Source organism: Populus nigra, chromosome 11 (genome assembly GCF_951802175.1).
Source record: "Populus nigra chromosome 11, ddPopNigr1.1, whole genome shotgun sequence".
Taxonomy (NCBI): Eukaryota; Viridiplantae; Streptophyta; class Magnoliopsida; order Malpighiales; family Salicaceae; genus Populus; species Populus nigra.
This window is the reverse complement of record NC_084862.1, coordinates 1,074,485-1,139,752: the sequence shown is the minus strand read 5'-3', so window position 1 is coordinate 1,139,752 and position 65,268 is coordinate 1,074,485. Positions and strand designations below refer to the sequence as shown.

The 65,268-nt window shown below is 32.3% G+C and overlaps 5 protein-coding genes and 2 pseudogenes across 7 annotated transcripts; 5 read left to right on the top strand and 2 right to left on the bottom strand.

Moving 5' to 3' along the window:
* Nucleotides 1-6,443: 6,443 nt before the first annotated feature.
* On the top strand, nt 6,444-8,477 carry LOC133668632 (uncharacterized protein At5g23160-like; annotated as a pseudogene).
* Nucleotides 8,478-11,174: 2,697 nt separating this feature from the next.
* LOC133668631 (uncharacterized) lies at nt 11,175-13,118 on the top strand. Its single transcript, XM_062088584.1, has 4 exons — nt 11,175-11,725; nt 12,081-12,182; nt 12,279-12,456; nt 12,894-13,118. The coding sequence occupies exons 1-4, from the start codon at nt 11,175-11,177 to the stop codon at nt 13,116-13,118; spliced, it is 1,056 nt and encodes a 351-aa protein (XP_061944568.1).
* Nucleotides 13,119-16,388: 3,270 nt separating this feature from the next.
* LOC133706173 (G-type lectin S-receptor-like serine/threonine-protein kinase At2g19130) lies at nt 16,389-19,193 on the bottom strand. Its single transcript, XM_062131649.1, has one exon. It carries the CDS (start codon nt 19,052-19,054, stop codon nt 16,577-16,579), a length of 2,478 nt encoding a protein of 825 aa, XP_061987633.1. The 5' UTR covers nt 19,055-19,193; the 3' UTR covers nt 16,389-16,576.
* Nucleotides 19,194-24,715: 5,522 nt separating this feature from the next.
* Nucleotides 24,716-28,659, top strand: LOC133667974 (uncharacterized). Of its 2 annotated transcripts, none has more exons than XM_062087694.1 (5): nt 24,716-24,877; nt 25,629-26,087; nt 26,183-27,428; nt 27,544-27,690; nt 27,819-28,659. In XM_062087694.1, exons 2-5 carry the CDS (start codon nt 26,037-26,039, stop codon nt 28,442-28,444), a joined length of 2,070 nt encoding a protein of 689 aa, XP_061943678.1. In that variant the 5' UTR covers nt 24,716-24,877; nt 25,629-26,036; the 3' UTR covers nt 28,445-28,659. The 2 variants fall into 2 exon arrangements, with proteins under 2 accessions (XP_061943678.1, XP_061943679.1); XM_062087695.1 differs by lacking the exon at nt 24,716-24,877 and adding an exon at nt 24,901-24,997.
* Nucleotides 28,660-31,930: 3,271 nt separating this feature from the next.
* On the top strand, nt 31,931-34,444 carry LOC133667937 (universal stress protein PHOS32-like). 2 transcript variants are annotated; one of them, XM_062087653.1, is made up of 3 exons: nt 31,931-32,770; nt 33,725-33,771; nt 34,179-34,444. In XM_062087653.1, exons 1-2 carry the CDS (start codon nt 32,017-32,019, stop codon nt 33,730-33,732), a joined length of 762 nt encoding a protein of 253 aa, XP_061943637.1. In that variant the 5' UTR covers nt 31,931-32,016; the 3' UTR covers nt 33,733-33,771; nt 34,179-34,444. The 2 variants fall into 2 exon arrangements, with proteins under 2 accessions (XP_061943637.1, XP_061943636.1); XM_062087652.1 differs by having other exon boundaries at nt 34,078-34,444.
* A 371-nt stretch (nt 34,445-34,815) lies between these two features.
* On the bottom strand, nt 34,816-38,753 carry LOC133667936 (uncharacterized). Its single transcript, XM_062087651.1, has 5 exons — nt 38,489-38,753; nt 37,341-37,798; nt 35,993-37,250; nt 35,729-35,875; nt 34,816-35,601 (listed from the first exon to the last, which is right to left on the bottom strand). Exons 2-5 carry the CDS (start codon nt 37,389-37,391, stop codon nt 34,979-34,981), a joined length of 2,079 nt encoding a protein of 692 aa, XP_061943635.1. The 5' UTR covers nt 37,392-37,798; nt 38,489-38,753; the 3' UTR covers nt 34,816-34,978.
* An 8,442-nt stretch (nt 38,754-47,195) lies between these two features.
* On the top strand, nt 47,196-52,024 carry LOC133668630 (G-type lectin S-receptor-like serine/threonine-protein kinase At4g03230; annotated as a pseudogene).
* Nucleotides 52,025-65,268: the final 13,244 nt, after the last annotated feature.

Here is a 65,268-nt window from a genome sequence, read left to right as displayed (position 1 = left end):
TGATGTACTAATCTTAAAAATAATTTTTAAAAAATAAAAAGTATTATTGATATATTTTTTTAAATAAAAAATATTTTAAAAAACAACCACAACTAATAAATTGTAAGTTTAATATCATTTAATTGCCGATAAATTTAGATCTATTATCACTTCCAAGCGCTAAGCCTAAATATATATGGTCTGATGAACTTTTAGATCTATTATTGCCGATAAATTTAGAGATATTTTCTCTTTGATAGAATCAAATATATTTTTCCTCTAATAAAATCAAAGATATTTTTTATTTGATAAAGTAAAGACCTTTGAGTTATCTTCTCGATAAAAGGGTAAGAAGAATGAGCTATAAAGACCCCTTAAATCTTCAGATAAAATATTTTCAATTTTCATTCTAACTTGCATATTTATTTTTAGAATCTCTCTAAAATAATATTATTTTTTCCATAAAAAAATATTTACTTCAGCATCATAAAGTCTCTAAATACATTTAAAAAAACTTTATACAGATATAAGACATTAATCACTATTTACTTTTACTAAGAAAAATAAATTAAATTATTAGAACTAAAAAAAAATACTAATTATCTAAAATATAAATCTTGATTCCAAGCTTTTGATATCTTATAACCAAATATGAAAAACGCCTGTTTGAAAGTCCGTTAGAAAGGCGACTCCACTATTGCAACTGAAATTCTAACACAATATACGTCCACACGTTTTCCCCTTCGCTTTTATTTTCTTGAATTGGTAGAAACACATCGACTGATTTGATTTTGTTTTCTTCTGAGAAGAGAAAGGCTTACTTGTAAGTCAAAAAGCTATGTCGACCGTCGTTGCTACAGTTAATTGTGACATCTTGTTGCCTTCTTTGTTTTTTCCTTTTCGTTTTTTTCTGAACAGTACGGATTTCGATTATTTTTTTTATTTTTTGATTTTTTTTATTGTTTTGTTGGGTTAATATTAAAAATAATTTTTTAAAATATTATTTTAACTGAAAAGAATTTTCAAAAAATAATATACTTCATTAACAAACACACAACGAAGATTTTGTTGAAAGAAGGAAAAAATCACAAAGAAAATTAACAGCACAGTCTCTCAAGATCAATATAGAAACTAGCAAAACTCTTAATGTTTATTAATTTAATACCATTTTTCTTCTTGGAAGTGGGTAATTAATATATTGCTGTCCCTTCACAACAAAAATTACAACAACCAATAGAGAAGAATCAATCCAGGAGCTTCAAGTCCATTCGTGGGATCAAAACAAGAAAACGGTGAGCTGGTCGAACCACTACCACGAATACCTAGCTTGATAATACATATATATATAGTCATTTCAAAACTATTTTGACAGTAAATTTATTTTATATATTGTAGTTTCTGTATTTGTTTAGCTGTGCTGGCTAAAATCTAATGAACATGCCATTTTTAATGTAATCTAGCAACTTTTAGAAAGTTGAAACAATAGAGAAATATTGCCAAGAGGATCAAATTGCCCTGCATCTTTCGTTGTTTATTGGAGCCAGTTGTTAGAGTGTTTGCAGCATTGGCCCATGCACGGTCGGAATCCTTCGTTACTAGACAAGAGCACATGACTTCGTTAAGTAATACATGATGCATTCTTTTTGGTCCAAATTAAATTGGATTATTATAGTTATGTCCCTTTCAACCTTTTTAATATATGGTTTTTTTGAGGTAGCCCTATGCCGGCTAGGCCTGTAACAGGGTTGCCTGCTAGGCCTCTAACAGGGGATCATAAATATATTTTTTTATTTCCATGGATGGACCTTATTTAATAGTATCTTCATGTTCGTTACACTTTCAAATTACTCAACACTTGAATTATTTTGTCTTAGGTGCATGCATGTCTCTTTTGTTTAGCATGCAAGGCTTCCACATGAATTGGTCTGTATCTGCAGGTTTTAAACTCAAAAAATTTAGAACATTTGTTACCCTCTAATCAACTGTCACCCTATTTATTATTTGTGCAGTGGTCAAATTTGGCCAGCATTGGTCTCTATGTACGTAGATTTTATATTTATTTAAGTATACTTCAGGCGACTTAGATTTAGTTGCACGAGACGTAGTTTTCGATGAATTTTTTAAAAGCGGATATAGCTGTTAAGTATATGGCTTATCACCAAAAGAAAGAAATAGCTCTTCATTACTTGTTTTTATTTAAAAAAAAAAACAAATCATTAAATCCAACAATTTAATTCACAACATTCAGATTATTATTTCTTATTTTTTATTTAATACTTTTTATGTCTTTCAATTAAAAAAAATACAATTTCATCATTTGTTATTGATAATCTATTTTTTTTACTCAACTCCAACCAAAAAAATATAATTTCATTATTTATTGTTAATGATCTATCTTTATTATCTTGGCCTCACGTGCTTATCATGAATTTTTACTTTTAAAAAATATATTGTTTCATATAAAATAATATCATGCGTTTTATTATCATATAATTAAATAAAAAAATCTTTATAATAAAAAATTTATTGAGTCTGATGACGTGTATAACTTGTATCACGAGTTTATTCGATTAACTCAAGTTTGTTTTGTTTTTTTTAATTAAATATTATTCTTTATTGATTTTTTCCTTTTAACATAAGTCAACTTCTTTCTTACCCGCTAAAATAAGATCTCATTAGGCATAAATGGTCCATGCCCACAATTTCAAGAGCACAAACCTTGAAGGTCAAGGATTTGTAAGGTCTAGATAACCTATAAAATAAACAAACCCAAAGAAAATTTAAGATTCTAAATAGAAAAACTCATCAACCACTTTACCATTTTAACATTGTACACTCATAACCAATTCAAAAAAATTAGAATAAATTAAAGTTTAAATTAAATTGAATTTTTTTTCTTGCAATTAAACCCTTATTAAATTTAAATAAACCTTAAAAATTATAATTAAGTTCTTAAATATCCAATATTGAATTTTCCTTGCCAATAAAGCCTTTATTAGTAAAAAATTTATTGTCAAAGTTTTCGATGTTGTGTATTTTGATCTTTCTCGATCAATATTTGGCAACTTTCTATTTGTTCTTCATGTTTTTTCCACTAATGTATATATTTATTTTTTAATTTTCCAACATTTTCTTTTTTATTTGTATTTTTTATTTTTTGTATATACATGTGGGGTCTTAAAATAATAACAACATCCATTATTTCAAGAGCACGAGCCTTGAAGTTCAAAGATTTACAAGGCCTAAATAACCTACAAAGTAAACCAGTCTAGAGAAAATTTAAGATCCTAAGCTCGAAGAATCATCAATTACTTTACTTTTTTAACATTACCTACTCGTAACTAATACAAAAAAATAAAATAAATTAAAGCCTAAATTAACTTTAAAAATCAAATTTTCTTATAATTAAACCCTTCATAAATTCAATTAAACCTTAAAAAATTCTAATTGAGTTTTTAAATATTTAATTTTGAATTTTTCTTCTTAAATTAAATTTTCATTGCTAACAGGGACTTCATTAATCAATAATATGTTGTCAAAGTTTTTTAATATTGTGTATTTTCATCTTTCTCAATTAGTCTTTGACAACTTTCTTATCGTTCTTCATGTTCTTTCCATTAATGTATTTTTTTTTCCAACCTTCTCTTTTTTTTTGTATTTTATAATTTGTATTATATATATATGTAAAATTAAACTAGCCTAGAGAAGATTTAAGATCCTAATCTAGAAGAATCATCAATCACTTTACCTTTTAACATTACCAACTCATAACCAATTAAAAAAAAAGGAATAAATCAAAGCATAAATTGATTTTAAAAATTATTTTTTCTTGTAATTAAACCCTTAATAAATTCAATTAAACCTTAAGAAATTTTAATTGTGTTCTTAAACATCTAATTTAAAATTTGTTTTTGAATTGAATTTTTCTTATCAATAAGGACTTCATTAGTAAAAAATATATTGTCAAAATTTTTCAATATTGTTTATTTTGATCTTTCTCAATTAGTCTTTGGCAACTTTATGTCCGTTCTTCATATTCTTCCTATATATTTTTTAAAAACTTTTTCTAACCTTTTCTTTTTTTTTGTATTTTTTTATATATGTATATGGGGTCCCAAAATGGGTAACAACACCTACTATTTCATGAGCACAAGCCCAGAGAACATTTATAAGGCCTAAATAACCTACAAAATAAACCAGCCTAGAGAAAATTTAATATCCTCTGCTCGAAAAATCATCAATCACTTTATCTATTTAACATTGTTTACTCATAACCAATTCAAAAGGGAATGGAAGAAATTAAAGTCTAAATTGAATTTAAAAATTAAATTTTCTTACAATTAAATTCTTAGAAAAATTCAATTAAACCTTAAAAAAAATCTAATTAAGTCCTTAAACATTCAATTTTATTTTTGTTTCTTTTAAAATTGAATTTTCCTTACCAATAAGACCTTCATTAGTTAAAAATATGTTGTTAAAGTATTCAATCTTATGTATTTTGATATTTCTCAATCAGTATTTGGAAATTTTCTAGTCATTTTTCATGTTTTTCCCACTTATATATATTTTATTTTTATTTTTCCAACTTTTTTTTTATGTATTTTATATTTTGCATTTTTTTTCTATATCTATGCAGAGTCTCAAAATGGGTAACAACACCCACAATTTCAAGAGCACAAGCCTTGAAGTTCAAGGATTTATAAATCCTAGATAACCCACAAAATATAACCTACAAAATAAACCAGCAAAAAATTTAAGATCGTTAGCTGGAAGAATCATTTAACACTGTCCACTCATAACCATCAATGGATTTCTTACTGGTTTTTTTGGGTCCCTGGGAAGCTCATGGCCTAATTAGTTTAAGAAAGTAAAAATGTTTTACCTGTGAAACTCATAGTAGGAATGTCCATTGATTTTTTTTTAAATGATATTAAAAATATAATCTTTGTATTGACATGATGCACGCTAATTAATAAAAAAAAATAAAAAATTAGAAGGTCCATCACCGATTATGTAAACAGTGAACCTTCTATCATTGTTTTTCAATTATATTATTTTATAGTCTAATTTTATGAAATTAAGATTTAAATTAAAATCAAAGAAAATACATGTCTTCCCCTAAATTCATTAAAATTCTTATTTTAATTTAAAAATTTATTTTATTTATTTTTTAGTTCCCGAGTAAGAGAAATGAGAGAGAAAGTTGCTAGAAAACATATATATAAAAGTCAATTTTTTATTAAACTTGTTATAAAGTCCAATATATATATGCATACAATTTATTTATTTTTATATTTCTTGTTTTTGTTATAAAAAAATGCTAAAAACATTAATGCTAAAACATGGCACAATGAATTATTTTTAAGTACTTTGCCCATGCAAAACTTTAAAAAATGAAATAAAATGGACAAGATAAAATCCTAAAGATGATAAGGAGGGTTTTTGGGACCCTAAATAAGCACAGGTAAGACAAAAACTTCTCAAATGAAGTTGCCCGTTTTCTAGGGTTATCAAACACGATCATGCAATATATGACAAGAGGATATGAGATTGCAATGTAAAGGAAGGCCACACCACAAGCACTTTTCTTCTTTTGCACGTGATTCAAGTGAAAAAAATTAAGTCCTAACAAGCATATGTTGCCATGTAAAGCAAGGCTAGCATCTTACCTTTTCCAGCAGATTATACTGCTATATCCTGACCAAGGGAAAAGGACACCTTCATTTTTTTCTTTACGTGTAGGGTATGCATGAACTCATGCGAAAATCCAATGGGTATTTCTTTGTTCTCAGCATAGACCAAGGGCGAAGGACACCTTCGTCGTTTTTTGTTCTCAGCATGGCAAGCAATAAGTATGTTATGAGAGCTACTCCAGAGGAAAGAGACCGAAACTAAACAAAGCTTAATGATGCAGAAGCAATATTATGTTTATGTCTTGGAACTAAGAATTCTTATTATTTAATTAATTAGCAACACAACACCGGAAAAAAATGATTTTTTTAAAAAGTAACAAGGTAATGTGCAAACTTTCTTCTTCTCTCTCGCTGTCTAACGTTAACTCAAACCCTTTCATTTCTTTCTTTTTTTAAAAAAAAAACTACAACCATCACACGATTATGGCCCCCCACAAAATCTGTGTTAGTGATCTTATGGATGGAGATAAATACAGCTAAAGTTTGTTCTGCGTTTGGTGGAAAGAAAACACCAGTAGTCCTGTCATTGTTGGACTGTTGAGGATGATTTCTTTTTCACATTCGATGATAGTCGTGGCGGTAAAGAAAACTAAACCAACTAGTGATATTTGGAATAGACAATTTGGATCATATATGGTGCAATTTAGTGGAAAGATTGCGTTAAACCAAAGTCATTTTGGTGGCTTCTCGTGCGACTTTCTCTGGTTCAAAAGAAAGAAGAAAATGAACAATGATATCGAACGACATGTCGTTCATATCAATGGTTTAAAAATGTCGTTCATACTGAAAAGGGAATTAGGTTGGTTCAATGCCAGTTTTCAATTTGCTCTTTGAACTTTTAAAACCTTTCAATTAAACCCATAATTATCCTTATCAATTTTACTATTAAATTTTACAACTGGACTCTTGGATTAACAAAAGCCAGACCGAAGTCCAAATTTAAAGGACGGCTACGTTTATACCTATAAGCTCCCATTGTCAACTTCTGGTCAAGAGGGAGAAGAAATCACCCGCATGTATAAATATCCACGTATATTTTGTCATAAAATTAATTAAGTCATCGTAACCTTGACTCCAACTCCAATTCGAATTAATTTTCTTATATATATCTTGTTTCAAGTAAATTATGTGCATGCATTTATTAGAAATTGTATTTAATCCTATTAAAAGTTGTGTTTAATTCTAATTCTATTACATAATGATTTTAGAATTTAACTCTTGAAATCAGTATTATTTATCTTAATATATGATGAAAAGCATGTGTTATTAAAACAATTCGAGTAAAAAATAATTAATTCTTGAATGGTATACAAACTGATTTAAGTATAAAAAAATTAAAAATTATGTTTTTTCCATGAACTTTCTAAATTAAAACGATGACTAATTAATAACATGAAGAGCACATACAGTTAGCAACTGAGTGATCCTAATTACCTATTATCTAAGTATTGCTAAATATAACCCATCCTTGCCGACCTTCTGCTTCCAAATAAGAACCTCACAGACAAAACAAAGCACAAGCTATCGTCTGTTTCATTTCTTTTTTCCCTCGTTCAAACCAAAAACTATGAAGAACAGCAATCTTTAAACCACTTACTAGCTGTTATAGTTATTATCGACAACCCTTCTCTATGCCCATCAAGTCTTTGTGTTACAAACAACAATACTCATGAAGAACGTTTCAAGAAACAAGTTGTTGCTATGTTTTAAGCCAGTGGTTAATGTGGATCAGCTACTGCTCGATCACTCCAAAGTTGGTGTTGTTGATCACTCAAATATCCAGGCTTTGAAGCTTCTTCGAAGGAGAAAGAAAGAGGATATGAAGCGATTGGTGTCAAATTCTTCTTTTCTTTCGGATGATAATAGGAGGTGTTCAACAATAATTTCTTCTTCGAAAAATTCATTGATTCTTCATCCTCCAAAGAAGAACTTCTCTCGTGTCATCAAGGCCGTTTTCTTCGAGACCATATTGGTTAGTTCAATATCAAATTTCTTACTTCATCTATTTCTTTCCAGGCTTAAATTTTTAGTACAATAATTAATGATTGTTCAGAATTTCTATATTTTGATAGCTTTTCAAGGCGATTTTTTCGCTGATGATCATGTTTTCTTCTTCTTTTTTTCTTTGTTTTCAGTACTCCTTCAAGCTTAAATTTTTAGAAGAATTAATTGATTGTCTCCAAAATTATATTTTTTGTTCATCAAATTCTTTATTTCAGGTTTTTTTTATTTGTTCGTTTGTTTTAATGATGATCATATGTTCTTTCATTGTTTGTCAGTCCAAGAGAGTTCGTGATCGTAAAGGGAGTCAATGTCAAGACCACTCAAATGGATCAAAGCATATCTCTTCTTCTTCACCAATGAATAGCAAAAGAACTTTGGATGATACAAGTGATCATCATGACAATACTGACCATCAAGTTAGCGAAGCAAATTTGGTAAAATCTTGTTCAAGTTGAATATCAGAACCAAGAAAAATGTCCAAGATAAAAAAGAACTCAAAAAACCCAAATCAAGAACTTGAATTCAAGGCAAGAAACATGGACAAGTCAGGCATGTATTTACTCCTTATGAGTTTTACAGTGACAATTTTGTGGGGTAAGCTATGTGCAATATTTTGCAACTTAATTTGGTTATATTTTTTGCCTCGAAGACGGCATAATACTAGCCGGCCTGAAAATGTTAGAACAAGCTTGTGGTTGCCAGAGAAAAAAGAGAGTAAAGATCAGTACTTCTACGAGAAGAAGGTCATGGCAGGGCTGCTTGAAAGGAAGCATCAGAGGTTTAATGACATTAAATTTTTGACGTGAAAATTCTATTTTTCGTGTTCGATGCAATCTCTTCATCTCTCGTTTTGTGAAAAAATTAAAGGTTCAGGAGACAGATCACGCACTAGTTTCTTGTGTTGATAGCCTCTTCGCATCTTTGGGGACTATGGCAGAATCTGAGTACATAACATTCTCATTTACTTTTTGCTTCTTTTCTAACTTTATTTTCATTTTTTAAATATTTTGGAAAATTGTAATCTATTAACGAGGGGAAAGAATATAAAGAAATTGGATTGATATATCATGGAATGTATGGGATCATGGTTTGTTGGATGCTTTAAACTAACTTAACTGGCAAAAAATTTTCTTTATTTAAACTGATTTATATGTTACTTGGAATTTTTTAATGTAGTATTAATGACGCATTTTTAATATTAATTTTATTTATTTGAAGAAATAAATTCCCCTAGATATTGCTTCAACTTAAACTCATGAAGTCGAATAAATTAGTAAATCTTTTTTAACCACCAGGTCTATTTTGAGGATTAATCGGTAAAGATTGAATGATGAAATTCAATTTTATTTCATGGGCGAGACTTGAGATAAAATTATTAATTTCATAGTTTTGGTAATTCGATCTCTTGGTAAAATGACAAAATTTATGTTTGATATTTGCAAAAAAATCCTGTTTTTTTATATGACAAAAAAATACTCCCTTTTATATATGTAGACCACACCACGACGATCTTCTCGTGAATGAAAATCACCAAAATAATATACTAGCAATGTGTGAAATGCCCAACACCCTAAAATGGATGTCTGCCATCAAGGAATTAAGAAAGTTGATTTAAAAACTAAGTGAAGGGAACCTCGTTAATTAGTCGCTAATTGATTGATTACATATAGGGAGTATGTGTGTGTCTATATATATATTTGTATTTTCTTTCAATGTGTTCCCAATGATAAAATAAGTACGAATTTTTTTAGTTTAGATGAAGAATTTTTTTTATATATAATTTATAAGGTAGTGTTTTGTTACTATTTTATGACATAAGATATGAAGATAATTGAGATAGAAAAGATATATATATGTTTTCATGTACTTCATGTTTTGAAATAAAAAAAATTATTTAAGAAATGAATTTATTTTTGTATCTATTTTTTATTTTAGAAAGATAAAATTCACTTTAAAAAAAATAAAAAGAGAAAATTATCCTATAAAAAACTCTTCATATCTATTTTAAAAAATAAAAACCAAATAAATAAAATATTCTATCAAGATGAGTAAGGAACAAAGTTGATAGAAGTTGGTCGTTTCTTGAGGTTCTTCTTCTTCAAAAAAGAAAAGTGGTTAAAGCTAAAAGCCATGATTCTCAAATAAAATCAAGTTGTAGCTATGGCACCTAAAAGCAAGGCCATTTTACCAAATTTATTGTTATTTATAATAGTTAATGACTATAAATATTCCTAAACAAAACAAGAAAAAAAAATTAATTATTTTATTAAGTCCAAAATCGATATGTTAATTTAGAAGTATGAACTTTTCTACTTAAAAGTATTGTTATTAAATCTAGTTTAATTTGGTAAATTGATTAGTTTTAAAAAAATAGATGAGAGTTGAACTAGTGTATGTGTTTTTTTGTATATTTTTATCTTTTTTATATGTGTTTTTTCTTTTATTTTGAAATTGAAATAAATTGTGATTTCTGTATTGCAATTTCCATGAATTTTGAAAAATAAATTACCTATCCATATATTATATAAAAATATATCTTAATGGGGTATCTCTACTGTCCTTTTCTTACATTTAGTTTTTTTTTCATAAATTTAGTTAGACCTTCTATACTTTTCTTTTTATCTTAATACAGTTACTCCATTTAGCTTCCTTCTAATTTACCATTAAAAAAATAGAAGAATTGAGGGACCAACTAATCCTCTCTAGTAGAGGGACCACATTAAAAAATACTCTCTAGTAGAGGGACCATAATAAGTAAAACTCAAGAGAATAGGGACTAAATATACAGTCAAACCCCTTTTGAAAATAACTCACCTAAATAACAGGCCGCGCGCTTCTTAACTGCTTCTCGCCCTCTCTCTCAGGTGCCTTTGCGTTTCTTCGTCCAGCTAAAGCTATCTCTGGTTTCTTGAACTGATAACTTCAATGTGAATGATATCAGATTTGATTTTTCTATCATCATTAGTGTTTCTTGTTACCATCCTTAACTCTATCTTTCTTTTGTTATTTTCATTAGTTTCTTCAAGGTTAATGCTACTGTTTCTTGAACTTAATTTTGAATGCAGTCAAGAACTGAAACAATTTCAATGTTTCAATGTTTCTTTACCATTCTTGTTTGATTTAATAAAATGCGTTTGGTTTAATCTCTTAGTTAACATGTTCTAGTTGCTATTTTTTGTGTAAATGTGTAGATAATTATGTATGCTTTCACATTGTATATGGATTTGCTAAGTTTCTTTTCATTTTACGTGATTTTTTGCTTTATGGATTCTTGAAAAATCTCTCATTCGGGGTAGTGAAATCCATTGTTAACTTCATGTTAGACCTGAAATCTTTTCTTTTGATTCTCTATTTTTTTTTCCTTCCTGTTGACAAGTTTACAGTTGCTCTATAGTCTATCTTTGATTTCATGTTGTATTGTGGCCGATTCTTCTAACGATGGAATTGGTTCTTCATTGCGCATTGAAATTCTTTGTTTTGTAGAAAAATCTTGTAAAGATGACACCTCCAAGAGCATTGATTCAACAAAGTGTGGAGCATGCTAAAACAAAGAACAAGAAGGAGAGGAGGGATAGGACTGTACCGACCAAGAGGGAGATAGATAATCTAGAATCAAATGCTGCTCGAAAACTTCAACTAGAATATCATAGTACATTGGGCGATCCAATAGCAGAGTTTGAAAGACTCCTTCATTCTGCTGCTCCACTTATCACTTCCTCTTGTACAAATAAAAATCAGCAGTTAGATAGTTCTCTTCATCAGACTCAGTTACCAAGAATATCACTTCAGGATGTTTGGAAGTGGTATGAAACACCTGGGAGTTATGGGTTAGAAGTCAAGGCAGGAGATTCTCCAAATATTAATGGTTTTCTTTCTGAATCGACACCATTCTGTGCATATTTTGTTCCTTACCTGTCAGCTGTTCAATTTTTTGTTTACCCACATCTCTCAGATGTTTGTGGGAAGGATAAAGAGGACACCAATCCTGAACTCGTATTTGAATTCTTTGAATCTGAGCTTCCACACGATCGAAAGCCTCTTCATTTAAAGTTAGTCTTCTTCTTACTATTTTCAATCTTGCTTGTGTTATTACTGTTTTCTTCTGGGAGTATGAGCTCTTTACCTGTGCTATTGAGATTCAGGCATGACAGGCAACAGCATGCCTAACTAGAATATCCTCTGATATGTAATCTCATGTGTGCTTGAAGGATGGACATTTTATAATGATGCCAAGTAGCTGAGCCTTGAGGCTTTTTTTACTCAAGAAATCTCATGTGTGAATAGCCTCACTTTTGCTTGCTTTCCAGTTCTTGAACAAACATTCTGGTTCCACGCTTCACCGCGCCCTCTGAAACCTTGTGGGAAGATGCAACTGATTTTGTGTTAATCCCTTGCTAATTGCAGAATCAGGGACCTCATCAGTATCAACACTTCTAACCTTCAAGTGTTCGGTGATCCATCAAAGCTAGAATCTATGAACCTGCATGATCTACACCCTTCATCTTGGTGAGAAACAACAAGATCTTGTAGTTCTTGTTATCCTTGGTGCTTATATGCATGTAAAATTTATCATACTCGTGAACTCTGGATAAATGGTTTCAGGTTTTCAGTTGCTTGGTACCCTATATATCGAATTCCAGAGGGCGAGTTTCACGCAGCATTCTTGACATACCATTCATTTAATCAATTAATTGTACGTAGCACTCCAATTGATTCGCTCAGTAAGACGTTTCAGATGATTGCCTTCCCAGTTATAGGATTGCAAAGCTACAGGACAAAGGTAACTTCTATATAACACTGACTCAAACATTCCGATGATTTTAGGTCCAGATTGTACTTCTATATGTCGAAATGGTGTCCGCAAGAGAAGGAAACTGCAATCAGAGATTCATGCCATCACTACATCTGATTTTCCATGGTCTTCATTTCTGAACAATGACATGTTCATTTTAAGTAGTTGATGAGAATTTGGTCTAATTGCTTGTATCAAAAGACATGATTGATTGACATGCCGCACGATAAAATCCTTCTGCGTATACGATGATTAGTTCTTTTCTATAGTGTTGTTTCGGTTTATGGTACTTTCGTCTGTGGTAAGTACATAATAGATGATACTGCTCTAAGAATGGTGTATTTGGTGGGGGCCTGCATTCCCAATTTGCTAAGACTTTTACAAAGGAACAGGCTGATTAATACCTGACAATCTTGTAATTGTAGGGTGAGCGCTGGTTTGATCTCAGAACTCATGTTGAGTCTTCATCAGAAGAAACTACTTCTAAAACTTCTGAAATTCTCATAGAAAGAAGCAGAGCACTGGAGGAAAGATGCAGAACACTGAAGAAAAATGCCTTGCTTCTCTCTACAAGAAGTGTTACAACAGATCAAGTCAACAGAGTTAATTACCATCGAGATTATCAGTTCTTCATTAGTAGGGAACGCTAGGTTGATCTTTCCTGCATCACATCTTACATTGTGCTGCTTTCTGTAAAAAAAAAAACGTGAGGTCTAAACTGCTAGTACGGTATCAATTTTGCCGGGTTTTGTAGGTATTAAGAAACAGAAAGTATACAACAACCCTACGGCGGAAGAGTTAGTTTCAGTTTGTACAATCACTGTAGTTGATTTGCCTGTAACATGCAGTTCTGGAGAGGTTTTCCACTATAAAACTAGAAATTCCTCTCCTATCTCTCTATTGCTACTTCCCTCTGTTTCTTTTCATTGAAATGTTGAATAGATAATACAATTAGGTTGTCATAACCTAATTTTTGAACAAATAATAAAAATTAAATATAGTTGACAATGGGGTTAAGTAAACAAAATTTGAAGTTTGGGGATGCAATTATAAAATTTGAGAGTTAATTGATCAATTTTGAAAAAATTAAATCTTTAACTTTTTAATTTAGGGCCAAATTGAACAATCCGGAAATTAAAGACTGTTTTGTAAACAGTGTTATAATTTAGAGATTTAATTGAAACTAATCCCCAAAGGGCAAAATTAAAAGAATGAATTAAGGACCAAATTGAACAATCCGGGAATTAAGGACTGTTTTGTAAACAGTGTTATAATTTAAGGATTTAATTGAAATTAATCCAAAGGGGCACAATTAAAAGAAATTTTTAATTGCTTAGAGGTCCAATTGCCGAATTTCCAAAGTTCAGGGATCAAAATGAAAATGTCCATTGCTGCTGAAACGTCGCCGTTGCTGGTGGAATCCATTGCTGTCGAAACGCCACCGTTGCTGGTGGAACAGCCATGTTCGTCTTCTCCATCCCGATTCAACAGGCTGAAAATCTGCAACGGATTCGATCCAATCGTGGACCACGTCTCTTGCCCATGATCTCGTTCGTGGAAAATAACAGTCCTGCAAAGGCAGGACTGGTTAAAGGAAGTGGCTGGGGAGTCTATAAAAGGGAGAAGAAAACCTAGAACAGGGACCGAAAAGATGAGAGCAAAAACAGAGGACCGAAAACCAGAGAGCAAGAAAAATAGAGCATAAATCCAAAAAAAAAAATACAGAGAGAAGAAGAACCAACCCAGAAAACCAAAGAAAAAAACCAGAAAAGAAAAAAACAGAGCAACACGCAGAGAGCAAGGAAGAAAAAGGTCAGCATACACACAGACAAGGATTGTCCCTGCCATTGTTTTTTCCCTGCAACAAGAAAAACAAAAGAAGACTCAACAAATGACATATACAGTAAACCGGAGTCTTCACTGTTGATTCTTTCATCCTCTCAAATCTGCTGGAGGACGAAAGCAGATCGTGGGCACAGGAGCAAAAGGGAAAGCAGAAGGGAAGAGGCAAGAGGCACCACCGTTTTGCAAGCTTCTTCTCTGTTTCCAGAAGCAGGTACGCCATTTCTCCATTCTTGTTTTGTGTCTTCAGATTGGGTGTGTGTAGCAAGAATACTGTGCGAAGGTAAGTTAATTACCTTCGCACAGTTTAAAGCACGCATGAATTCACTTCATGCGTGCGCTTGGACACGGTCTGGCCTATCAATAAAAATAAAATATGAGCCGGACTGGCTGGGCCTAGCCCAGCCCAGCCCAAAAAAATAAAAAAATAAAAAATAAAAAAACAAAGATGTGTGTATGTATAAATAAGAAAAATAAATAAGAATTTATTATTTTTATTCATGGACGCCAGATTCAGAATAAAAATATTGATTCAAATTTATTTCATTGTATTTTATTTAATTACATAAAAATAAAAAATATGCATGCAAAAAATAAAGTAAATTTATTGGTTTATTCACTGATGCTAGAGTCAGGAATAAAGATATTGATGTAAATTTATTTTATTTTATTGTATTTTACTTTTATTTAGTTACATAAAAAAATGTGTACGCGTAAAAAAATAAATTTATTTGATTTGTTTATTCATTGACGCCAGAGTCAAGAATAAAAAAATACTGATTTAAATTTATTTTGTTTTTTTTTGTGTGATGCGTAAAAATAAATTTATTTGATTTATTTATTCACTGGCGCCAGAGTCAGGAATAAAAAATACTGATTAAAATTTATTTTGTTTTTATAGCTACGTAATATTTACCAACACCAGAGTTGGAAATATCCGTAATTAAATATTCATTGACGCTAGAGTCGGGAATATTACACGCAAAACCACCGCAGCATAAACCAACAAAACATTAGCAATTTATGACAAAGTCAGCAATGCAGCCTGCCTTAGGCAGGATGCTCAAGGAGTGATAATATCTTCCTTTTTGCGTAACCAGTCTCGTACCATAGAATCTATATTGACTAGTTAGGGTTTCTAGTAATTATAATACTAGGTGACGACTTTTTAAATAATACCATTCTCTATTAAAGAATAGGATGTCAAAAATCTGTTCTTTTTTTTAGATAAATTTTTAAGACCGCCGCTATGTCGGGTGTGATAAGGTGATCAAATTGTTAAGTTTCTCCAAATTAAATAGCAAGTTCATTTGTATCCATGCATGCTGGGTCAATTCCAGTCAATTGAGGACAGCTTCCTTTCAGTTGTTGACTGTTTTTGTTCACCCAGCATTGTGCTTAAAATGAGTGGAATCAGCATGCTTTGTATACAAATTCGCAAGGTGAGAGTCAGATGCATGGCCTGGAATATAAAAGCTATTTTGTCTTCTGTTTAGCAGTCCGTGGTTATCAGAAGCCAAATCCAAATTCACTGCTGATGATTCGTCTTTAATCATAAGGTCTTCTGCTTCGCACACAATTAACAGATTCTTGGTCCCAAGTCATGGCTCTCCCTCCAACTCGGGGAACAAATTTGTAACTCTTTTAAGTTCTAAGAAAGAAACAGAGAAAAGGAGTTATCATTTTTACGTGCATGTGGGTGGGTTGGACTTTTGAAGCTAGATTCTTCATTGGTGTGCTGGACCATCCAAGTCTTGTTCATTAGTGATCAAATTTTAGATTGCATGGTTTCAGGGCAAGATCCCAGGTTCCATCTTGCTGATGTTATTGTAGTAATGAATGAGAAAGTAGTTTGTGGACAAGTAATGCTTAAGATATTAAAATCTCTTTCTTTGAAAGACAATTTACTGGATAGCACCACCTTGTTCTTGGAGGAATTGCAATTCTGAAATGGATTGAGGATGAAAAGGTCTGATTAGACTTGAAAATAGCTGCTGCTTGCCTTAGTCATAGATTATATATACATTTAGCTGTGTCTAGATATCTCATAAACCAATTATAGGCTGAAGTTGATGTCATGAAGCATGAAGCATGCCATAGCTTTGGAGATTATTTAAGAAGAAAGGCTTTTACAACAGTACTAGGATTTTGCCACTCTCAGAAAACTAACTTTTACAATTAACTAAGACTCTTGCATTCTCAAATATAATAGCAGTATTACAGTTACTTGAACCAGATTTCTCGGCGTCCTTCTTTGGTTCTCTTTTTAAGACTTGGGACTTTTGTTTGATGTGGTGTTCTTAGACTGAGTAGAAGCAGTTGAGGTGTGGCTCTGTGCCTGTGAACTTTGGCTGGAGGATGATTCTGTGAAGAAAATTATGTTCTCCTGGTTGTCAAACACTTGGAGACATCTTGGAGTTGGAGGTGGATTCACGCTCACAACCCCTTCGAGGATCTGAACTACGTGGCCCATTGATGGCCTTTGGGTTTCTTCATCTTGGATGCACCAGCAAGCAACTTTACAGACTCTTGTTAGCTCTTCAAGATCAGCATCCCCCTCCAACCTGTGGTCCAACAAGCTAAGGATGTCACCGTGCTCTTGATTGATTTGGTTTGCAACATAACTTGGGAAGAACTTCACTTTCCCATCTTCAGATTGCTCAGAGTTTCTCCTTCCTGATACAACTTCAAAAATCATCATTCCATAACTGTAAACGTCTGCTTTGGCTGTTATAGCCACTCCTGAAATCCACTCTGGAGCTAGATAGCCTCTTGTACCTCTCATGGTTGTCAGCACCCTGCTAAAATCCCGGCCGACGAGCTTTGCCAGGCCAAAATCAGCCACTTTTGGGCAAAACTGAGCATCTAAAAGGATGTTCTCAGGCTTTATATCGCAGTGTATGATACAGTCCCTGCATTTCTCATGGAGATAGTTCAATCCTCTAGCTGTCCCCAAAGCAATACTGTACCTAGTTTTCCAGTCTAAGACCTTTGTGTTTTTCTCACTGAAAAGAAGGGAATCAAGAGAACCATTCGGCATGTAGTCGTAGACCAACAGCTTCTTATTTCCCTCTGAGCAGAACCCACGAAGGCGAACCAGATTGACGTGCTGGATTGTCCCGATAGTGCTGACTTCTGAGCGGAATTGCTTCTCTCCTTGGCTGATGCTTTCAAGCTTCTTCACAGCTATGACACTAGTATCAGGCAACACCCCTTTGAAAACAGAACCAAAACCTCCTCCCCCCAGTTTCTCAGAGAAATTCTTCGTCGCACTCTGTAAATCTCTGTATCCAAAAGCCATCAGTGAACCATCTACTGCTTTGCCCATTTTTACTGTTTTTCTCCTTCTCAAGAAAATGAACAGAACAAGGGCAAGGAGAGACACTATCACCACTGAGCCCACAGCACCGCCAATAGCTATTCCTTTATTATTCTTAGAACTTGAAAACTCAGAAGCTGCAAGCCTGATATAGATAGATTTTCCATCTGTACCATCTGCAAGTTGTTGCATATTCAATAGATCGCCGGACCAAGCTGAGCACTGACCACCATCAAAAGCATAGGCAGTACAAGAGCAATTCTTCAAGCAAGTTGATTCACATTCCCGTGCACTCCCAGCTGCCACTACTATCTGTGGATTTGCAGGCGACTCCATATTGTAACTTGGGAAAAATCTGTCACTCTTCCCATTAACAACACTAGAATTCCCACACTGCAGATTTGTTGCCCTCTCACATCCCCCAGAAAAAACCTCCGAATACCAGTCTCCCGTCGATTTCGGGTTGAAACCTCTCAGGCAGTCGCAGAAAGGCTGTGATTTCGCATTACAGCTTCCAAAAGCCCCACAGTAAGCATACACCTCACATTGCGTCTTTGGTTGAGACCAGAACAAAAACCATTCGTTGGTACTCGCCGACCATGTTAGCTGTTGAATCTGCCCGCCATCATCCATCACAAACCGAGATATGACTGTACTGTTGTACACTGAATAGGTGAAGTAGCTCTCATTATCATTGCTAACATAACTAAAGTTGTAGATATAATTCAATCTCATTTCAGGAACTAAGCTGAAAATCTGTCCATTCCATTCTCCACTGGTCCAATACTGTATGGACCTCTTCCAGAAGATCAAATATCGACTCTGATTTGGGTCTAGCTCAAGAGAGAAAAGACCCGGTGCAGGATTATCTTTGCTTTTCCATGAAATGAGACGTGTGTTCCTGTTGTTGATTTTGCTCAATCCAACCTTAGCACCAGGCAGCCATGTATCAGCTGGAAAATCAAAAGACTGCCATAGTGGTGACAATGATGGATTAGACCCATCTCTCAAAACTAGATTTCCATCATTACCAAGTACTGCTTCCACAGATCTAGAGCTACTAGAGCTCAAATTTGTGGACCAAATTAGGATCTTGGACTCATTAAAGAGAGCTAAATTCCCATCAGATATTCTTAACTCCGAAGAAAATCTATCAGAAACAGGTGTCTCTCTGTTTGCCATCCAAACTATGGTCTGTTTAGACACCTTATCTCTATAATACCTCATGCCTATGTAGTAGTTTGAGGAGTTACCTGGCTTGAAGAAACCAAGTTCGAAGACTTTTCCTGCTGAGACAATAGTTTGGTCTCCAGAAAGAGAGCTGTTTGCAGAGATTGTATCAGCTCCAAGGGAGACATGGGGCTTGAGAGAAAAGCATATGAAAATAACGAAAGGCATGATGCATGGATTGTTTCTGACATCCATGGCTGCTGCTAAGGTATTTTGCAGGTAAGTTTGAGTTTTTCAAGGTGTAAGAATGTACAGCTGATTTTATGGAGTCTGAGAGAGAGAAAACAAGACTTGGTCTCAATTTACTCCGTAATCATTTGCCAATGAAACTTACGAGATTGTTGTTTTGAACATGAAGTCAACCGAGCTTTCTTGAGGGTAAAAATCTATGATATTTTTAATTCTCGTAACTTATGTGTCTAAAAAATATTTTTTTTTAAAAAAAATATGAAATTAATTTTTTTAAGTGTTTTTTAATTATTTTAAATCATAGAAAAACCACTTAAAAAATCCTTATTAAAAAATAAAAATCATGATCACAGTAAACCATTTCAATCTCAAGAGCTAAAACTAATGTCTTGTTTTCGATCAGTAAATATATAAATATATATAAAATAAATATTTCTCGTAGTTTTCTATCATTAAATTTATACATTTGGGATATCTGGTGGGGGTGAAATTTTTTTTTAAAACCACAAAATCATTCTCGTGCCCAGAAAATAAAATTCAAAGTTTCCAGATTTTGCAACCTGAGACCTTCTAGAGATCAAGATTGAATTCTGTGAAAGACAAATGGTCTGTAATCAGCATAGGACCGAGAATTCAAGCTTGGTCAGCATGAAACAAGAACAAATTTATAGCCAGACATCAGGTTGAATGTTGAATATATTTCTTAAATGTAATCTGAATTATTATATAAATAGCACTATCTGATTAGGAATAAAACACATCTCAACCATCAATCCAACCTCTTATTAACGATAATCAATTGTCTTAATTCTATAGAGTAATAAAAGGGTGCCAGGAAGTCAACACTATTCAAATAATTAAGCAACCAAAGATATTTCTTTTATTTTCCCCATAATCTAATATTATTTTTTTTTAAGAAAAAGACAGACAGAGCCATTGCCGTGTTGAAAACTCTCCTCGATCACTTTCATGAAAATAAAACGCCTTTATGGCTGGGTGGCACAATTGCTTTCACATGGCAATTGAAACTTGCCCATCAATTTTCAACCTGCCTCACTACTTCATTAAAATTTGCAATAAGAAAGGGTTGCCCTTTGCCATATCATTCATGGTTTTCCCTGCTGCAAAAGCATGCTTTAAGGTTCTAGATTCGAGCTTCGTTATTAATTTCTTTTATGAAGTGGGATCTCTGCAGTATCATTAAATAATTATGATTATTAGGTGTATATATATAAATATCTTAAAATTTAAATTTAATATAAGTGAATTAGAGTTTTGTATAAATATGAATGTGTGTGAAAAAAAAATTTATTAATGTGGGTGTTCGGGTTAACTTGATTGTATCTCGACTAATCTCAATTAACAACCATGTAAGTCTTCAATAGCCCTGAAAAGACTCAAACTTGTAACCATTAGAAAACAAATTCAAAACCTAATAAATTAAGCTATTCTCGAGGGTTTTGAATTTTAATATTCTATATTAGGTATATGGTCCATCTCCATGCGTGTCAGAATGAATTTATAATGGTTAATTGGTCTAAATATTCATGTAAACTTGAAGACTATCCTAATTGAGGGAAGAAGATTTGATGGGTTGGCTTAGCAGCAGCCACAGGTAATTGTCTATTTCTTTGAAGTCAAAAGTTAGAACTGGATCCTAAAAATCAAAACAATACATAAACATTTTCTGTTTCAAAATTAAAGTTATAATTGGTCATGGGATTGATTCTCACTTCCTCTTCCTCGAAGAAGATTTGCCCTCTCCAAAGAAAAAACAAAATATTCCTTTTTCTTTCTTTCTAATAAATATAATTAGGTGATAATAGTATTTCAAAAGATTTAAGATATGCCTTTTAAAATTATTTAAAAAGATAATTTAACTTCAATTCACATACAAATTAATCTAAGAATATTCTTATTATAATCACGAAAATAACCATGAAGCACTGTTATTAAATTTGGTTGTGGCCATTTACGTTATGACCTTCAAGTTTTAAAAAAGTTATTTGAGTTTTGTGATAAAAAATTTTAAATTGATTTATGATATTATTAAAATTCATTGATTTTAATTTTTTTTTTCTCAAGAGGACCTGTCAGTGATATAATGAGGAAGATGGGGATGATGTCAAGTCTGCGTAGCCCTTGTGGGCTGGGCCACACACGTGTTACTATGAGGTGCGAAACCATGAAGCACATGCATTGACCTCGACACAACCACTCGCCGTTAATGATAAATTAGAAATCACTCAATCAATTGTTTAAGCATATAAATCATAACACTCTTTCGAGTTCTTCAAACTCATCAGGCAAAAACTTTTTTTTAAAAAAAATAAAAATAAAATTCAAAATAGATGGCTCCAAAGAATTTATTTTATTTTTAATTTAATGAGGTTTGCAACTAGCAAGACCACAATCATGAATATTTGGTCATTTGTGCAAAGCTAACCACCCACATGACCTCCCGTATAGATTCTCATACAAAAAAAATGTGTTTCTTCTATAAAGATTAGTTTTATGATTAGAAAATAAAAAAGAAGTTCTTTTACTCTCCTCAAAAGACTCTCCTTAAATTATTATTATTTGAATATTAATCTTCATTTTCCTAAACCTAAAACAATAATAAAATAACCGATAAAATAACGTATGTTACAAACTCTAAAAAGTCATCGGAATAACACCACAAACCATTTATTGGTGGCTATGTGGTGCTCACATAATTCTCTATTATAGCGTCCGATCTTTTATAATGACGCACGAATAATTATTTATATATATATATATATATATAATCTGGGATGTTCAAATCAGCTTACGCGTATTACAACTAATCCTTGAGTCCACTGAACATCTTGTAAACTCACTAGACATGTAAGGTACTGCAGGGTGACAAACATGCACAGAGAAGATCGAATCCAAGTGCAGAAAAAAAAATAAGTCTCTTTTCCCATCAAGCCACGACCTCAAGTGCGCACGAATAATTATCTTGATGTCTATTTTTCTATCTTTCTAGCTAGTGGCTTTTTTTTAGAAAAACTTGTTTCTTCAGTGACCACCTCTCTTAGTTATTTTCCATCAATTTATATTCTCAGTGGGTAGTAATTTTTCTCGATCATCACTAACTAGTGTCAGCCTTTCAACTAATAGTATCACAACGAGTTACCACAATGAGAAAAAATAATTCATCATTACTTTACTATTTATAAGATAAGCTTGTATAACCAATATGTATAAATAATTCATTGCACAGGTAAACAGAGAGTTCCATTCGCAAGTTCATTCACATATAACTACAAGTTCATACAATTTCAAACACTCCCTATTTTTAGTAAAAGCATGGAATACCCAAGTACAGGCCCATCATTCAGTGGCTAAATCCAATCTCCTATCAGCCCATCAAGTAATCGTGAAAAGACCTTAGATTTAATTTGAAATTTTCACAACTTCATGAGAAAGATAACACTAGTAATAATACAAATAAACTACACGCATGAAAACAATATATAATCTATCAGCATCCAAAAAATGGCGAAGTCCAAGGAGGAGGAGCATCCCATTAAACTAGAGAGCGAGTTTGCGAGGAACCAAAACTAGCCAAGAAGTCAGCACACTAATTACCCTCGTGAAGGGCATGAATGAGCCTATTGGGGCCGAAGGATGAGAGATGACACTGAATTCTTCAAGTGAGGATGAAATTTGTCGGGAGAAGATGACAAACAACAAATTGCTTCTAAGGAATCGCACTCAACTTCAAGAGGAGAAAGTTTTTGTCTCTATAGAAACATTAATACCATGCCAAATAGCCCATAGTTCCGCCGCCATGTTAGTGGCAGAGCAAATAAAAGAAGAGAAACCATGATGCCAGTTACCTAGAAAATATCGGAAAATGTCACCAGAACGTCCACAACCAGCCTTTCCTGAGCTCCCTAGTGAGCTACCATCCACAATATTAACCTTCCGCCAACCATACGAGGGAGGGTGCCACTGAATAAAGCGAATGGTAGGAGCAGAGCTGGGCTTTAAAAGACGAGAGAACGCACTCTTCAATCATCAATCTAGCTCTTGAAGCAAACCCCAACTCAGCTTACCCTCCCCCATGGATGCGAGGCATCACTTCGAGAGATATCACTGTTAAAAAATTATTTTAATATAATATTTTAAATTTATTAGAAAATCATGATATAATTTATATTATTTACTAACATATATTATTAAGTAAAAATTCTTTAAATTTAAAATTTGTATCGATTCATATTATTTTGTGTTTAATTTTTATCAAATAAATAGAAATGATGAAATTCAAACTCATAACTGTTTAATTATCAAGACTTTAATACTATATCAAAGAATTATCTTAATCTAATAACTTAAATTTATTAGGTAAAGTTTTAAAATATAATTTTTATTATATTTACAAGCAAAATCACAATATAATATTTGTAACTTAGGTTACAACTTTTTTTTTTTTTTAAATTGGGGTTAAAAGCCCAACAAACTAAGAATTACGACCAACAAGTATGGAAAAGAGCTACTCCATTAACACCCTATAAAAGAAAATTGGCAATTTCCTAACGTTGGGAAATTAAAAAAAATCTAAAATAAGATATAAATACACTTAGTTTATATTTAGTTAGTGTCATAATATAAAAAAAAACAGATATATAAGAGATAATAATGTATTTTGTTAAAAAGATAAAGATAAAGTGATTTTTTTTTCATTTAAAACAAAGGTATAAATAAATATATTTATTATTTTTTTTAGTAAAGTAAACTTGGAGTCACATATATCACAATATCTGTTAATATATTGTTAGATGTTTTTTTTCTAAAAAGAAAAAAATTGTTAATCACAGGAAGACATTCCCTCTTAAGAAAACAGCTGAGACATCCATGCGGTTCGCAAACGACAAGATCCACTTTCTCCTCTCATCCTCCTTTTTTGACCAAATCTGTGGATGCAGAATAAACCCCTTTTTTTTTCTTTTCTTTTTTCTATTTGTTTATGACTTCAAATGGCCAAAATCAAATTTAATATTCACCAATGTATGGTTTGATTACAATTTATTTGATATATTTATTTTTTGGGTTTAATAATATGATTCAAGAAAAGTAATTAGAACTATAGGGCATGAATGCCCTGTATTTAATTGGGCAAAAAAATGACAAAAAAGTATTTTTATTATATAAGATTAGATAAATTTAGTTTATGAATGTCCAAATTGCTCCCATAATACCATCCAATCATAGCATAAAAATCAGGTAAAACCAATTATTGGGTTGATTCAAGAATATAGAACTAAAAATCTAACCATATAATAATTTCTCAATTACACGAAATAAATTGTTAAAAAATCTAAAAAGTTGGTTCGGTGATTAAGAGAAAATTTGTATTTTTCAACCTTTTGAATTAAGATTTTCAAACCAATATCTTGAAAATTTTATTAAATTACTTTAATTGATTCAATAATACTATTAATAAAAAAATAAATTATTAGAAAAGGTAAAATAAAGGAAATAGCTCGTGAGTATATTGAAAAAATCAAGTGAGACAGAATCCAATTCAAATCTTTTTCTTTGTCCTATCCATATATATTTTTTTTATAATATAAAAATCAAAATTGCAATAAAAAAAAGAAAAGAAAAGACAACTTTAGGGTTAGCCTCAGAAAGTTGGAAGCTTTACCACAGCCGCTGCTCTAGAACAAATTTCTCTCTCCCTCTAAAATATAAATCAAAATAAATATTTCTTACATTTTTTATTGACCATAAAAATAAGGTCTTCCGTTTCTTCCCAATACAACAGTGTCTTTACCACAACCTGGCTAGAGAAAGGTACGGTCTTTCTCCTCCTTTTTTGATTTTTCTTGTGCCAATTGCTTTGATTTTTGTTTTCTCAAAATGGGTTCCTTTTGATTTTTTGTGTTTATTGGTTTTGATTCATGAAGTTTGCAGGTTTGTGGAGATGGGGTTGTTTTTTTATTTGAGAGAATGAATTATGTTTGCCTGTTTTTGAGCTAAGAGTTGTTAATTTTCCTTTATAGGTTGATATTGGTATGTTATTATGGATTAATGTTTTTGTATTGCTATATGTGTTGGAAAAGATTTCATTTTTCTTTTCTTTTTATGTTTATGCATAGATTGATTTATTGTTTCTTTGAATATCAGAAATTTGTTTCTGCTTCATTGTGTTTTTTTATTATGGTTTGTTGCTGAGGGGAAAAAGAAAAAAAAATTGAAATCTAATTGAGCTAGAAGAAATCTTTTATATGGGCTTTAAGGTAATTGGCTGCTGCATTTGTTATATCATATTAATGATTGTTATTTTCTGGTCATTTTTTAATGGATGATAATATATCATTTGTATCTTGATGAAGAAGTCTCTTCCGTTTTCTTATTGCAGCAAGTGTTAGCTGTTTTTTCCCCTTTGTTTGCTTGTCTTGATTGTAACAATCCAATGTGGAACTTGAGATGTTATTGATTATCATGGATATTGATTGTATCACCGTTCTGAACTGTGTTTTCCTTTAGCTTTCTTGTTTAATCATGAAAGCCATTTATTTTAAGTTTTTTTCCTTATTTTCAGGCCAGCATCTCTTATGTATATTAGGAATTGGGTTTTCCTAGTTGGCAAAGATTTTGATTCACTCTGGCAGCTTCAACAAATTTGAAGTGTTCTCGCACCTCCAGGAGGGTGTGGGGTGATAGCGAGGGTGTGATATTGCTGTGTGTTTTAAGGCGATCAAGATCATCTCATGTTTGGAGACTGTGCCGTGTTATGGAGGGCTTGTCTCTTGATTATGGCTAAGGTTTGCTAGGTTTCTGGAAGCGTGATGGTAGTTGGAGAATTTAAGTTAGTAGAGTCAGGTCATTGTTTTAGGTTCGTAAGTGTGGAAGCTAGAAGCAGCACAGTATAGTTGTTTACCCATTACGTTCTTTATGTAATTCAATAATAAGGTTATTTGTGTATGTAGCTTGTGTTAGTGTGGCTACAATGGTTAGGTTCTCATGTTTCAATGCTCACATCCCTTCTCACAAACCAAAGGTAAGTTGAGCAATCACTGATTTGGACGTAGTATCTTTGTTCTTACCTTCCATGGCTTTTCTGATTAGAGTTTTCCTTTTTCCTTTTTCCTTCAGAAAACTGCCGAACTTTCTGTTAAAGCAATGCATAAGAGTTTAGAAGATTTTTCTCAAATTCAATCTCCTAAGACACTGACCAAAGCTACAAGCTTGATGCTTCTGAAGGCACAAACAGATACTGGAACTATTAATAGTGTCAGGGATGCTACAAGCTCTGTATCTGCTGAACAAAGCTGGGAATTCGACAAAATTGAGGACAAAATGGATTTCAAGAATGACATAGGAGTTCATCAGACAAGGCTTATTAAGAGAAGTCAGTCTCTTGGAAGTGGATTATGCCATGAGGGAATGGTTCATTGTGACAATGATACTGAGGAGGAGATAGATCAAGGATTCTCTGGTGATTCCCTTGATCAAAATGGGTTACCTAGACCAGATGGCAGCAAGGATACAGGAAGGAGCCCAACTAGCGTGCATGAGAAAGATTTGCAACTAGAGTCTGCTCAGATGAGTTTTGATTTTGACAAGGAATGCATTTTCTCAATTGGCAATCCTCAGCATTCTGGAAAGGAAGAGCCTGAAATTTCTGATTATCTGTTATCTGGTGAAGGTGGTGATGCATCAGGTAACCAGTCACCTGGTAGCCCTCCCGTGATTGAAAAATCATGCTCATTTCCTGACATGGGCACTTTTTCACCCACATCCCATGGACATTTAGCATCTCACTCAAGATCTTTGGAGGACCTGCATTCTCTAAGCATGAGGTGGAAAACAATTTCAATTAATGGGGATGAAACTAACAAAATGAGAAAACAAGAAAGGGATGATTGCATTCCTAAAATTGAGGAAAACAATATTGAAAGTTGTCTTGATGAAGGTTTTGATTCGAATAATTACTCAGCTATGGCAAAGGATTGGATAATGCCAGTTGTGAATGAAGCAAACCTTCCAAATAAATTCCAAGGAGAATCCTCCACTCAGCAGTGGGAAGAATTACCAAGTAAGGATTTTAAAATGAAGCGTATTGCGGACTGGGTAAACAATCTTCAACACTGTAGTTCATTCGAAGAACCAAATGAATTGCCTGATACTGATGACACGGTCAATGGAGATTCAGATGATTTTGCCACTGCAAAGGTTGATAGTAAGGCCACTCCTGTCACGGAAGCTGCTAAAAGATATATCTCTTCGTTGACTGTCTCTGCTACCACAGCTCATCTGTCAAACCTTGGGCTGGCAGAGATCCCTTTTCTTAGTGCGTTTGGCAGCATGAGGATGCTTAATCTATCAGGGAACTCTATAGGTTCACATCTCGAACTTTTTCCTGTTTTTATTCTTGCCTTCGTTTTTTATCTGCCTTAGTGAAAAATAGTTATGAACTCAAGAGAGATTGTTTATTTCTCTTACATGCTTTTCAGTGAGAATAACTGCTGGTGCCCTCCCTAGAGGACTCCATGTGTTGAATTTGTCAAAGAACAGCATTTCCTCCATTGAGGGTTTACGCGAGCTTACTCGACTTCGTGTACTGGACTTGAGTTACAATAGAATATTCAGGATTGGACACGGTATGTCGAATGCGTTGTGTTTGATGGTTGTAGCTTTCCCATTTTCTCCTGTTTTCGCTTTCAAGTGTCCAATTCATAGATATTTGATTACTTCGAACATTGTAATGATTCACTTTCTGCTGTTAAAGGTTTGGCATCTTGTTCCTCCCTGAAAGAGCTATACTTGGCGGGAAATAAAATAAGTGAGGTAGAGGGTCTCCACCGTTTGTTGAAACTAACGGTACTGGATCTGCGCTTCAACAAAATCTCTACCACCAAATGTCTTGGCCAACTTGCAGCTAACTACAATTCGTTGCAAGCCATCAGCTTGGAAGGAAATCCAGCACAGAAAAATGTTGGAGATGAACAACTCAAGAAATATCTGCAAGGTCTTCTCCCTCATCTGGTTTACTTCAACCGGCAGCCAACCAAAGCCAGCACATTGAAAGATGCAGCAGACCGATCAGTTAGGCTAGGCATCAGCTCCCATCAATTTGATCGTGGCCTCAGGTCAGAGAACAAAGCTGCAAGAAAGGCTAGCCATAGCCTAGCTGGTGCTAGGCCATCATCCTCATCAACTCATGCTCGTAAAAGTCATGCTGTAACCTCACCTAAACGGTCCAGGGGCAGGCATCTCCGTTTGCCACCGAATGGAGCCAAAACATCATCTAGTCATCGCTATCATCATAATCATGCTGATCTTGACAAATTCAATTATGGATTGGAGTTCTCATTTCACAGGAGTCGAAGTGAGGGAACTCTGGGAGCTTGCTGAGGTTTTCTATTATGCTTTCAACAGCATGGTTGGTACTTGGAACATTACTTAGTTTGGTTGTGTGGTTTTCTATCTTGGTATTATTTCTCACAAATAAGGCAGTTGCCATGTCTGTGCACCAGAATAATCCTATCTTGTTTTAAGTTTGATGTTGCAAATTATCTGTTAAACAATATTGAATATGGTTTCCCCCTCAAATGGATTTCTTTTCTTTATGAGTGTTTTTTTTTTCAAGGATAGTGTTCTATGTTGTAGTAATAGTTGTTTTTTTATTTTTTATTTGAAAAAATATCAAAATAATATATATATTTTTTATTTTTTAGGTTTAAGAAAAGCAATTTTAATTATTATTTAAAAAATAATAAGTTTTAAAAAATTTGTGTTTATTTAAAACTGTTGTTGGATAGATTTTTAGATGTAAAATTAAAATAAAATGCAAGTTTCTACTAATTAAAAAAAATATATTACTTTAATTTTTATAAAACTAAGATTTAAAATATAATTATATATCAAATTTAATATAAAAATAAAATAATTTTTTTTATGATCATATAAAAAATAAAAACGACAACGATATCGTAATTTATCCCGATAGAAGTAAAACTGTCTATGATCTCTTGAAAAGAGATGGAAGCATGAAAACGTGGCATCAACAACTCTGATGATTTGATACTTTTTGACAGCGCAGCCTCTACTGTGCCCCAAGCATCGCTCATGTCTCCATCTTCGAACAGGACTCACATGTCCAGCGGCTCCAGCCTTTTGCTCTCTCACTTTTCTAGTATGGTTTTAATTCAAAGCTGCCAAATCCCAATCGTTTTCAATCACAAAAGATCAAGAAGAGCAGTGTTCATCTTTGGCTTGTTGCCATGCATGGCAGGCAGGCAGGCAGATCGAATTTGACTTCATTTTAACATTCATTTGTTGTTTTTGTTGTTTATAAATTAGTAAATTTCTGTTGCTACTATCTCGGAATATAAAAGAAATAGATAATAAAAATAAAAATAATATATTTTCATATTTTCATATATTTTTTATTTTTTATTTATTCAATTAAATATTGTTCATTCTCTTGTGTTTTAAAACTCTAACTAAACGCAATCCAAGAAAACTTTTCTCTTTTCTTTCTTTGACAATGAGATTTAGCGACTAAATCTAACACAGCTTAAATTTAACTGTTCTAATTTATTGAAATTTATCCAACTTTACATGACTAAAACTAATTTCTTTTTTATTAATAATCTTATAAACATTGTTGCTAAATATTACTAAATTATCCATAATAGTAGTTTCTTTATGTTTGATATTATATTATGGTCCAACATGCCTTTTAATATATGTTTTAAATTATTTTTTATGTAAAAAATATTAAATTGATTTTTTAAAGTAGTTTTTAATAATTTTTATATGTTAATATCAAAAATAAAATAAATATTATCTTAATATATTTTTAATTAAAAAATAACATTAACAAATTACTCAAACACCATTTACTTAATAACTAGTACAAGTACTTCTCGAAAGAAGACAACATGGTAGTACAAGAAGTGAAGCGGGGAATTCATATAAGCCTGCCAAATGGACACACAATATCTTATTAGGTGGGGGCTACCCATAATACCGATTTATTATTATGAATGTTAGAGTGAGTTTATATATATTTTAATTAATTTTATGGGTTTTAAATTTAACAATTATATAAATTTTTAGTGATTTTAAGTTTTATGGAACTCAAATTAATAATTTTAAAAAATTAAATTTAAAAACTGACCAATTAAATTATACTATTTAAAAAAAAACTAACTATTTTTCAAGTTATGAGATGGTCAAGAAACATAGATAATAAAAGCTAAAATCATCATGTAACTGCTTACCTTCCGAGCATACAAAGGCTAAAAGCTCTCACCTAAAACAATCTAATTTTTTTTAAAAAATAAAATTTCTTCTACCTTTTTAGACTATTTGTTTTTTTTTTTACAATTTTTTTTCTTTCTTGTAACTCTTACAATTAATTCTACATTTGATTTTGTTAGTGAATTTTAGATTACAAATTGACATTTTAACAGGAACTTTACAAAATAAAAAAAATTGTTAATAAAATTTAAGTGCAAGTCAAAGTTTGAACAGCATTGTTTCAAGTTTTTTTAATAAAATAATATTATTTTGATTTTTTTAAAATTAAACTGAATTTTAATAAAATTATTAATTAATCCATCAAATCAACTAGATTTAATTACATTAACTCCTACCCGATTAATTTAAAACCTTAACTAGGTTTTGGTTGGAGAAATTATTTAATTAAATTGGAGCAAAGTCAGACTCATCCTAATCCCAAGTATTACTATAATCAATTGAACAACCGTCACAGAATAAAAATATTAGAAACAATGGGAAGCTTGATATTAAAAAATATATGTTCTTATATGAGACCCACATTTAACATTTTCTTAAGAAAATCTGTGCAGGATCAATTTAGTTATTAAAAAAGAGGAATATTGCATATATTACTAACTAAATTACAAATGAGTTTGTGGGTGCTAATTAATTTAATTAAATAATATAAATTACACCTTGCTTGTACCAAGAATGAAAGGGAAAATTCATCCCCAATTCTAACAAAGCCCATGGTAGGAAGTATAAGGAACATCCTCTGACTTTTTTTTTTTTGGACCCTTGAGTTAGATAGGAGTCTACTCTGCAACAAATAATCAATAGTTAAATAGAGTTATGATTAATAATTAATGGGATAGATGAGTTATATTATTATAATATGGTCTAAATTAGTTTATTAATATTAATTGGAGTCAGCAAATCATCATAGTGACATGTCAACTCAATACCTGATTTAAGTTAAATTTTATGTTAAATTAGGTGCAACTCAAGCCAATATATATTTTTTTATTTTAGAAATATAAAAATTAATTCTAAAATTATTTTAAAAAAATATATTTCTTCAATAAAACATATTTTTATCTCTTTTTATATAATATAACACTAATCAAACACAATTCAAAAGATTCATTAATAATGAACAAAATAATTATTGTTTCAAAATCAAATTTCATCATATATTTATTTTTGTTTTTCAAAAATATATTTTATTTCAGAATACATGAAAATAATTTTTTTATATTTTATATTAACACATTAAAATTATTAAAAAAATATTAAATTAATATTTTTTAAAATAAATATAATTTTAAAAAACATATAAAAAACAAAAATTATTGCAACCCCAGCCAAATTTAAAACTTTAGCTATGAAGTAGAAATTTTTGAAGTAAAATGTGAACCGCAGTACATTGTAGCATGAATAAAATGAGTATCTGGTTGCTTATATGATGGTTATTAGAAATTTATATAATTATTAATTTTAAAATTTATAAAATTAATCAAAATATACATTATCCGAATATCCACATTAAATTAAAATAAAAAACGAGCCTTCGCAATACAAACCTCAAGAGTTTCTATAAATACCACAAAAATCATGGCCGTGATTTTATCCTTCTCTCCAAAGTCAACCATAACCCAAAATAGACGAGAGAAAAGTTTCTCGTTTCTTTGATCAAAATGAACTCAAAACAACCATACCAGTCTGAACCGGACCTCCCAGTTCCACCACTCCCCGCCCTCCGCGTCCGCTCCCCTTCTCTCTCCACCGCCCCCACAGCCAACCGCCGTGTTGCCATAGCCGTGGACCTTTCCGACGAGAGTGCATATGCAGTCAAATGGGCGGTCCAGAACTACCTCCGTCCAGGTGATGCCGTGATCCTCCTCCACGTCCGGCCTACCTCCGCCCTATACGGCGCTGATTGGGGGTCCATTCAACACCAAATCAATAACAACAACACCCCTTTTGATCAAAATGACCCAGACAGTTCCGACAATCAAGAAAGGCAGAAACTTGAGGATGATTTTGATAGTTTTACAAATAACAAAGCCAATTTGTTGGCTAAACCATTGCTGGATGCTGATGTTCCTTTCAAGATTCATATAGTGAAGGATCATGACATGAAGGAGAGGCTTTGTTTGGAAGTTGAGAGGTTGGGGTTAAGTGCTGTGATAATGGGAAGTAGAGGTTTTGGTGCTACAAGAAAGATGGGGGGTGGTAAAGGAGGGATTGTTGGTGGTGGGAGATTAGGGAGTGTTAGTGATTATTGTGTGCAGCATTGTGTTTGTCCTGTTGTTGTTGTTAGGTGTAATGATGATGGTAAAGAGGAAGAGAGTACTGTGAAAATAGGAGGTCTTGGTGAGGAGGTTGAGGAGGGTCTTCATCCTGTGCCTGAGGAGGACCAAGAGGAGTGTATTGATGATGAGCTGAAAGGTTTGTATTTTGGAACTTTTTGCTTCATTTTTAGGTATGAAATGATGAGTTTTTGATTTTCTGATGTGGGTTTTGTGTTTGTGAGGGGAAATTTTGGGTTAGGTGATTGATTTGGTTAGTGGTGCTGTTTGCTTTTCTTGTTATGCTTGGTTTGCTTGCTTGCTGTGGTTTGGAAATTTTGGGGTATTTGTGTTGATGTTAGTGATGCTACGTGGAGAATTTCTTTTTTGATGTTGCGTGTAAATTTTAGTGTGGTTTGGGTGATTGATTAGAAAATCTGTTGTCCAAAACTCTATGGGGGATAAAGTTTATTTTTTTTAAAAAAAAAACCAGTAATCTTAGCATAGATTTGTTGAATTGAATATTCCGAGTTTCTAAACTCATAGAGGCTGTTCTAGTTTGTTTATGGGGAATTAGCTATCGAAACTTGTTTGTTGTGTTGGCAAATTGGTGGGCACCCTTGCCTAGCATATCTGTTACGAGGAATGAGCTGAGTAGTGATAAAACTTTGGGTCCTTTGTGGTAGGATGGGATATAGGAAAGGGAGAGTGATAGCCTAACTATCCCCTGTTTGGAACAGGATGGCATAGAGGTTTTATTCTTGACTAGGGTAAAGTAGATCTATATTCTATTTTGTGTAGGAAATTGCTAGATGTCCTTCTTTCTCTTCTTGGTGCTGCTTTTAAAATTCAGCATTGCTAACGTGATAGGTTAGAACACGTGGGGATTGCATTGTTGCTTTAGTAATTAGTGCTAGGTTTCCCTTTCCTTTTGGAGCTTATACAGCGAGACTTTGGACCTTTTGACTCTCTCTCATGCTTTTGGTAATAACATTGATGGATTTATCTGTTCTTAAATATGTGGTTTCTTCGCTTGGTAGTGCCTCTGTTTCCTAGTTCCTACCATGTTTATGAATTGTCATGGTTGTATAACTCTTAACCTCTCTTGTAACAGATGCTTAAAATGTGCTTGGTGCAATTGCAAGCTCCCTCTGAATTCAGGTGATGCTTAATTTTACTTCTTTTTCTTTGTAAATCTTGTTGAGCTCCCCCCCGCCAAACTTTGTACAGAAGGAGAAAAGGGTTTAAGATGAGAAGTATGAGTTGTGGGTTTTATTTACTGCATGGGGCACAAAATTATTGCAGTAACTGATTTTGTTTTTTTGAATATAAGATGTGCAGTGTTCAGATTTTCTAATCATACCTTTTATTCGATTAACTCATTAGTTATTTTGTCCTCAATAAGATGCCAAGTTTATTGCAATCTATTGGCCAAATCTGATATATGTATATATATGTTTCTCGCAGCGAACAATTTTAAGGCCACAAAATATGTGAAGGCTGTGGATTTTCATGAAGTTATAGGGTTAAAATTGAGACATGATTTTCTTTGTTGGACACTGAACCAGGTTGCTTCTCTTGTACATGGATCACGATGTCTGACAGAATAATTACTTCCTTTCTGGCTTATTGGCGTCTTTAGAACTCAATTCAACTGTGTTTTTTCTTCTTCTTTTTTTAATCAAGAGTGATGTATTGCAAGTTGCATATCTAAATGTTTACCCATTATCTCGGAGAATGTGTGTTTTTAGCATTTCAGTGTCTTGTCAGAACTGGTTTTTGGAGTTGTACAGATTTTAAAAAGTTCCATGGCTTTTATTCTTGTTTCTGGACATCTTTTGCCTCCCCGGTTTTCTCTTGGATTTGTAAAAAAATTGCAGCTTGCATGATGATGTTTAATTATACTCTCCTTCCTTTTCTGGCCACCATGTTATTTCTACATTATGCTCCTGGCTACTTGGGCGTTTTGTCAATATGTCCCCACTTAGAGGAGAAAGTATTGCTTGAGCCTCAACCCCCCGTTGCACAGGAAAATTAGGCAGATTGAAGATTAGCATGGCTATGAAACTTGCAGAGACGCTTGGTTCTGCATATCGAGAGAACCTTCAATATCCGAACCATACAGCCAATGTTCATATTCCTCTCGGGTTCTTGTGTGACTTTATGGTAACAAACTCATTAAATAACACCTCAGAATGCCAACAGTGCAAGAAAATAAACACCACTCGCGATCAGGGTAAACCAAAACATAGGATAATTCTAGTGCATAACAAGCAACTGCCTTGAGTAACAAATAATTCTGAGATAGGAAACCCCATATAACCAAAGTAATGATCCAGCCGGACTTTTGAAAGTATAATAGAATCTCCTAGAAAGCTCCCAGTGTCCCCTCACTTCGACTCCTGTGAACAGAGGACGACTCTGATCTAAAGTTCAGGAGTTTGCTACCAAGATCATGATGACGAAGACTGGTTGTTGCTTGGGTTCCACTTGGTTGTGAACGGAGATGCCTTCCACTTGACCGTTTAGTTGAGATCACAGGTTGACTTTTACGAGCATGAGTTGATGAAGGTAATGGCCTTGCACCACCAAGACCATGGCTAGCCTTTCTCACAGCCTTGTTATCTGACCTGAGGCCACGATCAAATTGATGGCTGCTGATGCCTAACCTAACTGATCGATCGGCAGTGTCTTTCAAAGTGCTGGCTTTAATTGACTGCCGATTGAAGTAAATCAGATGGGGAAGAAGGCCTTGCAGATATTTCTTGAGTTGTTCATCTCCAACATTTTTCTGGGCCGAATTTCCTTCCAAGCTGATGGCTTGCAAGGAACTGTAGTTGGCTGCAAGTTGGCCTAGACATTTGGTTGTCGAGATTTTGTTGAAACGCAGATCCAGCACAGACAGTTTCAACAAACGGTGGAGACCCTCTACCTCGCTTATTTTATTTGCTGCCAAGTATAACTCTTTCAAGGAGGAACATGATGCCAGACCTTTAACAAAAGAAAGTAGTGTTACAAGAATCAACACATATAATGATAGAAGATTTCAACACTAACACAGAAAAAGAACAAATAGGAAAGCTACAAACATCAAACGAAAATCCAGCACATAACATACCGTGTCCAATTCTGAATATACGATTGTAGCTCAAATCAAGTACACGAAGGCGGGTAAGCTCACGTAAACCCTCAATGGTGGAAATATTGTTTCTTGACAAATTCAACATATGAAGTCCTCGAGGGAGGGCACCAGCTGTTATTCTCACTGCAAAGGGTATAACAAACAAATAAAAATCAAACACAAATTTAGTTCAAGGCTATTCCACAAGGCACATAAAAAATCATGGAAGGAATAAAATGGGATGAAGTTGAAAAAGCAAACCTATAGAGTTCCCGGATAGATTAAGCATCCTTAGGCTACCAAATACACCAAGAAACGGGATCACTGCCAGCCCATGGTTTGACAGATGAGCCGTGGTAGCAGAGACACTCAAAGAAGAGATGTATCTTTTAGCAGCTTCTATGCCAGGAGTGTCCTTATTATCAACCTTTGCAGAAGTCAAATCATTGGAATCTCCCTTTACCGGGTCATCAGTACCAGGCAATCCATTTGTTTCTTCCAAAGGGCCAAAGTGTTGAAGATTGTTTACCCAATCCTTGATACGCTTCATTTTAAAATCCTTACTCGGCAATTCTTCCCACTGCTGAGTGGAGGATTCCCCTTGAAGATCTTTTGCCAAGTTCACCTCATCCATAACCGGCATTATCCAGTTCTGTGCCAAAGCTGAGTAATTATAAGACTCAAAACCTTCATCAATACAACTTCCACTATTGTTTTCCTCAGTATTAGGCATGTTATCATCCCTTCCTTGCTCTTTCATTTTCCGAGTTTCACCCCCCTGAATTGAAATCGTTGTCAACCTCATGCCTAGAGCATGTAGGTCCTCAGAAGATCTTGATTGTGGTGCTAAATATTCATAAGAATGTCTATGGGAAGTCAGTGCATAAGGGCCCATGTCTGAAAAGGAGCATGACTTTTCGAACATAGGAGGGCTGTGAGGTGACTGGTTACCAGATAAATTGCCACCATCACCAGAAAATGGAGTATCAGAATTTTCAGGTCCTTCCTTTTCAGAATAATGACGATTGTCAATTGAGAATATGCATTCCTTCTTAACAAAACCGTTACTCCCATGAAAAGATCCTAGTTGCAGGGCTTTCTCATGCTCACTAGTTGTGCTTATTCCTGAATCCTTGCTTCCATCTGGTCTGAGTAACCCATTCTGATCAAGGGAATCACTATAGACTCCTTGATCTATCTCCTCAGTATCATTGTCACATAGAACCCTTCCTTCATGGCATAATCCACTACCTAGAGACTGACTTTTCCTAATAAGCCTTGTCTGATGGGCTCCGATGTCATTCTTGTCATCCATTTTGTTCTCAGTCTTGTCAGAATTCCAGCTTTGTTCAAGAGATACATCAGCTCTTGTAGCATCCCTGACACCATTACTAATTTGATTACCCGCTTGTGCCTTTGGAAGTATTAAGCTTGAAGATTTAGTCAATGGCAGAGCTTGAATTTGAGATAGATCTTCTAAACTCTTATGCCTTGCTTCATCAGAAGGTTGGGCTGTTTTCTGAAGGAGAAACAAAAACTCTGATCAGAAAAAGCCATGGTACAATAACATCAAAGATGCTACCTCCAAGTCAGTGATTCCTCCACATACCTTTGATTTGTGAGAATGGATGCGAACACTGAAGCATGAGAACCTAACCATTGTAACAACACTAACACAAGCTACACGTCCACAATTGCCAAGACTTGAATTACATAAAGAATGCTATCAGCAAGCAACTATGGTATTTCTTCTTCCTAACGTCCAGACTCCAGGAGCCCAGAAGACCCGACTTTGCTAACTTGTTATCTTCAACTATCATCAAGCTTACAGCAACCTAGAAAAACTTAGCCATAATCAAGTGACAAGCCCTCTGAAACACGACACAGCCTCCAAACATGAGATGATCTTGATCGCCTTAAAGCACAAAGAAATATCACACCCTCATTATCACCCCACACCCTCCTAGAGGTGTGAGAATGCTTTGAGTTTGTTGCAGCGGCCAGAGTGAACCAAAATCTTCGCCAACTAGGAAAACCCAATTCCTAACCTGCATAAGAGATGCTGGCCTGAAAATAAGGAAAAAAAAGGTTGAGATAAATTTAACTGCAATTTCACCCAAGAAAAGGAAACAATATGAAGCTTGTAGGGTTGCAACTGATAACCATGGTATCAGTAACACATGAGATCCGCATTGGATTGGTCCAATAAAGAGAAAAAAGCATGAGACAAAAAAACTACTTGATGCAATTAGAAAACGAAAAATAGCATCTGAAGAACCTTTCTTTCTCGAGCATGGATCATAAACAAGAACCAAAAGCAATTAACCATCATTCATGTACACTGTACAGCCATCATTCCTTAGAAATTAATAAGGAAATAGTTACCACATATAGCCAATGCAGCAGCAAATAAACTAGAACCAACCATAGCAAATTCCAATGTTAACCCAAGATCAAAAGGCAGAACTTTATGAAGGAGAGGCACATTGCTGCTATTCAAAGACGCAAGAGAACAATCTATGCAATAAACAAAGAAACAGGAATACAAGGATATCAATCACGATGAGCTTTTAGCTCGAAAACAAGCGGAGAGAATTCATTCTCTCAAACAAAAAAAACAAACCCACTCCACAAACTATAAAATTACATGAATCAAAACCAAGAAATATACAAAAAAAAAAAGAAATCCATTTTGAGAAAACAAAAATAATAGTAACCAACACCCAAAAAACTAAGGGAGAAGGAGAAAGATGTTACCTTTCTTTAGCCAGGTTTTGATAAAGACAACGGCCTTTGTCAGAGAAAAAGGTTTTGTTTTTATTTAGCTGTTCTGTGCTGTTCTTGAGCTAGAAAAAAAAATTCATTATTACAATGGAAAAAAAAACTGTAAAATATATTTATTTATTTTGAGAGAGGTTGGATCAAGGAAGAGGCAAAGGTTGGAACTTGGCTAACCCTAAGATTTTGTGTATTGAAATTTGTGATTGTGATTTTTATAGACCAAAATATCAATGGCTGTGATTAAAAATAAAATTCCAATGGTTTCGTTTTATACTCCATTAATGTGGAAAGAACAAATGCAAAGATTGAATTGGATTCTTTGTTAATAAAACTGTGGTCTTGTTTTGTTGCTTTAAATTCTAAAAGTGTACTCGTTGACAGAATGCGTACTCTTTTGTATAACTATTAATAATATCTTTTAAAATATTTAAAATATATATTTTTATTATTTTTTCATGTATATTTGAAAAGTAAAATCTTAAATAATCTTCATGTTTTTTTGTTGAGTAGAAACATGCGAAATGCTACATTTTTCTTAACTTCAAACTCAAGATAATGCATAGAGGCTAATGAATATGTAATGTGTATAATGTTTTTTTAGATTAACGTGTATATCTGGATTAACTTGTGTGTATCTTGATTAATTCAATGAGCTTTAAAGTTAATGACCTTATAAGTCTTTAATGGTTTTAAGATTTGTAAGACTCGAACTGATTATATTTGAAGAGCAAATTCAAAATATGATTAATTGAGTTACTTTAAAATTTAAATACATAATTTCTAGTTTAAAATACAATTTGAGAATAACTTAAAAAAAGAGTTTATTTTGTGTTCGCCAGAAAAGAAGGATTGCAAGGAGGAGGAGGAGGAGGAGGAGGAGGAGGAGGAGGAGGAGGAGGAGGAGGAGGAGGAGGAGGAGGAGAGACTGTATCTTGTCGTTGAAGAATGGCAAGTGATGCCAAGCCACCTAACTAGTAGTTTCCTAAGGAGGAGGGATGTCCTTCCTTGTAGGTACTGCAAATTGACATAAAGTGATTTGCTTTTTCATGTGTATCACTATTTTTTTTAATTTATTTTCAGCCATATGAAAACAATATCAATATCAATTATTAAGCTTTGATTTGTTTGTTTTTTTTTTTTTGTGATTGATGGTGTATCATCGTTAATGATCTGGAATTTAAAGACAAGGAAAAGCAAATAACTAACGAATCAGGTGTTGACACTAAAATAGAGCTAAAAATGGAGTGTTAATCTCACTCCTTTAATTGAGTAATTACTGAATTCATCTTTGTAATCGAATAAAATCATAACTATTATGAATTGGATGCACGATGGGGATTTGTGCAATCACATAATCATGATTATACTTAAAAATAGTAACTAGTATAATAATTTTAAATTTTAATTTTGATTATTGCGAAAATAGGTTCATTCTTTTTTAATTTTTTATATACGAACCTCGAGTTTAACATCCTATGAAATATATAGAATTTATGGGAATGCGCGCACTGAGCCGATGTTGGGGTGTGCCCTTAAAATCGTCCAAGAAAAGATTTAATTTCGATTAATATAATATATGTAAGCTGATCCATGTGAAATGTGTGCTTTTAAAATTTCTAGATAGGGGATTTAATCTCTATGGATATGCAAGCTAGTCCAAAAATATTTTTTTAATGTCGAACAAAAAAAAGTTTTAGATAACATGCTAATTAATTTTGTTTATATTTTTTATAAATTCGGATAAAATTTAAATATATTATTGGTTTAATATTAATTATTTTATATTTTTCGATTCTTTTAATATGTTGATATAAAAAATAATTTTTAAAAAATAAAAAAAAATAATTTTGATATATTTGTAAATAAAAAATACTTTATAAAATAACTAATACCACATCCACAAATATTCTATTAATATTTCAACTTTAAGAGGTTGAATAATCTTTCCATCTCCATCCTAACACTTCAATTTTTTTTATTAAATTCCTTGCCTATACAAGATGATTAAAATATATATCTACCATCGAAAAAAAAATTTAAAATTTTATTTGGTTGATTTAAGTTTCAAATATGAAATATTATTTCCTACTATAATTTAAGTCTTAAGTTTGGTGTTTTATTTGGACATGGATGGAATGAAAATCCATCACAAATTGCAGAGCATCCTTGTAAAAAAAGAGAAAGAAACAATTATCAAAACACAGAAATATGTGTGAAATGAATTTCAAGTGGTGAGTATACATAAAATGTTTCATTTAATTAGCTAGGGAAGGTTCTTGCTCCCTTCCTCACTTATTAAAGAATATTTGAGGTAGTGGATACAGAAGAAAAGGTAAAAAAAGGCAGCAAAATCAAAGATCATCAATTATTTCATTCCTCTATGATCCAATCAAATCATAGCTAGGGAATGTAGGTTCCACCATTAATAAATATTCCAAGGAAGTGGCCTCGAAACAATTCTTGCTTTGAGAGTAATCAAACACATTCATACAAGCATTGGTTTTATCGGGGGGAAAAACAAACAGAAAAGCATGGAATTGATGAGTGATGGAATGGGGTAAATGCTCCCTAACCACAGCCAAAGGAAAGGGATAAAGGAATACGAAGAAGTCAAGAGAAGCACAAGATGATGATAAAGGAGGAGTGTGAGCCATGAATGTAGACACAGTTTTACTCGCATACATAATTAGATAACCATTGGTTTTGCCCTTCGTTGTGCATTATTATTATTGTTATTGTTATTCTCCTCCTCCTCTCAGCTCATATCACTTTTCTTCTTTTCTTTTTAATTATTTTATGGTTGGTAGTGGATTAATTTTCTAGTTTATTGCATCTCATTAGCTAATTTTTGACTTGATTATTTTATTATATATATAAAAAAACTAAGTGGAAATGGAAAGTCTTTGTAAACATAGATTTAGATTACTCTTCACATGACATGATGGTGTAATTATCATTTTGTTTTTTCTAAAAAAAATCAAATTTATAAAGGATAATTTAGTCTTTTTACATAGATTTAATATTATTTAAATGAAAAAAACTATTGGGGTGTGGGAGAAGCCCACGCATTTCGAGCGGTGTGTCTTGAAAGAAAAAAATATCATTTTACTATATTATTGAAAACACTCTTGCATCCTCTTTATATTGGTGCAATGCGTGTCAGCGGTTGTAGGGTAATTTTTTGTCAATGAATCTTTTTTTTTTATTTTCTCTCTTTCCTCCCTTAAAAATTAGAACTTGGTCATCTTTGTTATTGATATTTTAATTTTAGTTTTTGTTCTTTTGATTTATAATTTTTTTTCTTGAGTCATTTGTAAAAGTTTTATTTGTATTTAACTTCATCATTCAATCCTAATTTATAACATATATATTTTTTTTCAATTTATTCTTTATTCTTTTGATTAATAATTTTTTTATTAGCTCTTTTGTGGTTTATTGGTTTTTAATTTCATCATTCAATCCAAATTTATAGCATATTTTTTTTTCAATTTGGTCCTTATTCCTTTGATTTTCTTGTCCTTTCATTAAAGTTATTTTTCTTTTTAATCTCACCCTTCAATCAAAAATTTGTAGTTGCTCTCTAATTTATTTTTTATTTTTATTTTTATCCTTAGTCTTTTAATTTTTTTTTGTTTTGGATCCTTTTGTGTAATTGATTTTTTTCTTGATTTTATCATTCAGTATTTGATTTGTTGGGGATTGAGCTTCACAGTTGTTCCATGTATGGTGCTTCCGGTCTAATAACCCAGGTTACTTGAAAAGTTAACGGGGGTTGATATTTATTTTCTTTTTTAATTTCATTGTTTGATATTATTTTTTTAAAAAAAATTAGCATTGTGGTTTTCTTCAATTTCTTTTCTATAGGGCTATCCTCATCTCATGATCTAAGATACGAGTTTGATGGGTTAACTCAGACTGACTCTACCCTTATTGCCCAGGTTACATGTTTATCGTGTTACCTTGAGTCAGTTTCTTTGTGTTTTTTTTTTTATCAAATCTTGTCCTTCTATATTTAATTGCTTAAAAATTAAACAATATCATTTTTTCCGCTATTAGAAAAAATGTTTTTTTATTTTTTTGTCAATTTACTATCGTTGTTTTTTTCCCCTCAAGTTATTGTGATATTTGTTTTTTAATTTTTGCCTTTTTACTATCATTAATTTTTTTTATTATCTAATTAAAAATAAATCAGCTTATTTAACCAATCAAGACTATATAAACTGAGTTGTAGAGTTTTCTTTTGTTTTAAAACGCACGTCCAACATTTAAGTAAATTGTTTTTATAAAAAAAACCCATGGCGTTACTCGTGCCCATATCTAAGTAATGAGCCCATGTCTAGTAATATAATATACTTGGATAATAATAATAATATGAAAACACGAAAGTCATATGCCTGACCATCTATGAATGACCTAAATGATGATGGAGTTTAAAGGGTTTAAAAGATGAAATTTCAAAGATTTTTTAGGCAAGAGATATTTATGGATCCCACCAAATGTGTTGAATGATTAGAAAAAGTCATGGGTAATGGTTGTCTTCATGAGACTTCACTGAACCTCTGTGAATGCTCTCAAGGTCTCGTTCCATTTGCACAAAATGATTGATCAAGAGCTTCTGTTTGTTCTTTGCAGCGTGGTAACAAGGAAGGTGATGTAAAGGAAGATTGGTGGCAAAAAATGTTAAGAGTCTCATATTCTCTGTGATATGAAGTTGTGAAAAACCCCGTAGGCTTTTCATAATCGTGTTTGTGTCTGGTCCGTGAGTTTCTTCTATCTCTAGCATAGGGATGTCTCTGAAAAACAAGTTTCTTATGGATATAAGAAACACTCTAATGTTTAATTAAGTTAACAGATGTATAATAGAAATGAGAGAAAAATATTCAGTGTTTTCCCCTCTACATGATGACATGATTTTTAGGGGTTTTTAGAGAACTTAGGGTTTACTTGAAAAATTTAAGTTTTAATTACTAATAAAATTACTGATAAAATTTAAAAATTAATAAATAAATTATCTATTAGTAAAAAACCCCAATTAATTTATTGACTAGAATTCCTAATTTCATTTTATCACAACGTTTTCTTCTTCTTCTTCTTCTTCTTCTTCTAGAATTTGTCTTCTCTCTATACTCTCTCTCTCTCTCTCTCTCTCTCTCTCTCTCTCTCTCTCTCTCTCTCACTGTCAACTTCTTCTCTCTATCTTCCCTCTCATTCTCTTCCCCTCTCTCTCTCCATCCTTGACGTTAGACACGATCTTCTTCCCCTTTGCCTCCACGCCAAGTAAGTCTCTTTCTTTTCCTTTTTTTTTTTTCTTCCCATTGTTCTTTTATGGAAATTTTTCTTTTTTGGATGTTATGGAACTTATGGTTTGTTAAGAAGATTTAGTTTAGATAACATTAATTAATTTGTTATTAAGTATTTGAGTTTAATATATTGGCACTAGCTTTAGTTTATATATATATATATATATATATATATATATATATATATATATATATATATATATATATTCCACCATAGAACTGGCACTAGCTTTAGTTTTAGTTTAATCAAGAGAGAAGAAATAAAAGGGAATAATTGAATTCCAGAATAGGTGTAAAATCATATACTGTATAATAGATTTTATGTTGAAATATATTCTAAATTTTGTTTATGTTGTGAATTATTGATAAGGATTGAAAATCCCTAATTTTATGCAAGTTAGATTTTATGTTGAAATAAAGCTGGAAGAGAAGAATCTTGTTTGATTGATTTACCTTGGTTTATGTGTTGTTGTTAATTAGCTCAACTATGTTAATAATATTGTTTTAATTATGTTATATTAAAAAGATTTGTTTGAGTTATGGTGTTATGCATTTATTTAGAATTGTTAATAAGAATTTAATGCATTGAGTTGAATTGGTATTAAGGTTTTGATTGTTTTGTAATACAGAATAATGTGAAAATATTAGGTAGTCTCCAGATACTATCGATTTGATTTTTTTTAAAATAAAATATAATGAAAATGTTATTATTTTTTTATGTTTAATTTGTTTAGATGATAAAAATAAAGTAATTAACAAGTAATACGAATAAAAGCATTACTAGTTCTTCTTGCAGCACTTTCGAGGATTATGAGTCGCCAGGTGCCACCATGACTAGGAACTTAAGACATATATACCCTTTTTTTATGCAAGCTTGTTGAGTGCAATGACACCTCACAAACGGGGTGCCTGATCTGTGCAGAATGTATATATTGAGAAGTATATTGTGTAATGGAAGTCAGATCTAGGCATTCAAGTTTGTTTTATTTCTTTGCATGATTTAAAAATAAACAATGATGAATGATTTTTTAATAGTTAATTTTAATGAATGAATAGAATTTTAGGTTTACAAGTATGGAAGTTGCTCGTACAATAACATTGATGATGAAATCATTGATAGAAGTGTCTTTATTTCAATGAAGTCAGGTTTCTAAAAATATTTAATGGGAGCCTATGATTGATGCATGATACAGAAAGTTCAAGGTTAGTATATATATAACCAATTTTTTAATTATTATTTAACTCAATCATTTTTTTAATTTAATGAACTAATTATTTAATAAAATTGACGTGAAGGAAAAGGTTAGTATATGCTTTCTTTTGCAGGTTACAACTCTTGAACACGATCTAAGACCAATGAAACTTTTTGTTTAAACTCACATGCGAAATAAGGATTGTAGGAATAAAATGCAACGACTTGTGGATAACCGAGCTTAGAAGCTCGTAATAAGTTGGATCTCAACAATTTTGTTCTTAAATTATTATTTTTTTTAATTTTTTGACTATTTTTTTCATGAAACTTATAACACCTGATTATAGGATAAATACATGGATGATCCTTCATCCAAAACTCGATTTGAATTTGTGGTTAGAGGCTGAATCATTTAGTGAACCTAATAGAAATTGGGTTTAAAATATCTTAAACACTACAACTAAGGATATGCGGACGGGTCATAGTATATCGATCATTGGTTTCTCACAATTAAGTTTGAGTTCTCAATCTCTGGTTTTCTAGGAAATTATATGAGAATAAATTGAGGCTCAGATGACCCAACTTAGTGCTGAGATGATCCAAATTGATCTGAAACAAATAAACATAAGCGATTGTACAAGGAGCTATTGTACCGAGGAGCTATTGTCAAGCCTCGGTGATCCATGTTGCAATTAAAATTCCAGTGAAAACGTTTGCCTTGAATAATGGTTCATCTTCTTCTTCCCTTTCTAGTTTCTCCTCCTCCTTTGCCCCTGTTTGTTTTTTTTCTCAACTCGGTTTTATGATAAATAAATAATAAATAAAAGAGAGATCTTACTGATATTGACTTGCGATTTGAAGTAAGGAAAAGCAAATCCCATCATCCTTGGCTGAGTAGTTTATCTTTTCAAGTTGAAGATTACCATGTGCATAGAGGTGAACAAAAAACTGAAAAACCGATTAAATTGAGAAAATCAGAAAAAAAATAATAGAAAAAACCGAACCGTAAAAAAAACCAGATTAAAACGATTAAAATTTTGAAAAAACCAACCGGTTCGGTTTGGTTTTGGTTTTATAAGCTTAAAACAAAAAAAACCGAACCGAACCCAAACAAAAAAAACCGGAAAAAACCGAGTCAAACCGAAAAAACCGAGCCAAACCGGTTTTTGTCCTAAAAAACCAAACTGAACCAAAATCAGTTGATTTGAACCGGTTTTGATTTTCTTTTTTAAAAAATTTCGGTTTGATTACTTGTTTTTTAAAAAAACCAAATCGAACCGAAAATGATCACCCCTAATGTGATCTACCTCATTGTTCACCTAGTTCCTTCTTGTGTCTCCTTTCTCTCTTTGTAGTTTATGTGCTTTAAATAAATTTTATTCAAACTAATATTTTTTAAATTAATAATAAGAATTTAATTTTTTTATTTTTATTTCTTTTATTTTTTTAAAAAATATTATATAAACTACTGATGGATTTACCAGCAGAATAAGTCTCTCAAAGAGTTCAAGAAAGTTGGAAAACAATTACATGTCTTTGCCATTGAATTTTATAGATAGAATTACCGATGAAATAAGTTAGTGAGAATTCAAAAAAATTACAAGAATTGCCACTAACATTATATGAATCACCAACAAGATAATTTTGTCGGTATTATGAACTCAATCATAGATGGAATTACCAATGAGTTATTCTTTCGGTGATTTGTCATACTCATCGATAAAATTACCGATGGAATGATGCCAATAATTTTTTTGTTTGACACACTTTTTCCTTTTGAAAATCTATCGGTGATTATATTACTGACATAATGACCAACAAAATAGAAATCATCGAAGATAAGTCTTTTGACGACCACTTACCATCCGTCATTCGGTCAACAAAGTTTTTCTTGACAGAATTTGTGTTTAATACCAACGAATTATTCCATCAGTATTATGTAATATTCTAGTTGTAATTAAAATAATCCGAAAACACATAAAAATACATTAATTTAACGTCTTTTCAAGCTAAATATACTTTTAAAATACATTCAAAATACAGTTTCAACCGTAAAAAACAAACAGATACTAAGTTTGAAATGTAGACATATAATTTAATTTCAATTAATATGTAAACGGGTTCGAAGATAACTTTTTATCATCAACTTCATAAAAAATTACAAAGGAAATGTTATAATCCCTGTCTCATAATGAGTGTCCATTGTAATACCCTTTTGACAGCTATTCTATGGCAAAGCTTTGAACATCCAACTGATACATTTCTTTCAGGTATGAAGATGAGTGGGAATCTAAAATTGACTTCATGGAGAAGTCAAGTTGATCCAAAAGAAGGTAACTTCACATTTCAGTTAGATGAAGAAACGAACCAGTTTGTTATCGTCAATGACTATATAACGCTTTGGATTAGTGGGGACTCAAGTGATTTCTTTAGCTCAGAAAGAATGCCTGATGGAATAGTATATTTTCTATCGAACTTCACCAGATCTGTTCCAAATTCAAAAGGCAGCAGAACAACTCGATCACCCTCGGATTATAATAATACAAGGATTAGGTTGGATGTTAAAGGGGACCTACAATACTGGACCTTCGATGTGTATACAAATTGGTATTTGCAATGGTTTGAGCCGAGAGACAAATGCAGTGTGCTTAATGCCTGTGGGAACTTTGGAAGCTGCAATCTATACAATAGGTTGGCTTGCAGATGTTTGCCCGGATTAAAGCCTAACTCACAGGAAAATTGGAGGAATGGAGATTTCTCTGGTGGTTGCATCAGAAGCGCTCCCGTATGTAAGAATGACACCTTCTTGAGCTTGAAGAATATGAGAGTTGGGCAACCAGACATTAAATTTGAGGCTGAGGATGAAAAGCAAAGCAGAGAGGGGTGTCTCGATAAGTGCGAATGCCAAGCTTATTCCTTTGTGAAGTGGGAAGTCAATATGCGAAGGGACAGAAAACCTGGCTAGAACACTTGCTTGATCTGGATGGATGATCTTAAAGATCTTCAGGAGGAATATTCTTATGGTGGGCCCGATCTCTTTGTTCGTGTCACCGTTGCTGGCATAGGTACTTCCTTCTTTCGAATTTGTTCTTTCTCCTTTTGTTACTACAAGATTCTGTAATTACGTCAAGGATAATTTTCTCTGATAGAAGATTGCACACAAGCAGTGGACTTAATTCATAACTGAACTAAATACCAGTACTGTTTCATACCTTAAAAAAAGATCCATGTTTTGCAGAATCAAAGGCTAAAAGTTGTGAGCCTTGCGGCATAAATGTGATTCCTTATAAGTACTGGATCAGATTGTGGTGACACCATGTACTTCAGTTTCTACTGCGATAATTCCACAGGAAAACTCAGCTTTAAGACACACAACGCCACCTATAATGTCACTACCATCAATCAAGATACAAGAACATTTGTTATCCAAGAGAAAGATGTAGATGATTGTAATGCCAGTACAAGAGGTCAAATTCGGAAGTTCAACGCGTCATCTCCATTTAAGATGAACGCCTCTAAACGCTGGTGTGATACCGTGGCAGGAAATTTTATTTCCAACGTTTCATCTCAAGGTCCGGTAGAAATAGATATTGGTTGGGCGCCACCTCCAGAGCCAATCTGCTCTTCATCTTCGGACTGCGACGATTGGCCAAATTCAACTTGCAATGTAACAGGAAATGGTAAAGCGAGATGGAATAGCATTTTTTCTATCGAACTTCACCAGATCTGTTCCAAATTCAAAAGGTAGCAAAACAACTCCATCACCCTCGGATTATAATAATACAAGGATTAGGCTGGATGTTAAAGGGGAGCTACAATACTGGAACGTCGATGTGTATACAAATTGGTCTTTGCAATGGTTGGAGCCGAGAGACAAATGCAGTGTGTTTAATGCCTGAGGGAACTATGGCAGCTGCAATCTGTACAATATGTTGGCTTGCAGGTGTTTGCCAGGATTTGAGCCTATATCACAGGAAAATTGGAGGAATGGAGATTTCTCTGGTGGTTGCATCAGAAGCGCTGCAGTATGTGGGAAGAATGACACCTTCTTGAGCTTGAAGATGATGAGAGTTGGCAACCAGACATTAAATTTGAGGCTGAGGATGAAAAGCAAAGCAGAGAGGGGTGTCTCGATAAGTGCGAATGCCAAGCTTATTCCTTTGTGAAGTGGGAAGTCAATATGCGAAGGGACAGAAAACCTGGCTAGAACACTTGCTTGATCTGGATGGATGATCTTAAAGATCTTCAGGAGGAATATTCTTATGGTGGGCCCGATCTCTTTGTTCGAGTCACCATTGCTGACATAGGTGCTTCTTTCTTTCGACTTGTTCTTTCTCCTTTTGTTACTAAAAGATGCTGAAATTACGTCAAGGATAATTTTCTCTGATAGAAGATTGCAAACAAGCAGTGGACTTAATTCATAACTGAACTAAATATCAGTACTGTTTCATAACTCAAAAAAAGCTCCATTTTTTTTTTGCAGAATCAAAGGCTAAAAGTTGTGAGCCTTGTGGCGTAAATGTGATTCCTTATCCTCTAAGTACTGGATCAGATTGTGGTGACACCATGTACTTCAGTTTCTACTGCGATAATTCCACAGGAAAACTCAGCTTTAAGACACACAACGCCACCTATAATGTCACTACCATCAATCAAGATACAAGAACATTTGTTATCCAAGAGAAAGATGTAGATGATTGTAATGCCAGTACAAGAGGTCAAATTCAAAAGTTCAACACGTCATCTCCATTTAAGATGAACGCCTCTAAACGCTGGTGTGATTCCAATGTTTCATCTCAAGGTCTGGCAGAAATAGATATTGCTTGGGAGCCACCTCCAGAGCCAGTCTGCTCTTCATCTTCGGACTGCGACGATTGGCCAAATTCAACTTGCAATGTAACAGGAAATGGTACAGCGAGATGCCTCTGCAATTCAATTTTTTGGTGGGATGGCATGGCTCTAAATTGCGTTCATGGTGAGCACTCTATATCTTGCTTCAAACTGCAAAAGTAGTGAAAACCATAAGTTTCATCCAGTTTAATTTATTATAATGCGCATACCCCCTTCTCTTTCTTGAAGTTGTCGATGGACAAGCAGGAGGATCTTCGAGAAAAAAGAAACCATTGTCTTTGATTGTAGGAGTTACAATTGCTAATGTCATAGTTCTATCAAGCATCTTCCCTTACACCTGCATTTTTATGAGAAAGAAGGCCAAACGACGAGGTAAATAGACAAATTTTCAAGCATCTTCCTTTACACCTGCATTTTCCTCATGTAATTAGCAGTTGTCTTGTTGAAATTTCAGAAAGCCAGCAAAATAGTGAAAGAAATGCAGCTCTTTTGTATGGCACTGAGAAACGGGTCAAGAACTTGATAGATGCAGAAGAGTTCAAGGAAGAAGATAAGAAGGGCATAGATGTACCTTTCTTTGATTTAGACAGCATACTAGCTGCTACGGATTATTTTTCAGAAGCAAAGAAGCATGGAAGAGGGGGCTTCGGACCTGTTTACAAAGTAATATTTACGTTAATCATTGGAATTTTTGTGTCTGACAAGTTTTCTGGCAGAATTTTACCTGCATGGCAACTTTGGTTTCAGGGAAAATTTCCAGGAGGTCAAGAAATCGCAATAAAACGACTCTCTAGTGTTTCAGGACAAGGCCTAGAGGAGTTTAAGAATGAGGTGATCTTGATTGCTAGATTGCAGCATCAGAATCTTGTCAGACTAGTAGGCTATTGCATAAAAGGAGATGAAAAGATTTTACTCTATGAATATACAAAAGCTTAGATTCCTTCATATTTGGTTAGTCTCTAAACAGATTCATCATTTTTGTTTTATAAATGTACGTTTGCAGCACTCATGGTTGCTAATTTTTGTTCTTATGGAAATGGAAAACCTCTGAAGATCGAGATCTGGGAATGTTACTGGATTGGGAGATGCGCTTTGATATCATTTTAGGAGTTGCTAGAGGTCTTCTTTATCTCCACCAAGATTCTAGACTCAGGATTATTCATCTTGATATGAAAACGAGCAACATTTTATTAGATGCGGAAATGAATCCCAAAATTTCTGACTTTGGATTGGCAAGGATGTTCGAAGGCAAACAAACCGAAGGGAGCACCAACAGAGTTGCTGGAACTTAGTAAGTATCAGATCCTATCAACATTGATATTAATCAGACATACATTCATACGCAAACATTCATTTTTTGCATCCTCCAATCCCACAATCATGTCTTGGTTAATGCTGAATTAGGTGTCTGAATCCAGCTGAGTTACTGATTCTTGTGAAAATTGTTGTAATGCAGTGGGTACATGTCGCCAGAGTACGCATTAGATGGCTTATTCTCTGTCAAATCTGATGTTTTTAGTTTCGGCGTAGTTGTAATTGAGATTCTTAGTGGGAAAAGGAACACAGGATATTTTAATTCTGATGAAGCCCAAAGCCTTCTAGCTTATGTAAGTTCAACCGTGCTAATCTAATGTTTTATCATTTGATAAGCTATGCTGACTTAAACTTCAAAATTCCAGGCTTGGAGATTATGGAGAGAAGACAAGGCATTGGATTTAATGGACGAGACATTACGTGATAGTTGCAACACCAATGAGTTTCTGAGGTGTGTAAATGCTGCACTCTTGTGCGTACAAGATGATCCATCCGACCGTCCGACCATGTCAAATGTTGTTGTGATGCTTAGCAGTGAAACTGCAAACTTGCCGGTTCCTAAGAACCCAGCCTTTTTTATACGAAGAGGCCTTTCTGGCACAGCTTTTGCTTCAAGTGAACAAGAGAGAGGCCTTTCTGGCACAGCTTCATCTTCAAGTAAACAAGAAAGAAGCATCGATACAGCGATTGCTTCAGACGAAGTTAGATAATTTCCAGTCAATTTGCATAAAATCTTGGAAAGTTTCTCAATCTTCAAATGGGAAGGTTTTTTTTTTTTTCCCGTGGTAAAATCTCATGTTTTTCCATGACAGAATTCGTGTCTAATTAGTCCTGTTCTGCAATTGTAATCAAAACCCATTTCAGAACTTCATTATTGTATCTGTGTAATTCCCCGTAAACAATTTTTCTTTCAAGTGTTCTCCATTGTTATTATCAATTCGTTTAAATTTAGAATCCTAGCAAACTTTGAATACTTTCAACGTTATGTCAAGTTGCTTGATCAGATTCCACACAGTAGTATTTCTTCTTAGGCGACATTAACCCTTTTTGAGCATCATAATCCATACAGGGTGCCAATGGTTTTAACAGGTTATCACCAGATAATCCCCAATATCTCTTTAAGGAGACAAAGCATCATATAATTTTCAACCACCCCTCACAATTCACCAACCATTGCAGCTGCACATTACTTAAATCATGGGAAAAACAATCTCTTCTGACAAATCAAGCCCACTCCACGATCCTTCTTTCACCATGCTTTCTTCTTCTCTTTGTGATCTTCTTTAGACTCTGCATTTTGAAATTCTTAAACTCAGTTTCAAGGGTTCCATGGAGAATCCAAAACCATTTCAAAAAGGCACAGATACTGGCCTTGCCTACAATCCAATCTTCGGAAGGTCCAAGGATATCAGCCTAATATCAATTTGTCCAAGCCGACGTCTATCAATGGTCAAGGAAGAGTAGGAAGACATTTCTCCACCGGTTTGTATAGTCAAAAAGTCTCCTGAACATCATTATCATTGTTGGGCTCTTATAATTGCTAAGTAAATTTTGCAATAATTCAACATGTTTGTTTTATATCGGATATTGTTTTAGTTTTTTTTTGGATGCCATAACTTTTGTTTGTGATGGAGAATATCATTATAACATCATAAACAACATAAATATACAGGTATTTAGGCATTTTAAGATGAGCTCTTTGCCTTTTCCATTTTAAAGATCTTTTAATTTTCCATCTCACCAAATATATCATCAAATATATTATTGAAGTAGAATTTCAATTTAAATCTTGTTTGTTTGCTAAAAAATAGATTTTATTTTAAAAATAATTTTCATGAAAAGTAAATTTCTAGAAAACATATTTTTTTTCTTTCAGTATCATTGTAATCAGGCATGTGAAATCAATAATTCTCAACGAATATCTTAATTTCTGGACAGGAGACTGTTCTTGTAAAAACTCCACCCGGAGATATTAGGTTCACGAGAACACTTACCTATGCTTGGCATCGTGAATTTTCTAACTCCGCGGGCTTTTGTTTGGCATTGTGAATGTCGAGTCAGTTTCTTGGTCGACATTTCCTGTGTTGTTTGCTTTATTCATTCATATTATACGTCACACAATGTTCGCTTATGTGAATAACATATGATGCTATTCAGCACCATGTGGATCATGCTTTGGGCAAACAAGCCAGATTTCTCCTTACTCATGGCAGTTGATTTTGAGGGTTCAAACCGTGGGGACAGTTTTCAAATGATTTTGTGTAATGCTGAGTCTCACGAGCTTAACTGTTAGCAGTACTTTCATGGCTTACACACACACACACGACTTACAATCTCACCATCAGTTCCCTTGAAGACTGGAGCCAAAGCAAAGCAGCAAGAAATGGATTTTAATAGTCATGATTAAGGATAAAATAATATTATTTTAATTCTACAGAGAAAACACTAGCAGGGTGAGATGATTTATTGTAATGATATTTTCTTTTTCTTTTTTATTCTCTACTTAAAATTTACACTAGTTATTCAAAATTTCAGAATTGTCTTCTTATTTATTGAAATTTCAACTTTAATCTTTATTTTTTTGATTTTTAATTTATGTTTTTGATTATTTTGTAAAATTTTAATTTGTTTCTAATTTCATTATTGAATACAAATTTGTGATATTTTATTTTTTTCAACTTGGTACTTATTTTTTTGATTTTTTTCTTACATCTTATTGTTAAATTAATTTTTTTTTCAATTTCACCCTTCAATAAGAAATTACCCGTGTTATAAGTTTATTATGCTAACTCGAGGTGACTCAGGCTGGTTTATTTTTATTTTTTTAATTTAATTTCATCATTCTATATTTAGTTAACTGAGTATTAAGCTATATCGTTTTAATTTTCATTGAAAAACAGTTTTTTTTCAAGGTATCATAATTATTTTTTTTATTTAGTTTATTTGATGTCATTGTCTATTATTATTTTTTATCATATAATTAAAATAAAAACCAACTTATTTAATCCAGTTAGATCTATGAACCAAGTCGTAGATTTTTTTCCTTCTTCAGTACTCGCTTGTGACATCTCAATATCTTATTTTTATAAAAAATAAAATAATTAATCTTACCCCGAACGTAGCACAATTCCATAAATCTAGTGTGTACTAATCTGAGTACAAATTGAAAAAATACAGAAGATGAAAATGTCTCAAACTAAAAAAAATCTCTTTATATAGTAAAAAAGCCTCCTGAACATCATTATCATTGTTGGGCTCTTATAATTGCCAAGTAAATTTTGCAATAATTTGTTTTATACCAGATATTTTTTAGGTTTTTTTGGATGCCACAACTTTTGTTTGTGATGGAGAATATCATTATCACATCATAAACAACACAAATATACAGCTATTTAGGCATTTTAAGATGAGCTCTCTCTCTTTTCCATTTTAAAGATCTTCTAATTTTCCATCTCACCAAATTATCATTGAAGTAGAATTGGAACTTGTTATTTTAGTAGGCAAATCTTGTTAGTTTATTTGTTAGAAAATAGTTTTTTTTTTAAAGTAGTTTTTATGAAAATTAAATTTCTAGAAAACATATTTTTTTTCCTGATTTTTAGCAATGTTATAGAAAATGAGTTGGAAAACACTTTCTAGTATTTGACTACATCATGAAAAATGAGCGGAAAAATAATTTTTTAATGTTTAATTTTTTTCAAGTTTATTAAAAGAATAAAGACCAAATCTAACGGATCAAAAGGTTGAAAGATGATGAAATTGAAAAAATATTCAAATTTTATAAATTATTTTAAATAAAACAAATAACAATTAAAATAATAGAAACTAAATATGACAAATAAAAAGTTGATAATTGATGAAATTAAAAAAAATTAATGTCAAAGATTATTTAAAATAAAATAAATATAAATAAAAAGAACAGGGACCAAATTTAATGGATAAAAAAATTTCAATTAAAAAAAGATAAGAGAAAAATAAATAACAATAAAAAAATTATGATCAAAGTTGATATAAAAATCAAATTAAATTATAAGAAACTAAATTAATGATAAAATTTGATATAATAAATAAATAATAGGATATTTTTGAATTTTTGTAACTTTTAGAAATTGTAATATTCCACTTAAAATAAAAAAAAATATTTTTAAAAAAATTAAACTAATTTTTTTATTGATTGAAAAGTATTTTTCATTAATCAACTTTTTCTAATAATAAATATCAAAAAATTTAGAAAATAATTTTAAGAAAATAACTTTTCAGATAATAAAAGGTGAAAAAGACAAAAATGGAAGACCACGACTTCAATCAATAAAAAACAAACGAAACTTTTCATGGACCAATAATAAAAGGTGAAATAGACAAAAATGGAAGACCATGACTTCATCTGGTAATCTGTACTGTTCAGATTACTGAATTCTATCCCTCTTTTCCTCAGACACGCCAAAATCTGCAGCCTAATAGAACTAGGTGGTTTCTGTGGTCCCTCCAGTTTACTAGCATTAATGTTCTCGGCTAGATATCAGCTTGTACTAACATTACATTTGCATTTCAGCCATTAGTTCAGACCTGACATTGACACTGTGCATCATGAAACTTGCTGTTCAGTCAACTGGTAACGTCACTGTCTAATTGGAAAACACCACCAGGAGAATATTCTAGTGAAAAGGAACAAACATAAAGTGATAAAATCAGCTAAAAACGTGTTGATTAGTTAGAAGTAGACTAATTTGTGGTAAATGAGCTATCTGCTATTGCTTGGACCCCTGAAAGGGGTAGAAAGAAAGAGGACTAGTCAGTTAGCTATGTAATAATGCTGCTGGTAATACAAGGTTGGGCAGTGACATTCTCTGATGATGGATGTGAAAGAAAGAACGAGAATTCAAACAGCCCATATCACGATTTCTGCAACCAACATGGTGTCTAGCATCTTCTCATCATTCACACTCTTTCTTTTTCTTAGTTCTTGGATGTGCTCGGCCAGGGATAACATGACATCGTCCACTACTCCACTCAGGGAAGAAATGGGAGAAACTCTTGTTTCTTCTGGAGAAAGATTTGAACTTGGATTCTTTACTCCATATGAGAGAAATGATGGCAAGAAATACCTAGGCATCTGGTATTACAGTTACAGCCCTCAAACTGTTGTGTGGGTTGCTCATGGATTCCGGGAGCTCGTTGAAGCTCATGGATTCCGGGAACTTAGTCTTGATCCAAGAAGCTGCAAATGGACATATATGAGTGCACGACCCTGACCTCATAATTTTCTAAATTAAAGGACTACAATAAATTCGTGTCCTGCATGGGAATATAAGAAAAATTGCATTAAAGCATAGTTATTAAACCTGGATCGGCCTGGCGAGTTGACCCGGGACCCGGTCAACCCAGTGGCTGGACCGGTTCGAGTATGGTAAAAGACGAGCCAATGTAAAAATTCAGCAAAACCCGGTCGACCCTGACTTTGCGACATGGACGAACCTGGACGAGACCCCTTTTTTGTTTTCAAATGTAGTTTTTTTTTATACCCCTGTTTTTTTTTTTAGTTAGTTATTAACCATTTTCAAAGTTCACTATATAAATACTAGAAGAATGTTTTATTTTTTCAATGTGAGACTTGAAACCCTTTAGTATATATACTATATGTTCCTAAGAAAAAAGTTATTTTTTTAATGTGAAATTTGAAGCCCTTTAATATATATACTCTATATATGTTCACAAGGAAAAAGTTATGTTTTTTTAATATGGGATAAAAAAATTTTTGGTTTAAATACTTCAACTTAAAAATAAACATGGTATCTTTTCAACGTAAGATTTGAAGGATTTGAAACCCTTAAGTATATATATATTCTATATTCACAAGAAAAAAATTTATTTTTTCAATGTGGAATTTGAACCCTTTAGTATATGTACTATATATTTACAAGAAAAAAGTTATGTTTTTTCAATATGGGATAAAAAACTTTTTAGTTTAAATACTTCAACTTAAAAAAATAACATAACATCTTTTCAATGTGAGATTTGAAGGATTTGAAGCCCTTTAGTATATACTAGTTACATGACCCGCGCGATGCCACGGGTCAATGGTTTTTGCATAAAAAATATCAAAAAAAAGTTAAGATTTAAAAGTATTAGGTTTTTTTGTAAAGCTACACCCAAGAGTCTTGGGTGTGGCTACAACGCCTGACCCAAGAGTAATATTTATAATATTAATAATAACATTAAACTTGCATGACCCAAGTTTAAGTGGATCTGACTGCAATACCAGACCCAATAGTCTTGGATGTGGGTCTAGCTGCAAGGTCGTGTCATAAAAGTGTGTTAATTAAATAGATTAATTGAAAAGAAAAAAACAAAGAAAAAAAACCAAAAGGAAGAAAAAAATTAATGAAGAAAAAGAAAAAAAAATCTGAATTAACTGGGTTAACCCTTCAAACCAGGTTAACCCGTCAAACCTTGGATTCGTGTCGTGAAAATTTGATAACTGAATAGAAAAAAAAATTGACAGGTTAACATAAAATTAACTGGGCTAACCCGTCAAACCCGGGATCCGTGTCATGAAAGTTTGATAACTAAATTAAATGAAAAAAATTAATTAAAAAGGAAAAAAACAAAAAAAAGACATCAGTCTTTTCATTGTGGACTCAGTATGCAGTCTACAGTTAAAGACATAAAAACAACAAAAAAGAAAAAAGAAAAAAAATACTAAAAGCATCAGTCGATAAGTAAATAGAAAAAAATTTATTATTGATGAAATAAATTAAATAAAAAAATATTAAATAAAAAGAAACAATAAAAGAAAAAAAACTTATAAGAAGAAAAAACTAATGAAGAAAAAGAAAAAAAAATCTAAATTAACTGGGTTAACCCGTCAAACCTGAGATCCGTGTCATGAAAGTCTGATAACTAAATAGAAAAAAATTTAATATCAACAAACCAAATAAAAAAAATTAATTAAAAAAAAGAAGAAGAAGGCATCAGCCTTTTCACCGTGTACTGCACTGTGCAGTCCACAGTGAAAGGCATAAAAAAAAGCAAAAAAAAAAAACAAAAACTAAAGGCTTCAGCCTTTTCACTGTGGACTGCATATAATATTAAAAGATGAAATCGGAAGAACAAAACTAATGAGAAAAAAGAAAAAAATCTGAATCAACCGGGTTAACCCGTCAAATTAGGTTAACCTGCCAAACCTGAAATTTGTATCATGAAAGTGTGATAACTAAATAGAAAAAAGATTTATTATTAATGAAATAAATTAAAAAAATTAATTAAAAAGGAAAAAGCAAAGAGAAAAAAAAACCTACAGGAAGAAAAAAAACTAATCAAGAAAAAGAAAAAAAATCTGAATAAACTGGGTTAACCTGTCAAACCTGAGATCCATGTCATGAAAGTCTGATAATTAAATAGAAAAAATTTAATATTAAGAAACTAAATTAAAAAAAGACAAAAAAAACTAAAGGCATCAGCTTTTTCACTATGGATTGTATTATGCAATCCACAGTAAAAGGCTTAAAAAGGAAAAGAGAAAAAAAAAAAAACAAAGGCACGTGCCACAGGTTAAATTTTTTTTCTTGCATAAAAAATATCAAAAAATGCTAAGATCTAAGAATGTTAGGTCTTTCTGCAAAGATATGCCAAAAAGCCTTTAGTTTAGTTGCAATGTTTGACCCAAGAGTAATATTAATAATATTAATAATAATATTAAACTTACATGACTCAAGTTTAAGTGAGTCTGGCTACAACACCAGACCCAAAAGCCTTGAATATGAGTCTTGCTGCAAGGTCGTGTCATAAAAGTGTGATAATTAAATAGATTAGTTAAAAAAACAAAGAAAAAAAAAACAACAGGAAGAGAAAAACTAATGAAGAAAAAGAAAAGAATCTGAATTAACTGGGTTAACCCTTCAAACCAGGTTAACCCGTCAAATCTGGAATTCGCGTCATGAAAGTTTGATAACTAAATATAAAAACAAATTGACGGGTTAACCCGTTAAGCCCGGGATACGTGTCATGAAAGTTTGATAATTAAATAGAAAGAAATTTAACATTAAAAAACTAAACTAAATGAAAAAAAAATTAATTAAAAAGAAAAAAAGCAAAAAACAAATTCCGGGTTAACTCGTCAAATCAGGTTAACCCGTCAAACCCGGGATCCGTGTCATGAAAGTTTGATAACTAAAAAAAAATTAACATTAACAAACTAAATTAAACAAAAAAAAATCATTAAAAAAAACAAAAAGCAAAAAAAAAAACCAATAAAGGCATAAAAAGCAAAAAAAAAACAAAAACAAAATTAAAAACAAAAAAAAACAGCTTAGCGTTTCACGTGGACTGCACAGTGAAACACTGAACAGTTTTAGTTTATGTTATTAATTAAAAAGAAAAAAAGCAAAAAAAAATAAATTCGAGTTAACTCGTCAAACCAGGTTAACCTGTCAAACCCGAGATCCGTGTCATGAAAATCTGATTACTAAATAAAAAAATTAACATTAAAAAACTAAATTAAACAAAAAAAGTTCATTAAAAGAAAAAAACACAAAGAAAAAAGCAAAAAAAAAACCATAAAGGCATAGAAAAAGAAAAAAATAAAAAAAATAAAAACAGAAAAAAACGAAAAGAGAAAAAGAAAAAAAAGAAAAAAATAAAAAGAAAAAGAGAAGAATACTGCTCAGCGTTTCACTGTGGACTTGCACAGTGAAACACTGAGCAATTTTAGTTTATTCTTAATACTCTATGTTTCCAAGAAAAAAGTTATTTTTTCAATGTGTGATTTGAAGCCTTTTAGTATATATATATATTTTATGTTTACAAAAAAAAATTATGTTTTTTCAATGTGGGATAAAAAAACTTCTTAATATATTCTTTTAAACTTTATTATTTACAACATATATAATCTATATCCATATGAATTGTTTCTTAATTTTTCATATGAAATATTAAAATTTTAAATATTTTTTTTAATTTTTTCAAGTTAACCCTTGTAACCCGCGATCCGAAACTTTAACCGGGTCAACCACAGGTTAGGTAAGATAACTATAACTCAAAGGTTGTTGTGAATTTTGATTACTCACAACGTTCAATCTAAAGCGCTAAAACCGTTATCAATTAAGGGAAAAAAACTCCCATGCTATCAATTTGGTTAATTGAGTATCTATAATTTTCATTTCAATCAATTGCGTATAAGTTGCCTAAATTGAAAAAAAAAAAAACTTTTACTCAATAGGAAGGATGAGATGAATGATGATATTTCAAGACCGACAAAAAAGTTGATGATAACGACTAAGGTTGTAAAGAATAATTCTCAATTGATCGAGATAAATCTTTAATTTCGGAAAATTTTACTCAATTGACTGAAATTGAAAAAACATGTGCTCAATTGACCGTATTAATAATGGAGGGGCTCTTTTGACAAGCTGGTGAAAATATAGGATGGAAATAGTGGGTTTTGTCAAAATGAAGGATATACTTACAGAACGAGGGGGACATGAAAGCATGAATGCATAAAGTTGAAAAATGCCTTGACGGGCCCTTGTTGCCACAGAAAATTGCGTGGGAAAGCAGAGCCAGGACTTGTAAAAGAAAAGAACACGCTTGGCACTTGAGGGCCTAGCTGTTCTGGTCAATCGTGTGACTTGTTTCGTTCTCGTCCTGAGTTCGATCTTTTATGTGCATGCTTGTCATCCCCGCGGTGCCTAACCTGCCCCTGAGCTTGCAGGATGTCCAGTGGGTCGTGGAGAATAGTCGTAATGCGTACAAGCTGGCCCGGACACCCCACGTAAAAAAAAAAAAAAGAACACACTTGTAGCAAGCAATTTAATTATTTATGGGTAGTTTAAGAAGGAATTTGTTTTCAATAAATATTTTTTATACTTTTTAAATAATAATTTATACACAAAATCATTCATCAATCTTAGCCATCAAAATCTTATCATCATCACTGCAAGCAATATTATCATCACTGTTGCTATTTTCATTACCATCAAAATCTTATCATGCAATATTACCACCCCACTACTGCAACTCTACCGCCATGGGTACCACCAATAAAGAAAATTTAAGCCAGATAAAGTTATTTGAAATTGTATTTATGGTGTTTTATTAAATTTTGATTTTTTAAAATTATTGTTTATATATTTTTAGATTATTTTGATATATTGATGTCAAAAATAATTTTTTAAAAATATTAAAAATATTATTTTAATATATTTTTAAATAGCCAAATAAAGTTATTTGAAATTGTATTTTAAATGATGTTTTATTAAATTTCGATTTTTTTAAATTAACTTTTTTATATTTTTAGATATTTTGATATCAAAAATAATTTTTTAAAAATAAAAAAAAATATTATGTTAATATATTTTTAAATAAAAAATATTTTAAAAAATAATCAATTTAACTTGTATTAGGAAAATGTTGTGGTGCTCAAATGATTGACTATTCTAAATTAATCGAAGTTTAGTAAAGCATTCTCTCCCTTCCTTTATGGTCAGCGACAACAAAGAACAAGTGCAGTGAAAATTTGCTTCGCAGTTGACCTTAGTGATACGTTCATGGTTATGGTTGATGGTAAGAAGAGGTCTTAACCAGAGAGATCTATGTGCAATGCATAGCATGCTATCAACCGTTTTCTTTACTTATGCTTTCTTATTATGCTGCTTTCTTATTATGCTCCTCCCTTTTATGTTGCTTTGCTAGAGATACCATCACATTTGCTGGTAGTTCGATTAGTAATGATGGTGAAGAAACTCTTGTTTCAGCAGGAAAAAGGTTTGAACTGGGGTTCTTTATTCCTGAACAAAACGAAAGGTACGTAGGAATTTGGTATTACAGGTCGAATCCACGAATAGTTGTGCGGGTTGCCAATCGAAACAGCCCACTTCTTGATGATGGAGGAGTTTTGGCTGTCACAGATGATGGAAACCTCAAGATTTTGGATAAAAATGGAGATCCTTTTTGGTCTACAGAGCTTCGATCAACATCAAAACCAGGGTATCGGGTTGCTAAGCTCTTAGATTCTGGGAACTTGGTTTTTGGTGATAGTAATACCCTTTTGACAACTATTCTATGGCAAAGCTTTGGACATCCAACTGATACATTTCTTTCAGGAATGAAGATGAGTGGGAATCTAAAAATGATTTCATGGAAAAGTCAAGTTGATCCAAAAGAAGGTAACTTCACATTTAAGCTAGATGAAGAAAGGGGCCAGTTTGTTATCTCCGATGGCAGTATAAAGCACTGGACTAGTGGGGAGTCAAGTGATTTCTTTAGACCATAAAGAATGCCTGACGGTATCAATAAAGAAAATCATTGCCCAGTTGACGCTTGGTTTACATAAATTATATACTGTATAATAACCACGGTTCTAAAACCTGTTTTTTATTTATTTTAAAAGTGTTTTTTTTAATGATATTTTTAAAAAAATTTATATTTTGTTAGTATTTTTAGATATTTTAATATACTAATATTAAAAATAATTTTTAAAAAATAAAAAAATATCATTTAAATATATATATGAAGAAATCTCTATCATATCATTGTCGAGACTAAAATTTAGGATAGCTATATAAATACGAAAAACTTTTCTTTAATAGAATTTAAAACTTTAGCAACTCTTTGGAGGTATATTAGAGTAGCTAGAAACAATAATGGGAGGGAAAATAATAACACGACATTTATTTATAGGCTAGAAAAGGATCATATTGCCCCAAACATAGTCACACCAATATTAATATCTAGGCATGCACATTTGTTTTTATGTCAAAAAGATAGTTGCATATTTAAAGTAGATTATTTAATTTCATCGCCTTCAATTTTCTCATCTTTTAAATTTAATATTTATTTTTTTTATTGTTATTTATTTTATTTGAGATCATTTTTTAAATTGATTTTGTTTTATGATTTCATCCTCCTTTAGGTTTTTTCTTATCAAATTTGATCCTCATTTTTTTTTTTTGCTTTAGAAAGTTTTTAAAATTGATATGTTAAACTAATTGGGAATTATGCTTATTGATTCAATACAAGTCTAGAATTTCACAAGGTGCGAGTTTTAGAGATTAAATCAAGTTCAAGAAATTTGCCCTAGTTTGCTTTCTTCTTTTTTTTCCTTTTTTGAGCTAATGTTTTTTTTTAACTTTTTTTTAGAGTTTTGCTTTGTGATATTTTACGGTTTGTTTCTATAGCATTAATCTCGAGTTCATGACCTGATTCACTGATTTTAAAGGTTAACGTGTGTTGACTTTTTTTTAGAGTTTTGCTTTGTGATATTTTACAGTTTGTTTTCTATGACGTTAATCTCGAGTTCATGACCTAATTCACTGATTTTAAAGGTTAACGTGTGTTGATTTTTTTTTATCTTTTTTGAAATTGATTTATTTTAATTTCATCATTCAACATTAGATATATAGGGAATCGGTCTTCGTGCTTTTGTTTCCTTTCCTTTCTATTGGGTCGACCTGATCCAATGCCCATGATTGTCTGGTTAGCGGGTTAAACCAAGTCGATTCATATTTTTTCGTAGCTTTTTTTAATTAAATTTATTTTTTTCATTTTTTTCCTTCAACATTGGGTTGCTCGATGATTGAACTTTATGATTTTATTCGGTTTTCTTTCAAACACGGTTATCCTGGTATTGCGACTAGATTAGAGATTTTGCATTTTGACTCGGGTTGGCTCAAATCAATTTTTTTTATCTTTTTTTTTCTTATTTTTTTTGTCTTTCAACATTTCATTTTGCTAGAAATTAAGTTTCAATTTTTTTTTTAATTTTGTTTTCTATGGAGTTATCACGCTCTTATTTGATTTGTTAGGAATTTCCTTTCAAACTTTTTTTCCTACTTTCATTTCCATGATATTATCCTAATCTTATGTCAAAATTCATATAGTTTGCGAGTTAATCCATTTTAACCATGGTTTTTGCTTTTTTTAAAATAATATATTTTCAGTTTTGCCCTTTTGACTTTGGTATGTTTAATAATCTAGATGGACTTGGGTCAATTTCTGTTTATTACTTTTTTATTAGTTTATTTATTATCATTGTATTTTTTTATTCATATTATTTAAGTTACCAATTGAATTAATAACTTGAGTTTTAATTATTTTTTTCTTAGCATTTTCTTACATAAAAAGTAATAATTCCAGATGGTGGCAGAACGCAGGTAGCAAATCTAGTTTCTGTCTATAAGTATTGAATTCCATGGATATTTGATTCCTTATCACTCTTCTCCATTTGCTTACAACCAGTTAGTGATAATGTTGTTAAACTCTACTCAACCCAGGCTGTGAAGAAGAATTCTCAATTGACTGAAATTGAAAAAACATGTGCTCAATTGACTGAATTAATAATGGAGGGGCTCTTTTGACCCGGGTGGGCAGTCAAGCTCGCGGGTCTGGCCCCAGCGTCAGGGCATTATAGCCCAAGTGCCAGGTGTTCACAGCCTGGGGCGTAACCTCCCCCCTGCAGCCTTGGAACTCTATGTGGCTGAGCATGATTGCCCTTGCACCAGGTGTTTGTGCCTGAGGCTGCAACACACCATGCCCCCTCCCAAATGTGCAATTCACAGTGCAATGAGTCTTGATGAAGAGGAATTTTCCTATATGATTTAGCTTTATATATAATATAATAATAATAATAATAATAATAATAACCACCAAAGAAAAACCATATAGTTGATTTGAAGGATAAAATTATTATTATTATTATTATTATTATTATTATTATTATTATTATTATTATTATTTGTTCCATAAATATTATTATTTTTATTATAATTGAAGGTATTAATATTAAAAATACTATTATTTGTGTTATAAATATTAATATTTCTATTATAGTTCAAAGCATTAATATAAAAAATATTATTATTTGTGGTATAAAGATTATTATTTTTATTATCATTGAAAGTATTACTATTAAAAATAGTATTATTTGTGGTATAAATATTATTATTTTCAGTACAAATATTTTTATTTTTATTATAATTGAAAGTATTAATTTTTATTTTTATTGTAGTTGAAAGCATTAATATCAAAAAATTATTATTTGTGGTGCAAAGATTATTATTTTTATTATCATTGAAAGTATTAATAGTAAAAATAGTATTATTTGT

Bases quoted from the DNA above. Each gene is read 5' to 3' on its own strand.
- LOC133668631 (XM_062088584.1), top strand. From the start codon at position 11,175: ATGACACCTCCAAGAGCATTGATTCAACAAAGTGTGGAGCATGCTAAA. The intron at 11,726-12,080 runs GTTAGTCTTCTT...TGCTAATTGCAG, and splicing joins CGAAAGCCTCTTCATTTAAA to AATCAGGGACCTCATCAGTA. The intron at 12,457-12,893 runs GTAACTTCTATA...TTGTAATTGTAG, and splicing joins TGCAAAGCTACAGGACAAAG to GGTGAGCGCTGGTTTGATCT.
- LOC133706173 (XM_062131649.1), bottom strand. From the start codon at position 19,054: ATGGATGTCAGAAACAATCCATGCATCATGCCTTTCGTTATTTTCATA.
- LOC133667974 (XM_062087694.1), top strand. From the start codon at position 26,037: ATGGTTAGGTTCTCATGTTTCAATGCTCACATCCCTTCTCACAAACCA. The intron at 27,429-27,543 runs GTTCACATCTCG...CATGCTTTTCAG, and splicing joins TCTATCAGGGAACTCTATAG to TGAGAATAACTGCTGGTGCC. The intron at 27,691-27,818 runs GTATGTCGAATG...CTGCTGTTAAAG, and splicing joins AATATTCAGGATTGGACACG to GTTTGGCATCTTGTTCCTCC.
- LOC133667937 (XM_062087653.1), top strand. From the start codon at position 32,017: ATGAACTCAAAACAACCATACCAGTCTGAACCGGACCTCCCAGTTCCA.
- LOC133667936 (XM_062087651.1), bottom strand. From the start codon at position 37,391: ATGGTTAGGTTCTCATGCTTCAGTGTTCGCATCCATTCTCACAAATCA. The intron at 35,876-35,992 runs GTTTGCTTTTTC...TACCCTTTGCAG, and splicing joins TCTATCCGGGAACTCTATAG to TGAGAATAACAGCTGGTGCC. The intron at 35,602-35,728 runs GTATGTTATGTG...CTTTTGTTAAAG, and splicing joins TATATTCAGAATTGGACACG to GTCTGGCATCATGTTCCTCC.